This window comes from Ursus americanus, chromosome 2 (assembly GCF_024610735.1).
Source record: "Ursus americanus isolate L20-20 chromosome 2, mUrsAme1.1.p, whole genome shotgun sequence".
NCBI classification, from domain to species: Eukaryota; Metazoa; Chordata; class Mammalia; order Carnivora; family Ursidae; genus Ursus; species Ursus americanus.
Genome location: NC_142128.1, coordinates 42,454,870 through 42,515,549, shown reverse-complemented (window position 1 = coordinate 42,515,549; position 60,680 = coordinate 42,454,870). Strand labels below are relative to the sequence as shown.

Sequence of the window (60,680 nt, the reverse complement as noted above, 5' to 3'; positions counted from 1 at the left end):
GGTGAATTTTATGGCATGCAAGTTACGTTTCAAGAAAGTGGTTACTTCGGGGGCCTGGGTGCCGCTGGTTAATCGTCTGCCTTCAGCTCAGGTCATGATCCCAGGGTCCTGAGCCCACGGGGAGTCTGCTTCTCCCTCCCCCTCCACCCCTCATCCTGCGCTCGCGCGCGCGCTCTCTCTCTCTCTCTCTCTCTCTCGACCTCTCATTCTCTCTAAAATAAGTAAATAAAATCTTTTTTAAAAAAAGAAGAAAGCAAGCTGTTAGTTTTCAAACCGTGGGTGCACACACCCAGCGAGGAGGGCTTCCCAGGCGGGTCGGTGGCCGGGGGCAGAGCGCTGTGGGGTGTCTGTCGTGGGACTGTGTGCGGCAGCGGTGGTCTCAGGAGAGCGGCCCACGACGGGAACTCACGCGGCCCGTGGGAAAGAGAGCGAGGTGCGAGTGTGCCGGTGTGAAAAGCGGTCCACACTGTGTGTTGGGAATGACACACGAGAGCCGTGGCAGGGGTCACGTTTGGGGCGCAGGAACGAGGGGGCAGCTCTCTCTGCGCCGTTATTCCCGTAAGCCTGTCGCTCTCGGGGAAAGGGAAGCATGCAGGCTCCAGACCGAGGTGTGAGGCCGCGAGGCGCATTGGGCCCCTGGTCCCCACGTTGGGGCCGGCCGCTGGCAGATGCCTGGGGAAACGGAAGCCTGAGCCAGCGTGCAGGGATCTGACCCCCGACTCTAAAAATTAAAGATCGAGTTCGTATGTGATAGGTCTTTCTCATTTCATTTCTCTAATAACTCGTTTTTGTGGCGTTTCACAAAAATATCAGTCCAGGGGGCGCCTGGCGGGCTCAGCGCGGGGAGCGGGTGACTCTTGATCCCGGGGTCGTGAGCTCGAGCCCCACGCTGGGCGTGGGCCCCATTCAGACATCTGCGTATCTGCAGATCAGTCCGTCACGCGGCGGAAACTTGCTCCCGGCGGCTGGCAGCACAGGCGGTCCGCTCTGGAGCGCGCTCCCGGGCCGCCGTGGGGGAAGGAGCGCCGAGGGCTCGCCGGTCATGCTGTCTGCACAGTTTTAGGTTCTGCTGTATTCCTTCCGCCATGAAAAACATTTGTTCATGTCTTTCAAATTTCTTCAAAAACATTCACATCTATAATGGATCCCATATATTTAATGCCGTTAACATCCCCGCCAAGCTGCTGCTTTCCACTTGCGCTATGAAAGTCGGTAACGGCCATCTGCGTCCGAGAACCTTCCAGTTCTAACTTACCGCCTTAGACTAGAACGCTAGAACAAAAATAACTAGATCAACGAGCAGGAACTTCTCTTTCCTTTTTTTTAAAGTTTGTTTATTTATTTAAGTCATCTCTGCACCAACGTGGGGCTCAAACTCACAACCCTGAGATCAAGTCACGTGCTCTCCCGACGGAGCCAGCCGGGCGCCCCAAAGAGCATGAACTTTTAAAAAATTATTGGTTTTTTCCTCTCAATTATATATTCATTGTAGAAAGCTTGGGAAATATTTATAAAGCAAAAAAAGGGGTAAGAATAAATCATGATACCATTACAAAATGGTAACCAGTTGTAATGTTCTGATGTCTTTTATTCCAACAATATTTGTAATTAGAATCATGGCATGTATGTTATTTTATAACCTGTTTATTTACATGTACGTTTTAAACACTTTCCCATGTGAAATGGGATATTTCAGGGGCACCTGGCAGGCTCAGTTGGTAGAGACGCGACTCTTGATCTCAGAGTCGTGAGTTTAAGCCCCAAGTTGGGCATAGAACTTACTTTAAAAAAAAGAAAAAAATCTAGTTAGTTTATGTTTTGATAGAAGAATGCTGTGTGACCAACCCTTTGTGGCGGTCGCCTGCTGGGTCTCTTCCTCTGGGGAACCGATCCCCCCTCCCTCCACGCAACTGTGGGGTTGACGGTTAGCAGATCCGCCTCCCACCGCCCAGGACCGTGAGCTCAGGACTCCAGAGCGGCCGCTCAGACTTCCTTCCCCTGGGCCGTGGGAACTTGAATTCTGAGGGCGGCACCCAGGAAGGGAAGCCAGTGGGGGCTGAGTCACCCGCTCACAGCACCCTGCAGAGATGGCCACCAGCTTCTGGCACCGGGATCCCAGAGGGGTCAGCCTGTCATCGCCCCCAGGTCAGGTCACCCCACTCCTGACAAACCTGAATGCCACGCGGCACCTCCCAACAGCTCTCCATTCGCTGACGTTCCTGAGCCCCACGCTTTGTTGCTTAGAGATTACTTCCTGATTCGTCCTTGTACATAAATCTTTCTGTATTTCCTTGGACTCTATTTCTAAAAGGGAAGTGGCTGCATCAAAGGGTGTGTGCTTTATAAAGGACCTTTATACATGTGGCCTAGGGTCCAGAAAATCTGTTCCAATTAACAGAAAGAGGGCACAAGAGGGGAGAGAAAGGGATACACGCCTGGGGCCAGACATCCAGGGTTCCAGGGTCCAGAAAGAAGCCCAGCTTGGCTCCTGGAGATCAGCACAAATCTGCCCAGGCTGGGCCTTGCAACCCCACCCCCACCGTAGCCTTTCTGCCAGGGCAGCAGAAGGGGACTCCTTTCTCCACAAGGAACACACACATTTAAAAAAAGTATGACTTGGGGGTGGGGGTCAGACGCCTGGTTGCCTCAGTCGGTGGGACGTCTGCCTTCAGCTCAGGTCATGATCCCGGGGTCCTGGGATCGAGTCCCACATCCGGCTCCCTGCTCAGCGGGGAGCCTGCTTCTCCCTCTGCCTGCTGCTCCCCCTGCTTGTGCTCTCTCTGTGTCTCTCTTTCAAATAAATAAAATCTTTATAAATAAGTAAATAAATAAGTAAATAAAATAAAATAAAATAAAATAAAATAAAATAAAATAAAACAAAAAAGTATGGCCTGCTGATCCCAGTGTGGTAGCCTGGCTGGGACGCTGGGACAGGAGAAGAGGACATCCACAGGAAACTGGGGACTTGGAATCAAGTCTGGGCTTGACTTAATAAGAATATGTTAATACTGGTTTCTTAGTTTTGACAAACGTACCACAGAAACGCCAGGGTTAACCTGAGGGAAGCTGGGTAGCGGTTCGCGGGAACTCCCTGTACTGGGTTGTGACTTTTCCATAAATGTGAAACTATTCCAAAATTAAAAGCTTATTTAAAACTGTATTGCTGGGATTCATAGTCCTGTTAGAAGGGCACGAAAGCGCTAGGCTTACCACAACCTTGCCAGTAGCAAGTATTTTTAAAAATTCAGTCCTTTGACAAATATTTCTTTTTAATTTTTTTTTAAGATTTTATTTATTTATTTAACAGAGATGGAGACAGCCAGCGAGAGAGGGAACACAAGCAGGGGGAGTGGGAGAGGAAGCAGCAGGCTCATAGCGGAGGAGCCCGATATGGGGCTCGATCCCAGAGCACCGGAATCACGCCCTGAGCCGAAGGCAGACGCTTAACGACTGCGCCACTCAGGCGCCCCTCTTTTTAATTTTTTTAAAGATTTTATTTATTTATTTGAGAGAGAGAGAGAGAGCACGAGCAGGAGGAGGGGAGGGGAGAGAAGCAGGCTCCTTACTGAGCCGGGAGCCCGATGTGGGACCCTGGGATCATGACCTGAGCTGAAGGCAGATGCCTCACTGACTGAGTCCCCAGGCGCCCCTAGACAAATACTCCCCAAGGGCCCTCCACGTGCGGGTCCCTATCTCAGGGGCTGGGATCCATCAGGAAGTGAGGCAGACATGGACCCGCGCCCTCCTGGCGCGGACAGGGGGCAGGCAAAGACGGATACTTCTCTGTGTCAGAAGCAATACGTGCTGGGGAGAAAGGAGAGTGGGATCAGGGACAGCGGGGGTGAAGGAGAGGAAGGAGGGATGGGCTGCGATTTTCAACAGCGTGACCAGGAGAGGCTTCCCCGAGGAAAAGACATCCCAGCCCTGACCTGGAAGGAGGGGGAGTGGGAAGCCGTGTGGCTCTCTGGAGAAAGGTGTGGCGGGTAAGGTGGACGGGCACCCTGTTAACGGCCTTCTAGGTGCCCAACAAGATGGGGCAGAGGCCGGCCAACGCTCACCAAACGCCCTTGCAGTCGGGCGGGCCTAGTCGGGCCAAGGGAACTGAGTACGAGCGCAGCACGTTGCGTCCAGGCTCGGGCAACAAAAATTCCGTAGGTGGTTCCCTAGTCTTCCTGTCCCTGCTGTGGTGTCTTCTTCCGAAGGAGCCTCAGCGAGGAGCCGACAGAGCCTCTGTCAGCCCGGGTCTCAGGTTCCTCTGTGCAGCAGAGTTTCCCCTACTAACCCGTCCTGAGCTGGTAGCAGCCTGGACAGACAGCCCCAGTCCGGCACTGAGACTTTATTTTTAGTAATCTCTACACCCAACATGGGGCTCAAACTCATGACCCCAAGATCGAGTGGCGCGCTCTTCTGACTGAAGCAGCAGGGTGCCCCTGGCACTGAGACTCTTGCTCTGAGGTTTGGGGGTGCCCATCCCCGCAGCTTAGCTCCTGGCCTGATACAGAAGGAGACGGCTTCTACCACGTGAAATGAGCCGATTGTTAATTTGAAAAATACATGCATCGTTGTTTAGTTCTCATTGATTTGATGGTTAATGAATGTAGCATGTAGCAGACTGTATTCTCTAAGACGGACAGAGCACTGTCCCCCTTCCCCATGCTCTTATCGTGACAGTGGCATTCCCGCCATTGAGAGGTGACGTGGATGTCCCCCCCCCCCCGAATCTGGGCACTTCGATAATTAGTGACAGCGAGGTTACAAGACTTCTATAGCGACATCCTAAACAATGCTGGGGCGTCCGTCTGGTGCTGGTGGGGCATCTGCTCTCAGAAGCCCGCTGCCAGGCCGTGAGGACTCCCAGGTCTTGTGGAGAAGTCAGGTGTCGGTGTCCTTGCAGCACCGGCCGCCGACGCTCCCGCGGACACCTGGCCGGGTGAGGAAGCCTCTGCAGGGCCTCCTGCTGCACAAGGGGCCCTGGGGGTGAGCCGCCCTGCTGAGCTCAGCCAGGCCCAGAACCACAGTCAGAATCATCCTGTCGTTATTGCTGTTTTGAGCCATAAGTGGGTTTTTTAGATTTATGTATTAATTTTAGAGACGGAGGGGTGGGGCAGAGGGAGAGAAAGAACCTCCAGCAGACTCCCCGCTGAGCGCAGAGCCTGACACGGGCCACGTCTCATGCCCCTCAGATCGCGACCTGAGCCGAAATCCCAAGTGGCTGCATCACCAGCCGAGCCACCCAGGCGCCCCTGGAGCCACTCAGCTTTAAGGTGGTTTATTACGTAACAATACATGATTGCAAGAGGGAAGCTGAACTTCTTCACTATTTTTATGTAATACATATATTTTTAAAGATTTTATTTTTAAGTAAGCTCTACACCCAATGTGGGCTCGAACCCACAACCCTGAGATCCAGAGTCGCCGGGCGCCCCCATTTTTATCCAATACATTGAAGTCTTTTCACACCATGTTGCCACCGCCTTGACAGGGCTGCCTTTTCTCTTTCCACATGAAAGTGTGAAAACGGATCGAGGCCGTGGCTGGAGCTACCAGAGATGTCCCTGAAAGCTGACTCAGATCTATTAACAACGGGTTCTGACTATAGCTGTTCAACTAACATGCAGCAGCTGTTCAAGAAATGTTTGTTAAGGGGCGCCTGGGGGGCTCAGCTGGTTAAGCATCTGCCTTCAGCCCAGGTCATGATCCTGGAGTCCCGGGAGTCCCGGGATCAAGTCCCACATCCGGCTCCCTGCTCAGCAGGGAGTCTGCTTCTCCCTCTGACCCTCCCTGTTCTCATGCTCTCTTTCTCAAATAAATAAATAAAATCTTAAAAAAAAGAAAGAAAGAAAGAAAGAAAAGAAAGAAAGAAAGAAAGAAAGAAAGAAAGAAAGAAAGAAAGAAAGAAAGAAAGAAAGAAAGAAAGAAACGTTTGTTAAACGAACGAATAATGCTGTCCTTGGGGGCAGGGGCAGAAATGGGGGGACATTGGTCGAAGGTCACAAACTTCCAGTTAGGGGAGGAGTAAGTTCTGGGGACATAATGCACAGCGAGGTGACTGTAGTTAGCAACACTGTGTCCTACCCTTGAAAGGTGCTGAGAGTCGATCGTAAAGGTTCTCACCGCACGCACCCTCTCACAAGGTCATCCTCTGAGGTGATGGAGGGGTAATCTTTTCTCCATACATATATATACCAACTCGTTACATTGTACACCTTAAATTTCTATAATGTTACACGTCAGCTATATCTTGATAAAGTTGGAAAAATAATCATAACTCTGTCCACATTTCTGCATCTTATTTAAAATACAACCACCGTGGGGCACCCGACTGGCTCTGTTGGAAGAGTATGTGACTCGACTCGTGATCTCGCGAGACCCACAGGGGGTATAGAAATTAGTCAAAAAAGCAAACTTAAGGGGCGCCTGGGTGGCGCAGTCGTTAAGCGTCTGCCTTCGGCTCAGGGCGTGATCCTGGGGTCCTGGGATCGAGCCCCACATCAGGCTCCTCTGCTGGGAGCCTGCTTCTTCCTCTCCCACTCCCCCTGCTTGTGTTCCCTCTCTCGCTGGCTGGCTCTGTCAAATAAATAAAATCTTAAAAAAAAGGGGCACCTGGGTAGCGCAGTCGTTAAAGCGTCTGCCTTCGGCTCAGGGCGTGATCCTGGGGTCCTGAGATCGAGTCCCACATCAGGCTCCTCCGCCGGGAGCCTGCTTCTTCCTCTCCCACTCCCCCTGCTGTGTTCCCTCTCTCGCTGGCTGTCTCTCTGTCACATAAATAAATGAAATCTTTCAAAAAAAAAATCTTAAAAAAAAAGTAAACTTAAAAAAATAAAATTAAAGAGTAAATAAAATATAACCAACCTAATTAAATGTGTTCGTGAAATTCAGATGCATTTGCAATATTCTCCAGAAATACCAATCTATCAAACCTTTTATTATGAAGGGCTTACAGCAAAGTTTTGCTTGGCTTCTCTTTCTTTTTTCTTCTTTTCTGTTTCCTTTTCACTAAACAAAATAATGTGTATATCATCTCCAAGGACTCAAGTCCTACATATGAAGCCAGGTAAAGCACACCTGTACCCCATCTTTTCCACGGGGAAGCCCTGTTGTATCTTGGTGCAGATCCTTCTGGGCCTTTCTTCTATATATTTCCCTTCATGTAGACAAACTTACTGTGGCTGAAGCTTCTTTCACAGGTGGGCGTGACATTTCCTATCCCATGTGCTCTTCCAACACCTTACCGTGCCCCACCAGCGGGAGGCTCAGTGGGCCCCCTGGGCAGGCCCCATGACTGCCTCACGAGAGTGTGACAGCAATGATGTGGGGTCACTCCCAAGGCTAGGTCCTAAGAAGCATGATCGATCCCCTTTGGCTCTCCATGTAGGACACAAAACTTCTGGAGTCCCGTGCCACCTTGTAAGAACTCTGGCTACCCGGAAGCCCTCGTGCCGGAAGAGCACAAAGAGGGACCAGGGAGAGACAGGATCACAGCTTCCCTGGACCCTGCCTGTTCGAGTATTCCCAGCCGGAGTGCCAGACACGTGGGGATGCCTTCGCCCCCAACCCTGCAGCAGCCCGAGATCCTGAGTGAGAACCATTCGGCAGGACCCAATCAATCCCTGAACCCACAAGTTATTACGAGACAGTTGTTCTTCTAAGGTGCTGTGTACAGAGTTGGTCATTACACACAGACTCACACTCGCCGACCTGCTCAGGTGACCTGCTGTCGGATCGATTGCTCTGAGACTGGCTTGTTTTTCTTGAAGCAGACTCCACGCCCCAACGTGGGGCTTGAACTCACGACCCCAAGATCAAGAGCCGCATGCTCCAGTGACTGAGCCAGCCGGGCGTCCCTGAGACTCGCTTTCATTGTTGGACAACCTGTCTCCGACTGCTGCGTGTCCCCGGGCCAGCCCGGTGTCTTGCTTTGTAAGGCCGTGCGGCATTCCACGCAGGGACATTCCATAACGGCGCACAGAGGGTTTCTTTCATCTGGGGCCAGGTCCTCAAAGGAAGACTTACTTGGGAGCCCACCGCACGTGTCAAATGAGTGAAAAAACCTCGGGGCCCCACACGCCCCTCACGAGCCTCCCTGGAGGGAGGGCTCTTGAGGAGCTCCTAGCTTTCCGTGACACCTGTAAAGATCCCCCCGCTGGGCAGAGTGCACAGCCGCGATGTTCGGTGTGTCCTCCTTTCCCTTCATTTGGGGTAAAATTGACATAACCGTATATTGGCTGCAAGCGTATGACGTCAGGATTCGGTCTGTGCGTGCCGGGAAATGGTCACCACAATTAGCCCAGCTAATGCCCATGACCACGCAGTTACTAACTGCCACTCCGTGATGAGAGGAGCTTCTCAGTCTCGAATGTACATTCAGATCTCCTGTGCATTTGGGTAAATGCGAGTTGTGATCAGCGGGTCAGCAGCGGGCTGCGCTTCTGGGCAGGTCTGACCACCTGCTGGCTGGGGTCCATGCGTGCCCGAGTGGTTGGCGGCTGGCCAACCCCAGCCACTGCCACCTTCTTCTCTGACCTTCCAAAACTGTGGTGTGGTTCAGCCTGGAGCCGTGAGAATCTAGCTTCCCTAGTTCCCCTGGGGCCTCCGGTTCTCCCCTCCAGTCTTGATACTTTCTCCAAAATGCCTCCCAGACCAGGCAAGGCCACCGCGATGTGTGCAGGCTGGGGGGCCTCAGCTAAGCCCCACGCAGTGCACACAGGAAGTTGTGAACGAGTGGGTGGGGAGTCTATTCTCACCGTTCTAGAACTCCCATTCTCTGGTCTCCGCTTTAAATAGGTCTTGCCAGAGGACCGGGGAGAAGACAGCCCCTCTGTCCCCTGCTGTCATTACTCACCTCTCCAACAGAAGACGCTTTCTCGGCTCTTTCTTGATAACTCTGGCTGCACGCCTGACTTCCTGCGCCCCTGCCACGAGAGAGGGAGACACCTCAGAGACTCCCCACTAACTGCGGCAGGCTCGGGGCTCCCCCAGAGCATAGCTGGTGCTCAGCCAAGAAGATTGCTCGGCCCCTTCAACTTGCCCTTGGCCACAGGGGATCTTCGCCTTCTGTGAGGGATGGAAGGAGAGGGGCTTTGCTGCAAGGTACCGCACACACACACAGTTTGCTTTCTTTATTGTAAACTCTACGAGTATCAGCTTCCCATTATCACTGCAGAAAGCCAGGCTCAGAGAGGGTCAGTGGCTTGCCGAAGGTCACACAGCTAGAAACAGCTGAGCCGGGACGAGATCTCGGGTCTGCTTGGCCCGGCCTTCTCTGCTGGCTTTCTCTAAGCCTGAGCAACTCTGAGGTCGCTGTGTGAGCACACGGGGTTCTGAGCGCCCTCTTCTTCTCTATTAGCGCTTGGAACACTGAGTCCGTGAGGGTACTAACTGCGCTCTGGGGTGTCCCCTCCGTGCGGACTCCTGGGCCCCTCCAGCGTCCCTGTAACCCTGTAGTCAGGGCAACAGTGAAACCGTTTTGTCCTATGACCCTTGATGGGGCAACAGACAGGCCTGGCTTCAAACCCAGAGCCCCTTCTTGCTGTGTGACGACAAACATGCTCCTTAACCTCTCTGAGCTTCTGTTCCGTCGTCTGCGCAAAGAGGATCAGAATTCTGTGACCGATGGGCTGTTCATCGTATGACGACGACGAGAGTGCGTCTCGGGCCTTCCATAGTGCCTGACATGACGCAGAGATGAAAACAAGCCAAGCTTGTACCCTTTACTCCATTTTCTCTCTTTCTCCTGGGTCAGCAATCAGAAGGCCCCTATGTCTTTCCAGCAACACGGCCCTCGGGGGCAAGTCTGGGGTGTGGGAGGCGGGCAGCTAGCAACTTCCCAGCTTTACGGAGAGGTTCCCTGCAGAATTTGGGGACCACGCCAGGACAGACAGCAAGAGTTCCCAGGCAGTAGATGCGGGATGTGCGGTGCCCGCCCCTACCCACATCCCCAGTGCCCGTCACAGGCGTAAAAACGCTGGCTCCTCGAAGGTGCTCTTTCTGGATGGGAGCTGAGCCAGTGGCGGAGCCACCGGACCAGAGTGGTGACAGCCCTGTGTCAACACTGCGGATGGCCCGAGCTGCTTCCTCGGCCTGCCAGACATGAAGCTGGGTGGGCATGGGGGCCCCAAGCACAAAGAAGAGAGTCTGTCCTGTTATGGCTACCTCTGTCACACTCCAGTCCACCCAAAAATATACGGAAAATAGCCGAATAAAAAAGTGGCCTTCAGCCTTGAGACACTAAGACTTGCAGGTGGCCTCTCCTCTGGTGAGCCCCTCTCTCACCGGGAGGCTGGCAAAGGTGCCCTCCCCATCCAGCTGCCACCCTGGCACCCCTGCATTTCCACAAGGGCCTTACCTTGTCCTGGGCAGGGCAAGCCCTCCACCCCTCCCTGACCAGCGAAAGATGCTTACCCTGTCCTTGCTCCCCCACGCCTCCTGCCCCCTGCCTGTCCTCAGAGCTAGCCCCACAGGTGCTATGTGGTCACAGCATCCTGGAGAAGAACCACACACTTACAGGTTCATCAACACACTTACTGGGTGACAAGTACATCCCTCCTCTGCAACTGGCCTGAGGAGGATGGGAGAGGGAGCCTGACCCTAGTCCACCCAGCTCTTTCACGGCCTCCCTGCCTCCCCCGCCCCTACAATCCCTGCCAGGGCCCCCAGGTACACAGTCTCTGGTTGCTTAGCAACGGCCAGCCTCTTCCCCTACCTCAGCACCCTCCCCTGGAGCTCCAGTAGAGCCGTGGCAGGGGTGGGCCCGGGCAGGGGCGGGGGCGGGCAGCCTGGACTTCACAGGAGCTGCTGCCAGGGAATGTGTGGGAACAAGCCCCAAAATAGGCCCAATGTAAAACCCAGGGTCCTCTGTGAACACTGAGGTCCCACACTGACTCTTGGAAAGTCCTGCCCCAGCTTCTGCCAGCCTGAGGCTTCCCCTCCCACACTGGACGTCCCTCCCACCCCCAATTCTGCCCTGGGTCTCTGGGTCTGCCCCTGTGGTCTCTGCCTCTCCTGGGGCTCAAAGCCTGCCTCCTCCGGTCCATCCTGGGGGGTGGCCCGGCTCCTCCTGCTCAGACTGAGCAACCCGTCACCTGCACCAATCTCCTCGCTCCCAGCGTTGCCATGGTAACCATTGGCCACACCCCTCGTTATCACCTTCCTAGGAAAGGCCTGTGCTGGGAGGGGGTCACAGAACAGGCCCCCAGGGGTACCCAGCTTCCCCATTCCCCGGCCCTAGACTGCAGGTTCAGTGGAACTGACGCTGAACTTGAGGCCAACCGGAAGAGGATTAGGCCCCCCAAAACAAACTCCTTCCTGCTGCCTTCCCTCTGTCCCTTCAGCCACAATATCAGAGTCCCCAAGAGAAGCCCTTAAATAGGCTTAGCACCTGTGACAGTCAGGAACCTGCCTCACCCAGAAAAGCCCCCCCCCCGGCCCCCACTGACAGAGTGCCCTCCAAGGGCACGGTGTCCCTCTTCCTGTCTGTGTCCACCTGGCTTGACCTCTTTACCTGCACTTCCTGCCCCCCCTCCCCAGTCCCAGACGCTGGGGTTTGATAATAGGATCTGTGGGATAAGAACCAGGAGTAGGAAGCAGTCAGCAAAGGGTTGTCTGAGGGGAAACACTTCCAGAGTAAAGGAAGGCGGGTGGGGCCCAGCTCCCAGGCAGGACAGGCTGGGAGGGGTGCAGGGATGAGGGCGTGCGGAGGCTCCGGGAGGGAGGCCTGGAGTCGGCCTTCTAGCAGAGGAAGCAGGCAAACAGATGGAACTTTCAGGCAGGAGGCCGGACCCAGTGACCTCACCCAAACCATGTGCTCTGCTCTTATCGCAACCTGGCGAGCCTCCCAGCTCTCCTGGGTCCCCAAGAAGGAGAGCTTTTTATAGTTCATTCCCCAACTTGGGTTTGAATAATTAAACAAGATGGACAGAAATAGCAGCTGGACAGCAAAGTTGGGTTATTTTGGGGTTTTCTGGAACACAGAGTGCTCCTGGGCAGCACCCTACCCCTGCAGGGGGCGGAGCCAGCACCAAGCCTGACGGGAGATTCCTGTGGGGACCCACCCGTGTCCCTCAGCATTCCTGAGTTGACTGGGTTGCTCTCAAGCACAGGAGGGTCTCACCACTTCTTCCCTGGCCTTCAAGGAAAGAGAGGGCTCCCAGTGCCTCCAGCTCAGAGCTCCTCCCTTGGGAGGAACTTCCTTCTGTTGTCTGTCGGCCCTTCCACTTCAGAGATGGTGACAGATATTGAAAATCAGATCGATAAGCAGCTGCGAGCCAGGCTGAAGCGGGATGAGGTGGCTTCTGCTCCTCTGGCCAGCGAGCTGGACTCAGGTGGTAGGAGGTCTCGTGCCCTCCCCTCACTCCCACTACAACTAGGGGAGCCGTAGTGGGGACTGAAGCCTGGGGGGGGGGGTGGCCATGGGAATTCAGAGCAGGGCAGGGGGATGGTGCAGGATGAGCCTGGGCTCTGGAGAGGAGAACGCCAAAGACAGACTCTTGTCTGGGCTAAGAAACCCTGCAGAGGCAAGAAGCCCCTCTCCTCCAGCTCCCTTTTAATGGCCTCTGCCCCTGGCAGAAGCACAGCTCAGGGTTCCTGGGTCAGGGTTCTAGCACCTCAGCTGGGGACGGGGAGAGGTGGGGAGGCCCCCTCAGGTCTTCAGAGCAGACCAATCATTTGTGGCTTGTTTGCATAATACTTTTGGTTCAACCACAATGAGTAGGGCCTCATCCCAACTCCACCTTGAGGCTCCGCCACAGAGCTAAAAACCTGGGGGACAGAGGGGGCATTTGTAAAGTTTTCTCCCTTTGGGTAAGCACTTTGGGGGCGGGTTTGGAGGTTAGATTTCAGGAAATACTGAAATCATTCATTCATTCATGTTTACTCGTTCAACAAACATTTTAAAATCCCCAACTGTAAGCCTTGCACTGTGTTGGTTCTGGGACTAAATTAGTATGGCAAGGGCCTTGCTCTCTCAAAGCACACAGTTTAGTGGTGGTGGGGGGTGGGCATCCTAAAACCTACTTCCTACCACTGTCGAGTGCTGACATGAAATGGACCCCGTACAGGAGCTTCGGCTGCACTTGACCATCAGAGAAGTCTATGGTCCGAGCAGCATTAGCCCCATTGGACACTGAGCAGAGCTAAGATGAAAAGACTTGTTGCAAATCCTTCAGCTAGACAGCAGTGTCCATGGAATTGGAACCCATGTCTCCGGGATTCCAAGGTCTGTCGCTGAAGCACTGCCCCGTGCTCCCTAATGCACGGAAGGAAGCTGCAGGGTCCTTAAGCGCTGTGGGTGTTTAAGAGAGTGTGGATGTCTTTCTGAGGGTAGGCGCTAACCTGCCAGGTGGGGCAGTCAGGGAAAGCCTCCTGAAGGAGGCGGCTTTGCATTGGATCCCACCGCTTCTACAAATACCAAATACCTGTCCACCATGCGCTTTGCTCTTGGTGCCGTAGATACTGAAGAGAACGAAGTTCTTGCACTGTGGGCATGCTGGGCAGGGGTGAAGGAAGGGGTGACGTTATAACTGGGCGAGTCTTAAATGCCAGCCTCCTTCACCCTCAGAGTCATTCTGCTCTTCCAGGCGCAAACCCCAAACTTCTGGAGAATCTAGAGGAAAGGCCTGGCCCTCCTACTCTGGGAAGGAGCAGAACTCCTACCTGTCCTCCCTAACGTCTATCCTGCATTTCTATCTGTTTCAATAGATTTCCCCACCTCTCATCTCATTCCTCTTTCTCAAGGCCAAACTCAGAACAGCAACCCGGCAAGCCGAAGGCGTCTGGCCCTTTAAGGCCACCTTCTTCCCCCACGTGCCGTCTGGTTGGGCTGGCGACGCTGACGCACGCGTGACGTCAATGGCAGCTGGCGGAGTCTGGGCACGAGGAGCGAAGTTAGGCTGGGGGTGGGGGGGGCGAGAGCGAGAAGGCGGTTCATTTGCATTTAAAGGGGCCACTCCCGAATTAGTGGTCAGGGCGCTCAAGCACTGTGTATCTGGCAAACTTTCTGTCTTGGGCTATGAGGCGAGAAAAAGGCGTGGTACAGCTGAAGTCGAAGGTGACTTGAGTTTGCGATGTCATTTATGTCCTTCCGCGGAAAGGGAGAAATAGTCCGTCGGTGCCCGGACTGGAAGCACGTGACCTGGAGGGGGCGGATGGGGGGGGAGAGGGAAGGAGGGAGGAGCTGGGGAGGCGAATGTCAGGCTTCGTTTCAGCTGCCCCCACCCCCACATCCTGCCCACCCTCTTGCAGCTGCCACCACATCCTGCCCAGCCTGGGGCAGGGAACTCTTGTGGGGGGGCACGGACCGAGGACCCGGCTTTGGCACCCCTTTCCTGCCCCCTTCAGATCCAGGGTGGGGCCTCTGCCCTTTGCCCCGGGCCTGGCCCCAGGCACCTGGCACTGAGCTTGGGGCACAGCTCTGCCAGCACAGCATAGGACAACTCTCCGCTTAACTCCGCCCCCCCCCCTCCGTCCCCTTCTGGCCCAGACCTGGACTTGTCTGGGCCCCGGATCAGAGCCCCAACCCTGGGCTAGCACAGAGTGAGTTATCAGTGGACAAATAGAGGAGGTATTCAATAAAGTTTTTATAATGTTAACGAAGATACACAGGTATGCACAGATTCATGTAACAGACATTTGCTGAGTGCCTTGGACTCCAGGCCCAACAAGGCCCTGAAATCCCAAAGCTGATTGAACGGCTGCCCTCAAGGATCGGGTGCCCTCAGGAGCTCAGGATCTGGTGAAGAAGAATAAACTGGAAACCAAAAATGTCAGTGCAGTCTGGTGTGTACCGATGAGGTAGCCACGTGGAGTAGAGAGAACTCTACACAAAGAGAGGTGCAGGAGGGTGCGCAAGCCCACCCTGAGGATGTGCACACAGACGGACCGCCATACCTGTGCCGACAGCCCCGTGGACAAGGTGGAAGTCATGCGGAGAGATTGAAAAACTGGGAGGAAGAATGATCAGCCCAATAGAAGGGATGGGATGGGTGGAGTGGGGGTGGGGTGGGGATGGTCCCGAGGGCTGTGAGGAAGGCTAGAGGGGTCAGTGGAGCAGCCAGGCAGAGGCTGGAACAGCAGGCTGGAAGAGAAGCAGCTCTTAGGGACGAGGAAGACCTTTCCAAGTAAAGATGGATTAGGGTGCTTGGGGAGTGTGAATAAAGGAGCTGTTGGTGCCCCTTTGCTGTAGAAACTATGAAGATCGGAATCACACACTTCCTAGGACTTTGGTGGGCACCCGTCTGACTCCTCGGGGATTGTATAGCAACTTTGGGCTGGAAGATGACTTTTCTCTACAAAAGATGGGTTGGGAGCCAGAGGGGCAGAAGGAAAAAGGAAACCCAGGCACCTGAGCTGCTGATGTGTTTCCCCCTAGAGGATTCTGGCATGGGTGATGCAGGGGCTAGAAGAAAAAGATGGTGTGAGTCAGTTTCAGGAAGTCTTTATTATAATCTAATTTTCAGCAACGTTACTCCCTAGATCCTTTCTTAGCCCTCCCTGGAAATCAAGACCTCATATTTGCTACTTTTCCTTTCCATGAAGTTCTCTCTATAAATATAAATATATGTAAATTCTATCCCACTTGTAACGTCAGCCTCTGCGACTCTCTCCTCCTCTGTTCTCTAGTGAATTATCATTCAGCATCTCAGGGTCCAGGATACTCCTCTCCCTCAGCAAACTCTTCCCTCCCCTCCTTTCTGTCTCCAGCTCCGGGCCCTTTAACACCCTCCCAGGTGACTCACCTTCCTTCCTCATTCCTTTGTTAAGGACCCAACATTCCAAGGCAGGGAGGACTAGCCAGCCAATCACAGCCCAAGCAAGCCTGCCTCTGGCTTGAGATTGGCTGGAGCTGTGGTTGGCGGGAGGCTCACCGCGCAGATGTATGAGAGGTTGGGGAGGGGGTTTCTGGAAATCAGGCGTTGGAGAGAATTTGTTCTGGGCTGCTTATGTTCTTGGAGAGAATCCTTCAAGAGGACCTAGGCCCGTAGGGCTCTCTGGCTTGGAGAGCCTTAAAACTGGAGAAAGGCTGAGAACCCATCTCTCTTGGTCCCCTGGGGGCTTAGCTGCCCCCTGCCCACTTTGGTTCCTCTCCCCCCCCCCCCCCCCCCCCGTGATCTTGGGACCCAGTGGTCTGAAGGCTGCGTTCCCAGGCCTGTTCCTAAGAAGTCTTTTCCAGCAGCCCTGGATCTCTCCAGTCTCAACATTCTGCTTTCCCGACGTCGGAAACAGCCGGAAAATAAACACCCTGATGACTAAACGGTTTCTCCAGCTAGAGCCTGGGGAAGCACTAAAAATAGAGGCCACAAGTGAGGGGAGGTTCCCTACTTGAGGGGGGGGCACTTTCCCATCTTGCTACTGCCACAGCCCCAGCCCTGGCACAAGGCTCTGTTCTTCTCATGGTCCTAGGGAACAGAGCAGTCGGGCTCGCCTTGCTTGCCCTGAGGACTTGGGGGCAAGCTAGCCCTGCCTGTCAGGGAAGACTGACATCTTCTGGTGCTGGGGCCCCAACTCCCAGGTCTGACGGGGAACTGCGAAGCTACATTTGGGGACAAGGTGCGACACTGTTTAAATCAGGTTTCCTGAAGGAGGGGCCGGGTGGAAGGGTTAGAAACTGAGGCTGAGGAAATAGGAGCCTGCTGGCTTCCCGTTTTAGGGCATACAAGATAAGCTTCCAAACTACTGGCAAGGTGGTTTCACTGATCTTGCCTCCTTTGAGGTTTGTATGGGATGATGGGCCTAAAGGGGTCTCGGCAGTCCAGTCCTTAAGTTATTATAATGTAGCATGAGGCACTGTTCTAAGCAATCTACCTGCATAAACTAATTTAATCTTCACACCAAATTTATGAGCTAGGTACTATTATCACCGTCTTCATTTTACCCATGAGGATCCTGAGGTGCAGGGCGGTTAAATAAGGTGTTGATGTTCACAGGTAATACGTGGTAGAATGGGGATTTGAACCAAGGCAGCTTGGCTACTCTGATGTTGATGCTTTCAATCACCATGACTTGCTGCTTCTCTCTGTGCATATTAGTGTCTTCACCCAGAACTTAACCCAGCACTTAACCCAGAATCTAGTCTTTGTTCAGTAAATCAGACCCAGCCAGATAAAAATCAGGGTGTGTGTGAAGAACTGAGTACCCTTCTGTTCTGCAAGGTTCTTAGAGATGAAGCAGTATTCTATCATTTCCTCAAGCTCCAGGTCGACAGCGGCAGGATTTGGAGTTAACAGGGCTGCCGGAGAAGCCTGACGGGCCAGTGGGTAGGCACAGCACTGCACTCCTGTTGTAGGGCACGTGAAGATTCACCAAGCCCCGGGGCAACTAGGTATTTTTTAATTTTAATTTTTTTTTAAAGAGCTACTACGGCTTCTTTAATAAGATGCTTTTGGGCGTTTCCTGTGCTGGGGGAAATTAAGGTCCCGCCCCTTTAAATTGCCCCCCTCGGCTGTAAGCGCTCTGGGGCCGCAGGCACTGGGGATTAGGTCACCCCAGAACTATGAGCTGTCGCTTTAAATTGCTGGGCGTCTGCCGAGCCGGGGCTGGGAGGGGAGGGGCCCGACACAGGTAGAGGAGCCAGTGAGCTCCCCAGGTAACCCCTGGCCGAGAACGTGCTCCTCTCCGCGGGGCTTCGTCGCACACTAAGTGGGGGAGACGGAGTCTAGTCGCCATTTAGCGTCTACTCTGAATTTGTCTACTTAGACTGCCTCCTCCAACTCCCCCGGGGCTTGGGGGCCGAGGGGGCGCGCTCGCGTGCGCCAATGCGCGGCGGCCGCCGAGCCTCCGGGGAGGACCGCGGCGAGCGCACGGGGGCAGCAGCGCCGAGGGGTACCTCGCGCGGGCCGTCCCTCCGCGGGCGGCTCACCTCGCCTCCCCGCGCCGCCGGCCCGGCCCCCCTCCCTTCCTCTCCCCTCCCTTCCCCTCCTGGCCGGCGGAGGGATCCGCCGCTCCCGGCGCCGCAGCCTAGCCTGGAGGGCGGTGGGTGGGGCGCCCGGCCCGCCCGGCCGGCCGCGGGAGGCGCGAGGTGGGGCTGCGGCCAGGCCCGCCCCCTTCTGCCCCGCCCCGCCGGCGCGGACTCCTTCCATTGGCCCCCCTGCCTGTCCATCAGCCCCCGGGCCCCACCCCCTCAAGCTAGGCTGAGCTGTGCCTACGTCGGCCTCGACTCCCGGGGGCTGGAGGAGTTACCTTTGGAGCCCGAAAGGAGGAAGGAAGCAAAATATCAACAACGCCGAGGCGGCTCGGGCGCTCGGCCCCGGTCCCCCTGCCCGCCGCGCGCCTCCCCGCCCCCGCGCCCACGGCGGGGGCCCAGGCCCCCAGGCGCCGCCCAGGGCCCTCGCGGACGCCGGCCTCTTGTTATTCCCCCCCGCCCGGAGCTGCGGCTGTCCGGTGTTGAAGATACCCCGGACCGGGGGCGAGGGCCACCCCTCCCAGCCGTGACACCCTCTTCCCCCAGCGGGGCCGGTGAGTAGGGAAAAATAATGCGCCTGCCGCTTTAAGAGGCCCCCTCCCCCACCCTGTCCTGGGGTTGGGGTGGAGGGTGGTCTGGACCGTCCCCCTGAGGGGTGGGATGGGGTGGCCCCCGGGTGGGAGGAACTCGCGGAGTGCGCTGTTTCCGTGGAGCGTCGGTGGGAGACTACGTGGAGGGCTGCTTGTTTGTGTAGAGGACTCGGCCGGGGGACAAGTGCAGGGGGCTCTAATTTCCCCTGCGTGTCGGGGTCGGGGTGGGGACCCGCGCTTGCGGGCGCGCCCGTCTGTGGGTGTTGGGGGTTACGACGGCCTGCGAGTGGTCTGGGAAGGGGCGCCATCCTCAGAGGGGGTCTCCGGTGACAGCCGGGAGCGACTGACATTTTAACAGCCGGCCCTCCCTCCCTCTCCCTCCTCGCGCCGCCTGTTCACTCCTCCTTGGCCCGAAATGGTGCAGAAGGGGGCCTGGGAGGGCGGCGGGAGGGTGGGGGCGGGGGGAGCCGCAGCTGTTTGGGAAGCGGGGGAGGGAGGGGGGACGTTGTTCAGATGACACCGGGGTGGTGGGTTGGGGTGTGTGAGTGTGTGTGTGTCCGGGCCCGGGACTGCCGGGTGCCTGTGGACTTGGGACGCCGAGTCACGACGGAGGTGGGCGCGCTCGACCCTTTCTTGGGACTTCCCACCCCCATTCCAAGACCCCCGATCTGGTTTGTCAGGAGCCCCAGTTGGAGAAACCCTGGCCAGAAGTTTGCAGCTGTCCAACATCTGGGCGAGAGTTCTCCCGTGCCTCTCTCCGCCAACGGCAGGCTGAGCTGGTCTGGGAGTGAGGGTCGAGGGAGTGTTTGGGGGGTTTTTGGGGAGGGAGGGCCAAGGAGGCCAGGCGGGTCTTGTGTCTTGCCCCCATGGCAGCCCCTTCTTGTCAGGATGGGGTCTCAGGGGCATAGGAGAAAGAGCCCCTTCTCCTTAGTGGTTCAGCCGACCTCTGGACAGCCTCTGGAAGTCTCTCCCTGTGTGGGGAGGGCTCCTGGGTGTGGGCACACTTGCAGCCACTGACTAGGTTATCCCAGGTTTGTCCTTCTGAGGGGGCGGCTGTCTGTATCTCCTCTTAAACAGGGCATTGTTTGTGGTTTGGGGGAGGGTACAATGGGGGATCCTCTGCCCCCCTTCCCTGTGCCCAGTGCCCTTTTTGAGGTCTCCTTGTTGGCCTGGTTTCTTTGGTTTGGGGGATGGCCCTCCCCCACCCCTCCCCCATCCCCTCAGTGGGTCTCCTAGGCAATTCAGGGACCAGCTTTGACTATGGGAAGTTTGCCGTCTGGGGCGGTGACCTTGGGCTGCTCTGGCCTCGAGATAGGAGGGGAGCCCAGGCCAGCTTGAGATTGGGTGTTTTGAAGTTAGGGAGCTGTCCACCTCCCACTCGTCTTCAAACCCCCAACAGGGAAGTCTTGGTAGCCAAGGAGAGCATTGAAGAGGCACATGTCCGCTCACAGATGTCCAGCCTGCCTGTGGCCGCTGGGTCACACCCGCCCCAGGACTTAGCCTGGTTGTCCCAGCTCCCACGGCCTGCCTGGGAATGAATTTCCTTCCTGTGGTTTCCCAGTGTGTTGGGCAGGAGATGGGGGTGGGGTGGGATCCGTGTGAGGGTGGCCTAGGACCCGTTTACGTGGGGTGATTGGGGAATACTAGAGCGTATGTTTGGCTCTTTCCCAGTTTGTCCTAGGACAGGCATTTGGACCCTGGGGTCTCAATGGTCCTATTCTCTTTGTCGTATCTCCCCACCCCCCAACATACCCTGTATGTGCTTGTGTACCTGTGTATGTGTATGTGTGTGCGTGGACATTCGTAAGGGAGGGGTCTCTGGTTTCTTTGGGAAAAGGAAGGGTTGTCACTTACACTCCTCTACACACCAGAGAGGTTGAGCTTTTTACCTGAAATCACACAGCAGATCTGTGTCAGGGCTTTAGTCTAAGTGCTGGTCTTTCAGGCATGGCTCCATAGTGGGGAGAGGCCATGAGAGGGCAGACACAGTCCTTACTCTTGGAACCTCTGGTCCAAGGGGAGCAGCAGGACCCAGTCAGAGAGAGCATCCTGACCCTTCTGGTGGGGGTTGGGCACGAGAGGTTGTCTCCGGTACCCACTGCCTGGAACAGAGTGGTGGAGACTAGGAACTGTGGCTCTGATGTACTGGCCATTGTCCCCCCCACTGTCTGCCTGCTGCTCCTGGGCTGGAGGGTCTGGGCTTCCCAGCTCTGCCCCTCTTGGTTCCAGGCTCTTCTCACAGACTGGGAGATAGGATAGTCTTTCTGGCTGCTGTTATATAATCTTTCTCCAGCAGGGTGGTTTTTTTTTTTTTTTTTTCCTTTCTTTCTTTCCTTTTTTTTTTTTTAAATCTTCCTTGGTCTTTCCTGGGCGGTGTGATAGGGGAAGAAGATGGAGGGTAAAGTCCTCAGTGGGGGTCTGGAGTACCAGTAGCAAGGAGGCTAGGGGAGGCCCCAGGCTCCTTCTGGGCCCGGGGAAGAGGAGGCCTTAGGTTAGACCCTCACTGATGGTGACCTAGCCCCTCCCACCCTCCTCCTCCAACCCTGCCCTGGGCGGGTCTCTGTTGTGGGCATCCCTAGCCCTTGTGCCCCCAGAGAGGCCTGGCCTTCTGCTCATCTTACTAACCTTCTCCCCTGGCCACCTGGGCCGCCTGCCCTCCCTGGCTGGTACCAGGTCCAGAATCTGAGTGCTTACCCTGGCCTGGTGTGGGTGGGCCCTGTGTTGGACACTTGGCCACCCACTTCTCTGCCTGTGTGGGAGCAAGAGGAGTCCCAGACGGACGGGTGGGTCCAGTCCAGCATTTCCCTAGTCGTATTTGGAGCCAGGCCCCCTGCTTCTCTGCCTTTCTAGTCCAGAAGGTGGTGGCCTTACTGGAGAAGAGGAGTAGGTTGGGGGTGGGTGACAGAGGCCCGGCCTCGGGTTGTTCCGTGTGCATAGTGGATACGAGGGTCGGATATGCGCCTAGGGTCCATCATCAGGTGTCGGGATCTGGGTTGTGTGGCGCTGTGGTGGGGGGCTCTCCCCACCCCATGGCACCATGGCTGGGACTCTGGGCTCTCTGAGGCCCCCTGGTTTGAGGCAATTATCCCGCTTTTTACAGGGAAGGAGGAGGTGGGGGAGGAGCAGGCATCGCCTCGGCATCACTGTAATTGCTGGTGGCTTTTATGAGCCAGTCATGGGGCCGGAGTCCGGCCAACCGTCTGTCCTTCTGTCCCAGTTTGGTGACTTACTCATGGTGGGAGGGGGAGGTGTGAGGTGCTAGTCGTTCTGTGTGGGCAGCTGGACACCTTGCTGTCTTGTGGTTGGGGCTGGCCTGCCTGCCCACCACTGCAGCAAGCAGGATGGAGCTCAGACTTCAGGGAGAACTTACCAGTGGCTCTATATGACGGCCGGAGGTGGCTCTCACTTGGCCTAGGAAAGACAGGGATCTCAAAGTGCTTGCTTCTGTAGCCACCCTTGGTGGCTCTGCTTTCTGAAAGGCCTCGGAACAGTGGCCTGGTGGGGATGGGGGATTTATTTTCTCTTCTGCCCCCTTGCCTGAGGCTGAGGAGAGCTTGTCCTGGAGCCAGCGAGGGGCACTGGGTGGGGGTCTTGTGCAGACTGCCAGGCCCAGACGCCCTTGGCAGGCCCCCAGCAGTTAGTGGCACGCGTGCATGAAGGTGTGCAAGCACATACACACGGGTATGTGGACCCACGGAGCAGATGCTGCCCCGTGGGGGGTGAGGGCTAGTGAATGGGAAGATGATTAAGGGATTGGAGGCTGGGGATGGGTGGGGGACCAGGGGCGAGGAAGCAGAGGCCTGCAAGGACTTGGAAGAGGGAGGGCTGACTGGAGCAGGAGGGATTGAGGTTAGACTGCAGGTGGGTAGCCCCAGAGCATGGCTTGCCACTGGAGGAGCCCTGGCTGACTCCCATCACTGCCCCTGCAGCACCCCCATTGTCCCTCCCCGCAGCCCTTGCTCACACTGCCTCTCCCCTCACACGGCCCACACGCCCTGGGGCAAGTCGGCTTTCCAGGTGGACTGGAGTTTTGAGAGCCTGGTGGTGATCAGAGCACCTGGGAGGCCTGGTGGCTTGCACTAGTCTCTGTCTCCCTCCCCACTCACTCTGATGAACAAGGCCACCCCAATGTATCAAGGTTGCATCTGAGCCCGCGGGTGTTGTGGGGTAGCTCCCTGGCCCGGAGGGTGCCCAAGGCCCTTGGCATCTGATTTTTCCTTTTCCTGAGGCTGTGGCCGCAACCTCCCCTTCCTGGGAGCCTAGTCATGGTGCTGGCTGGTCGTGGCCGGTGTGGAGACCGGAGGATGTGCTCACTGAGTCTGCACAGGACCCCGAGAGCCTTCGCAGGGGTGGGGAGGCCGCTGTGCTTGCCGTGTGAGCTCTCTCCTTCTTGCTGTAGGCTGGGAGGGGAGGGGCTTGTCTAGAGCTCGGCCTGCTGCTGGCCACACCCAGGCGGGACCATATTTACTCATTTAAACTCACCCTCCCAGGAGGCTCTGGGCTCTAGGCCTGGTCACTGACCTTGGCTTGGTGCCTCTGGCTGGGTGCTCTGGCCGCTCCCCGGGGAGCTGGGCAGACCAGGGAAGCATATAGAAAGGGAGATGTTTTTTGCCCTCTGGTCAAGGGACCTTTACCGTGGGCAGTACCCCATTCACTCTTTCTTTGGAGACCTAACACTAAAGCTCTTGAGATCCCTGGGAACCGGAGGAAGGAAGCTTCTGTTTGCCCTGTCCCTGTGTTCTAGGCTCTGTGTCGGGCATGGGAACACAGGAAGACACGTTGGTTCCCCGGCATAACTGTTTTTATAACTGGGGAACTGAGTCAGAGATTTCAGTGATTTGCTTAGGGGTCATTGCTCCGTCCCCTTGCCTCCCTGCCACATGATCCAGCTGGGGTGGGAAGACCTCACAGCCCCTCTTCCCTGGTGAAGAGGAGTTAGGGGCTTTGTCAGAGGGTAAGGGAAGGGTCTTGCCCTGCAGGAGGGGCAGTGGAGCAGAGGCCCAGGGAGACCTGGGAGGAGGACGAGGACAGCACATTAAGGGAAGGGCGGACTCGTAGGAGTCCCTGGCTGAGGGCAGAGGATGAGGGCAAGCTGAGGGAGATGCTGCTTCGGTTTCCTGAGAAGGAATCGTCCCCTGATGGAGTGCCGTGGGAGAAAGCCCCCCCCCCCCCCCGCCCTGAGCAAGGACCGAATGACACCTCAGTACCCGCTCGAGCTGGGTGTGAGGAGCGAGCGGCTAGTCGGGGAAGTCGGGCCACAGGAGCTCAGGCTGGTCTGAAGGCGAGAGGCCTGGCTGACAGGAGCCTACCCAGCCCAGAAGTTCGGGACTCTGTCCTGGAAGGAATTGCTCGAACTCCCCGGGCGAGGGCAGCCCCGTCCTGCGGTGAGCCCACCTCCGCCCCTCATTGCTGGCAATGTCAAGAGCTGCCTCTCCTGGGAAAGGAAGGAGAGTCAGTGGGGGAAACATGGGGTCCTCGAGAGCGGGTGCTTGGAAAGTGGGTGCCTCTTTCTTCTAGACCCCAGCTCCAGCCTGGCCCAGAACTTGCTGGCTCAGGCAGCCACCCAGAAGGTGGGGTGGGGGCAGGCAGTGCCCTGGCCCGGACCTGGTGTGTGGGAGCTGCCTGAGGGGGCCCTGCGGGGGGCCTCCAGGCCTAGGGCTCAGTCTGACACGGGGATGGGCTGGGGACACCGAGCCCAGCCCTGCCTCCCCAGCCAGCTGTCTCCCTGCCTCAGAGCCTTCCCTCCACCTCCACCTCCCGGTGAGTCTTAGCAGATCCCCTGGCTGCTTGCTTCCTTATTCCTTATGATTTCCCCGCCCCACCCCCACCAGCAAATGCTCGGGGTTGAGGGTTGGGAGAATGAGGAGTAAGAGAGCTCATCCCCAAACCTCTAGAGAAAACATTTGGTGGGGGTGGGTGGGGGGGGAGGGGTCTGTCTCGTTTCTGGAGTCTTCCTGCTCCAGGCTCTGGTGGATCAAGTAACATGGAGGCAAGGGGATGGTGCAGATGACCTCAGACCTCGAGTTTTTCACCTTAAAGCATGCGTGTGTTCTGTGTCTGGTGGGAGACAGTGGTTGAGGGTGGCCCCAGAGGAAGGGCTGAGACCGAAAGGGGGGCTTTAGGCCTTCCAGTCACATCTCTCCTTGACCTTTGAGCCCCTTTCCTCCAGCCCCCACAGCTGCTTGCCTCTCTGCTGACTCCCTGGTGCACCCCCCAGGCCAGGCCCGTGGGGCCCAGACTGACCCGGTGGGGACAGGTGTCCTAGCCCAGCTGTTCCCTCTTGTTTCTCCCACCTGTCAGCCAGGGGGTGAGGAGGTGAGGGACTGACTGGCAGGGGAGAGTAGGAACCCCTTGGCCCGCTCACCTGCTCCCTGGGGGCGTGCGGGGTGGGGGGGGGTGGGGGCTGGTGGTAAAGTGTGGCAGAAGGATTGAGAGTAGATAGCGGGTGGGACTTCCCCACTCAGAGCCGGATGGTGCCAGATCATAGGCAGAGAAGGCTGGTTGGTAGCCAGGGGTCCTGGCCGGCAAGCCCAGGGGTCTTCGCACAGTAGGTTCATGGAAGGGTGGGCTGTGAATTGAATCTGGGGGCACGTATTTGTGTCGCTGTGTGGAGGTCCCCCCCACCCACCGGGGCCCCCTCCATCTGTCTGGGGATCTTAGCCTCACCTGGCGCCTGTCCTGCAGGCAGCGAGCTAATCGTGTAAGAGCTGCCTGGCCGGCCGCCTCGGGAGGCCCACGCAGCCGCGCTGCCCGCCCTCCCCTGCCAGGGGCTTAGAGGACTGTCCTTCTAGTCGGGAGGAGACCCAGCCACCGCCCTGAGCGGCTCCTTTAAATCCTCGGTGGCTCCCCGAGGTCATGATGTCTCTAGGAGGATTTGCTCTCTCTGATTGGATTGGCCTCTTTGGGCCCCGTCTGTGACTGTAGGTGGACGCTCACGTCCTGACCCTCCGCCTTCCCTTTCGTCAGGACGGGCGCTGTGCCGTGTGAGGGCCCGGGCCTTGGGCCTTGTCTCCTCTCCTCGCACTCCTGTTCTAGCAGTCAGGTCAGGGCCCAGAGCCCACCACCCGCCGCGGCCAGAGCAGCCCTGCCCTGGCTCTGTGCACAGGAAGGAAGGGTCCCACCATCGCCTGGAACAGCGTCCTTCTGAGACTACCTCCCTGTTCTCCACTTTTTTCTTTCCAGCCCGCTGTTCCTGCGCTCGGGGGCTTGCACTCCATAGTTACCCCATGCCCTCATTTCCATGGGAAGTCCCTCCCCTGCTCTAACCACCAGCCCACCCGCTTGCCGTGGCAGGCAGCCCAGACATGGCGCTGGTGGCATCGTGCTCACCCAACGGCTCTCAAGCTGACCCGCCCCCCAAGGCCCCAGCTGCCACTTTCACTTCTGTCTCCTGAGACCCCAGAGGGAAGTTGGGTGGGGAGGTGGAAGGTGACACACTAACCGTCCCAACCGCTTCAGATGGCCGGGGGCCCCCGGCCACCACTCTCGTGTAGATGACCAGAGTGGAAGGACTGGCTGCAGCGGGAGGGATGGAGGTTAGAGAGCAGGAAGGCCTTCCCGGGATCGCGGACCGCTAGGCTAGGGCAGGGCTGCAAGGGGCGCTGCTCTAACTGGACAGGCAGACAAGAGCTTCTCGAGGCGGCCAGGGGACGGGTTGCCTTCCAGTCCCCCTTGGAGCATCATGCCGGGGCCTCCACGCTCCCCGAGATGTTACCAGCTGCCCCTGCTTGGTTGGGTGACTTCTAACAAAGCACATTTGAGCCTCAGAGACTGCTTGGAGGCCAAAACTGCAGGGCTGGGAAGTCCTCTCTGTGGCCTAGCATGTGTCTTGCCTGCTGCACAAGCTTGTCTCCCCTCATTTGGAGGGTTGGAAGTGGATTTTAGAGATGAGGATAGAGGTGAAGGTAAAGGACAGCCAGCCTGTCCTCCTGCTGCTCCAGCCTGGGCACTGAGGGGTGGGGTGGGCTGCTTCTCCTGGGAGCCCCCAGGCAGCTGACACCGTGAGTCTCATCTGGTTCCTCTGCTGCGATGCTTGCTTCCTTCTCAGGGTCACACCCCCACCCCACTCAGAGGAGGGACAGGCGTGGAGGGTCCCCTGGGACCGAGAGCTGAGACAGTACTACGGGGATTCTTTATCGGTTCGGGGATGCTTTCTGCAGAAGGTGCCTGGAACTCCATCCTGAGTGCCTAGGTGCGCTGGGTGGGGGTGGCCCAGTTCCTGGAATGGGAAGTTGAGCCTGATGGAGTAAGGTCAGATCCCCATGCAAATCCCCATGCAAATGAGTGGTACTGAGTCATTACGGATCAGTCTGCTGGGTAGAGCATGAAGCAAGGCTCAGGCTTGGGTTCCAGAACCGGCCCCACTAATGACCATGACCGTGACCGCGGGGGGCAGTCACTACCCAAGCCCTGGGCCTGATCGGCATTCCAGATGTGTTTGGCAGCTGGGGTGGCTGAATCTCTGTGGCCAGGGTCCTGGTATGACCCACCTGGTACCCGCCCTAGCTGACCATGAGCCTCCGTCAGCCCTCTGCCATCTGTCATGAGGGTTACCGTTCAGAAAGCACCTCCGCCTTTATCAGCCCCATCTGTCCTGTCTTCTGGACCACACACTGCCCTTCCCCCTAGGCTGGAGGACAGTGGACCCAACCAGGCAGTGTCTGGAGGAACCTGCTACTGACCTCCCTTCCTTTTGGACCTCTGTAAGGAGCACGGGAACCAAATGTCCTGGCTGGAAGGGCACTCGGGTACCTACTCCCCTTCACCTACCCGTTGTGCTGACCAGTGGGGTGAAACCTGGCGGCGGCAGTGACTCGTTCAAAGTCACACAGTCATTTAGGGCAAGAGCAAGGACTAGAACCCAGGTATCCAGAATCCCCGCCCAAAGACCCTGTGCTTCCCTGGGCTGTTCATTGCCCAACCACGTCCATCCCTTTTCTGCTAGGATTCAATCTCCTATTACCCCCAGATTCTTCCTGAGATCAGGCCCAGTGGCTCCAGAAACTTGCGAGGACTTGGGGGAGGGGTGGTTCCTAGGAGCCAACCCAGAGGCCACCAGGGGAAGCCAGAGCTGCGGTGGGTGGTACTGGAGCCCGGGGGGTGGGCTGGCCGCTGCCTGGGTAGGGCACTGGACACCCTGGCTGCTGCAGGAAGGATGGGAGCTAGACTACAGGAAGGACAAGCTGGGGCGGGGAGGCAGCGGAGGAGGCTCAGGAGACAGACCCTCACTGGAGAGGCATCTCCCGGGCAGAGAACAGGATGACCCCATCCCAGGGGATTTGCCCCGCAGGAAGCCTAGGGTGGGGCTCGGGAGAGGTGTCCAGCGGAAGCTGCAGGGAGGGTGCCCAGCGAGCTGGCCCTGTGGCTGCTCCCCTGGCTAGCCCGTCCCTGTCCCTTCAGGCAAGGCTGCAGCGCCGGCCTCCGCTCGCCTTCTTAGGGCACCTGGGACCTGAGACCACCCCTGCCCTGGGTCCAGCTTTCCCGGACTGGTCCTTTCCCTGCCCCCAGCCCGCCAGCCCGCCCCCAGGTCCCTGTCGGTGAGTTAAAATTAGCTCAGTGCCCAGGCTAAAAATAGCCCCTGCCCAACCCTGAGGCTGCTGGGCTGGGGGAGGGGAGTTCCCGAGGGAGGGGAAGATGGTGGGAACCAGGGGTTTGGGAATGGAGCCTGCCAAACAGAACTTTGAGGGGAGGAGGATGGGGATGGGGACGGGGATTGCCTGTGCCTTTGAAAGCAGACGCTGGAACTCTGGGTTGAATGAAGCGGCTGCCCTGGGCTGGGGGAGGGGGGTGGAACGGAAGAGCAGAGAGGAACAGGGGGCAGTGCGGGGAGCAGGCTGGGGGCGTGAGAACTGGGCTGGGCGGGTGGGGGGGGCACTGCCCCCACTTCTGAGGACTTAAGCAATTGCGAAGGAAGGCCCCCTGTGTGTACCCCAGGGCTGTGAACCCCAGCACGCCCTGCCTGCGCCCCGTGTGTTAGTGTTGGGGCTCGCCTTCCCACCCCGTCTTCCAGAGCGCACCTCCGTGGGTCTCTGATTCGAGGGAAGAGGCCACAGGGCCAGGAGAGGGGCCAGGAGGGCTGCGAGCCCCGGGCTGGGGTGGGGACCCAGAGGGCCTCTGGGCTCGGCTCTGCCCACTGTGGGGGCCCGCGTGCCCTCGCTGGGACCTGCCCTCCCCTGGTCTGTGTCTTGGCTGGACTGCAAGTACTCAGAGGGCAGGCCTGGCGGCCCAGCAGGTCGTGCCCGACGCACGGTGTCGGGGTGCAGTGAAACTGCCTCCGGCTCCCTGCCTGCGCCTCCGAGGCTCGTCCTGTCCCGGCCGGGCTCCGGGCTTCGCCCTCTCTGCGTGGGCCCTCTCCTTGTCTGTGGCTGCCTCCGCCTCACACGCAGCCTTCCTCTTGGCCTCTCTGCCTCTCTTTTTCGCCCGTCTGTGTGTCTGTCCCCCTCTACCACCCTCCTCCGTGTCTGCCTCACCCACGCCTCCTCCCTTGTTAGTGAGCAGGCTGCTTGAGGCCGCCTGACTGTGGGGGTGACAGGTGGATTGGATTGTCACCCCCTCCCCCAGCGCCTGCTGCTTATTTCATGCCCTGCAGCCCAGCCACGGGGAAGGGGCGGGAGGAGGGATGACAGCTGTCTCCAGCGCCTCCTGCCTTCCCCTCCAGTCCCCAGCCTGTGGCCTGGAGCAGCCTGGGAGGAAGGGCTGGAGGGCCTGCCTAATGAGAGCTGCCTTTCTGACCGCACGGAGAGCAGGGTGGAAGCCCAGTGCTCTGTGACCAGAGGCTGCTCACTCAGGCTCTCTGGGCCCCGGCTCCGCTAGGGCAGCTCTGGAAGCAGATGCCCTCCAGTTCCTGGGGGCGCTGGGCCCTGGGCAGGCAGGTGTGGGGGCCGTGGGGAGGTAGGAGAGAGGAGCTGGAAGACACTTCTGGGCTCCCCAGGAGGGGCGGCCGGCCCCAGCTGCAGCTCCTGGAGGCGGCCCTGACCGCTCCCCCCGCACTCTCCCCACTGGCCCCAGGCCACCCTCACACAGGAACTGAGATAGCATCATTCTGAAACCCGAGAATGGTTTGAATATTGCTCAGGTACCAGGAGGTGTTAAATTGGGGGAGGCAGGGGCCTGTTTTTTCTCCCTTGCCCCCTCCAGCCTGAGACCCCCTTTAGGGTACATTTTGCATATTGTTTGCACCTCATTTGCATGTAAATACAGCCCACGGGTTCCTATTGGGTCTGGATCCCAGCTTGGACAAATGGCTGTCCACAGGGTCCCTCTGGATTTCCCACCATCTCTGGTTCCCTCAGCCCCTCCTCCTTGTCAAGGGTGTTGTCAGATGAGCCTCTCCAGCCCTGCGTCCTCTGTGTTCTCCATTTGCCGAGGCTTCTCTGCCACCAGCCTTCCCTAAGAAGGTGGGTCTGTGCCTGCCTCCCCAGGGCTCAGCCCAGCTGCCATCCTCCCTCCCCCTCTGCTCTCTGTCCCCACTCCTGCCCCCAGGAGGCCCACCCTGCCCAGTTCTGTCCTGACAGCACTGCCTTGAGTGGGAGAAGCAGAAGCCGCCGGAGCCTTCCAGGGGCTACTTTTGGTGACACAGATGCCACCAGCCCAAGGAGTCATAGCTGTGGCCTGAGGTCAGGCGGGCCCCGGGGCCACTGGAGCCGGAAAGCCATCCTAGCCGAGCCCCCGTGTCCATGGCATCCTGCTAAGCCCCCTCCAGGCCTGGGTTCCAGGACAGACAGCCAAAAGTCAAGTCTGGGAGGGCTTTCTAGAGGAGGAGAGGGCCGGAAAGGAGAAGAGGCATGGGGGCTGGCCAGGGAAAAAGGTGCACATCTGGAGAACACATGCCCAGGCCTCTGGCTCCTGGCAGTTGGTGAGGTCATTAGGCAGAGGGCTGATTAAGGAGGTCCAGGTGTTCATTAGGATTTTCCTAATTGAGTAGGAGGGAACCGGGACAGGATGGGCCTTCCTAGCTCGGATAGGGTCAGTACAGGGTCCTCTGTGCCCACCCAGGGCCCAGCCACCCTTCTTCCAAAGTATGGAGTGAGTTCATGTTCTTGCTCCGGGGCTCTCGGATGCTGCAGCAACGGAGAGTGGGTAGAGTGGATAGAAGGGTTTTGAGATTATTGCAGACTCAGCCTCCTCTGTAGGAGGGCTTCTGGTTAGATAGGAGGAAGGACTGCCCAAGGCAGGGGCATCTCGTCCTCTGGCAGGGTTGGCACAGAGGTAGGGGCATCAGTGGGCAGGGGGCCCAGGATATGTGGAGTTAGGAAAGTCCTTGGGGGCTACACTGGCAGAGACTGGGGATGGACGGGGCCTGGTCTTTTTATCCCTGACTCCTCTCTGGCCAGAGGATGCTGGCGGGGGGTGGGGGGGTCTCTGTGGCTTCCCTGTCTCCTCAGTCCTGATCCCTCTCGCATCCCAGCTCCCCCAGCATGAAGCGGGGGTGGGGGGGTGGTGTAGGAGATCAGCCAGGGAGCCGGTTGCCAGGCGACAGTTGCCTGAGCAACCCCATCCTCTCCATCTCCATGTGCTCAGGGCTGCTCCATAGAAGACTTTAGAGTCTCACCCTGTGCACCAGGCAGCCTGAGGATGGGGAGGGTTGAGGCCTGGCCTGGAGAGGCAGGCCTGCTTGGAGGGTCGGTGGTGTCCAAATGTCCAAGTTCAGGGGCAGAGCGAGGGGATGCGGGTCCTGCAGTGGGACTGACTGGAGTGAGACCACAAGAAGGACTTCTCAGGGGGTTGCAACAGGGAAACGGCCCCTTCTCGGAGCAGACCTTTCCCAAGCTGCTCCTTACAGGGGGTGGAGTGGCGAAGAGGGCGGGTGCGGGTCCTGCCTTGGGAAGCTCCAGCTCCTTGGGAGCCAGGCATCGAGTAGAGGCGCGGAGTTGTAACTAGCGTACGGTGGTGGTAAGGGCTAGAAGGGAGAGGACAGGGTACCCTGAGAACGAAGGGAACGAGGTCAGACTGCAGGAATGACTTTGCAGGGGCCACGAGAGCGCAGAGAGAGTTCTCTCCCCACTTGGAGGAAGAGATAGAACTGGCCCAAGGCCGATAGAGGCCACATCTCAGCAAGAATTTGGTTCTGCACAAAAGGCAGTGAGAGGGAGGTAGGAAACGGGGTAATGGAGGGAAGGTGGATGCTCTGAGCAGGGCAGTGCAGCAGTGATGGCCTTAACCAGTCCCCACCGGGCTTTTCAAGGCCGGCCAGAGAATCTCAGTGAAAAAGGCGTCTCTGTAGCCCCCTTGTCCTCCGCATGCCCTCTCCACCCTCCCTGCGAGCCCAGACCACCATGGCTCTGAAAAACACAGCTTTGGGGTTGCCCTGGGAAGCAGGGGGCTGAAATCCTTGGGCTGGGGCCTTCCAAGTGGGCCTTTGGCAGAGATGGGGGCCATAGGCAAGGAATGGGGTGGCTGCCGGGCCACTCGGGGCTGCCTGGGCTGCGTTGGTGTTGTCCCAGGGGGTGGGTGAAGGGGGACAGTAGGAGGCTCAGGGCCCACGGAGCACCTTGAGGACAAGGAAGAGAGGAAGAGGTTCTGGAACCCCGCTCTGGGGAGAGAGGGGGGTGGAGGGTCCCTCTAGTTGTGAGGGAGTGGCGTTGTTTCCTGAAGATCTCGGGACAGCAGAAAGTCTCTTTCCAGCTGAGCTAGGGAGAGCCTGAGGGACAGTCCTGGTGACGGGAAGGGGTGGAAAGGGGTACTCCTGGCTCCTCCCAAGTCCACAGATTCCCGCCTCCCCTCTCCCCTGCCCTCCGTGGCCAAGGTGACAGGGCTGAACTTGAGCATCTGTGGTGGTACCTTGGGGGCCATGGTTGAGGGTGGCTGGAAAGGCTCCAGGAAGACTCAGCAGCCCCTGGAAGTGGGGGCTGCGGAGGGGCTTCCAAATGACAGGTGGGGGACAGTGAGAGCCTACTTCCCTGGACTCTGCAGTAGGGTCTCTGCCTAGAGTTCTGTGGAAGAGGGTCCCTGAAGGGGCAGGCTGGACTTCTGTGGACAAGGCTCTCCCCTGACCCAGAGTGGCTTCAGAAAGCATGGGCCTCCTGCTTGCTGCCTCCCCTCCCCATTCTCCCAGAAGGCTCCAGCTCTGATTCTCCTGGATTCACAGTGCCGAAGGGGCCCTGGGGTCGTCGTGTGCCGCCATCCCACCCCGGGTGCTTCCAGTCCCCGAGGGCTCCCCCAGCCTGTGTGGGCACTACCCACACCGGAGCGCAGGCATTTCCTGGGTCAGGCTGGGCTTCCATCCCCACGTGCCCTCCCATCCTGGACTCGTACGGTGCAGGGGCTGTTTCCGGTCCTGGCTGCGGAATTGGAGCCCTTCACCCTTGGGCCACGACTGGTTTATAGGCGCGTGAGATGGGGAAGCCCGTGCCTGGCTGCCAGCGGCGTCCTCGGTGCACGCCCGCGGCTCTGTGCTTGCTCCGCGCTTCGAGGTTGGGAAGGGCTACCCGGACGGAAATTGGGTCCTAGACACAGCGTGCTCCGCCGGGGCGGGAGTCGGCAGAGTGTGACTTCCAGGCTGCATCTGCCCCCGTGCCTGTTGTTACAGATCTGGTTGTAGCGGAGCTCTGCCACCCTTCTCTGTTCACCTGCTGTGGCCAGTGGCCGTCAAGTAGTTGTCCAGAGCCGAATGGCCTGCAAGGCCCAAAATAGTCATCGACCCCCTTACGAAAAAGCTTGCAGACTCCGCTCTGCAGGGGTGGTGTGTTTATTTATTTATTTTAAGCAGCAGGATTGTCTCTTCAAGCAAAACTTTTAGGCGGAGGCCCACTGAGTGAAATGGCTGTGAAGCAGCCCTGGGGGAGGCAGAGGGGGGCTCTGCAGCCCCAGCCCCACTCTGGGCCCCCAGGCTCAAGGCTTCCATGAGGCAGGTGTGAGGACCAGGCTGTAGCCTGCTCTATGTTCCTGAGCCAGGGCCGCCAGAGCATGACCATCCTGGCACCAGGTACCCCGTGGTAGCCGTGCGCGGCCTCGGCAGGTGCTCTCCGCACGGGGCGCCAGGACTGGAAGTACCATCCTAGGCCAGAGGGGCAGCTGGTGGACCCAGATGTCTCTACTCCAGGAGGGTCCTGGGGAGAGGAAAGGGTGTGGGGCATTCTTCAGGACCCAAACCCTTGGAAGCTGGCTCTGTGTGATCCAGAACCCGAGAGAGGCAGAGTTCGTGTGGAAAGAGCCTGGACCAGAGCCTGGGCCCTGGGTGTGAGTGCCCGCTTGTGCCCGGCTGTGGCATGCCGTTGCCTTAGGGCACCCCCATTTCTTCATCCTGAGGATGGGGTGGACGCCGCCAGCCTCTCCCAGGGGTGCTGTGAGCCTGGCCTGTGTGCCGGTGGTCGCCGGGGCTGACCGTCCTCTCGTGACCCTCCTCTCCCAGGACGTTGTGCAGAAGGTGTCCTGCAGACCATGAACTGAGCCCTGGTCCCAGGCCGTTCATGAGCACAGTGTAAGGTGTGCTGAGACCCGCCACGCAGCGATCCCCTCCCCTCCCTAACACTGAGGATCCCCGGAGAAGATGGGGAGGAAAAAGATTCAGATCCAGCGAATCACTGATGAGCGGAACCGACAGGTGAGGAGGTCTTGGAGCCATGTAGACTGGGTGAGGGCAGGGAGCTGGCCACTGCCTCCACTTCTTCCTGCCAGTCCAAGAGGGCTTCCTGGAGGAGGGGGCCTCTGGAGGCTATTATTTATGGAAGGGGAAGGACTGAGTTGGGAGGAGAGTAACCCCCACCTCCCCACAGCTCTTGGAACCCTGTATCCCAGAGCTCTAAGGCTCTGCTGCTGTAAGCAGGTGGACCTGTGTGTCTCCCCCCGCCTCCCCCCCCCCCCCGCCCACTTCCCGCCCAGGAGTCATACACAAGCCTCAGGCCATGCCTGGGCATGCCCTGTTCCCCATGATGAATCCCCCCCCACCGCCCCAGGGGAGGATCTGGGAAGCCCTTCCGTTTTCCTTCCCTGACCCCTTCACAGCCCCTGGCACAGAGGTGTGGATCCTGTCCATCCAGATCCTCTCCCTTCAGTGAGGCGGCTCCAGGCTGCATCTTGGCCATACGTTGGCAGAGAGGCGCTGGCCTGTTTCCCCCCAGACCAGGGGATCCAGGCCGGCTTTGACTGAGCCAGACCTGCCCCTCCCACCACCGCAGGTGACATTCACGAAGCGCAAGTTTGGGCTGATGAAGAAGGCGTACGAGCTGAGCGTGCTCTGTGACTGCGAGATCGCGCTCATCATCTTCAACCACTCCAACAAGCTGTTCCAGTACGCCAGCACCGACATGGACAAGGTCCTGCTCAAGTACACGGAGTACAACGAGCCGCACGAGAGCCGCACCAACGCCGACATCATCGAGGTGGGCCCGTGCAGCACGCACGCGCTTGTGTGCACCCGGGCCGAGAAGGCGGGCGGGGCTGCCACCTGGCCTGTGTTCTCCCCGGCCCCGTGTCCACCCCGGCCCCCTGCCCACCCCGGCCCCGTGTCCACCCTGGCCCCGTGTCCTCCCCGGCCCCATGTCCTCCCCGGCCCCCTGCCACCCCGGCCCCGTGTCCACCCTGGCCCCGTGTCCTCCCCGACTCCCTGCCCACCCCGGCCCCGTGTCCTCCCCGGCACCCTGCCACCCCAGCCCCGTGTCCTCCCCGGCCCCCTGCCCACCCCGGCCCCATGTCCTCCCCGGCCCCCTGCCACCCCGGCCCCGTGTCCTCCCTGGCCCAGTGTCCACCCCAGCCCCCTGCCCATCCCGGCCCCCTGCCCACCCCGGCCCCGTGTCCTCCCCGGCCCCCTGCCCACCCTGGCCCCGTGTCCTCCCCGGCCCCCTGCCACCCCGGCCCCGTGTCCTCCCTGGCCCAGTGTCCACCCCAGCCCCCTGCCCATCCCGGCCCCCTGCCCACCCCGGCCCCGTGTCCTCCCCGGCCCCCTGCCCACCCCGGCCCCGTGTCCTCCCCGGCCCCCTGCCACCCCGGCCCCGTGTCCTCCCCGGCCCAGTGTCCACCCCGGCCCCCTGCCCATCCCGGCCCCTTGTCCACCCCGGCCCTGTGTCCTCCCCGGCCCGCTGCCACCCTGGCCCAGTGTCCACCCTGGGCAGGTGTCCTCCCCGCCCAGTGTCCACCCCGGACCCCTGCCCTCCCCAGCCCGGTGTCCACCCCGGCCCACTGCCACCCCGGCCCAGTGTCCACCCCAGCCCGGTGTCCTCCCCGGCCTGCTGCCCACCCAGCCTCCTGTGTCTTTGCTCATGCTTGTCAGGCTGGTGGGACATTCCTCTGCTCTGTCTTTCCTCCAGTTCTCTTTTGCTCTTCTTGTCCATCCTTGGTCTGTTCTTACATCCGACTCTGTCTCTGACTCTCTCTTTGTTTCCATCTCTCGTGCTCTGCCTCTGTCTCTTTGTGGACCTCTGGGGCTCAATTTTAAAAAAGCCAACATTGCAGACTGTTGAAGGACATAGGCTTTGGAATCTGTGGTGGCCTTTACTGGCCGTGTGGCCTTGGGCCGTGGTGCCCACCTCCACGGAATGGGGCCAGCGAGCTTTGAAGGGTGTGGTGGGACTTGAACGAGACAGCCCGGTTCCTGCTTCTCACCGGGGTGTGTGTGCCTTCAGGGAACAGAACTTCTGCCAGTGAGGCGGGTGCCTGGAAAGCCACAGGCTTGCCTTCCCGGAGAGGGACTTGAACTCCAAGATTTGGAGGAAGTTATCTTAGTTTTAAAATAGAGAAAACAGATTTACGCTAGACTAGAATGTAAAATGTACATTCGTTATTCACTCTAAAGGCAGAACGAGTATCTGTGAAGGGGGAAGTGTGGGGTCTCCTCGAGACCTACCAGGTGTTCCCTGACATGACGTGGGCCCCTGCGTAAGGACAGCATATGGGGTGTCACACAGTAGGAGCTTAGTAAATGCTGGCTTCCTCTGGGCCTTCCTCCTTTTTTCTCTCCCTCTATCTCCATCTGTTTCTCTCTCCCTCTTCCTCTGAGCAGAGCCCAGGGACCAGGCTGGGCAACACCAGCCCCGATTGCCCTCCCCGTGGAGCTACCAGAGGGTGGTCAGGCAGGGGCTGGCCCTGGGCATCCGCCCCCAGCCCGTCCCCCCAGGGCCCCTCCCCGCCTGTCGCCTTGGAAGCAGGGGTCTGTGCCAAGTGCACTGCGCATTCCCTGTGGTGGGCCCTGCGGCTTGAGGCCACGTGGTGGTGCCTCCCCCGCCCCCAGCACGTGTTCCCAGGCTGCTGCAGGGCGGGGAGGGGGGGTGGCCGGGAAATGCTGGGGACCCAGAGGAAGGAGGTGGGGAGAAAGCAGGAGGGCCCCAGGGTCGGGCAAGGCAGCGAGGGCGGCAGGGATGGCGGGGGCGGGGACCCTCTCCCCCCAGTGACAGCCGGCTGACGCCTGGTGCGGTTGCAGACCCTGAGGAAGAAGGGCTTCAACGGCTGTGACAGCCCGGAGCCTGACGGGGAGGACTCGCTGGAGCAGAGCCCCCTGCTGGAGGACAAGTACCGGCGCGCTAGTGAGGAGCTGGACGGGCTCTTCCGGCGCTACGGGGTGAGCCCCACTCACTGCGTCTCTGTCGGCCCCTTCCGGCCCCCCCAGGCGCTGCACAAGAAGCACAGGGAGTGTGAGAGCCCCGAGGTGGACGAGGTGTTTGCCCTGACCCCCCAGACGGAGGAGAAGTATAAAAAGATAGACGAGGAGTTTGATAAAATGATGCAGAGTTATAGACTGGCCGTGAGTAGTCGCATGGAGCGGTCTCCCCGCGGTGCATGGTGTGGCTTCGCGCCGGCCCCCGGCCGCCCCTGACGCACGTCCCGCGCTGAGCCGTGCCGGGGCTGGCGGTGACCACCGAGGCACCGCTGACCTGGGTTGTGGATGCCCGTGACCCTTGCTGAGACTCCTTCCGGATGGAGCACGGGCCGGGAGAGGCCTGGAGCGCCCCTCTCGCCAGCAAGGCATGTGTAGATGACGTGAGGGCTTTAGATGGAAGGAAAGTAGGGGCCGTGTTCTTTGTCCAGGTCTTCTCGGGGCAGAGTCCCCGTGGGCCTGTGTGGACACCCTGGCCCAAGACGCTCGGGAGCGACGTTAAGGGAGCGCAGGTGAAACGGGTCCTGACCCTCGGTGCAGGCCTTCCCCAGCTGCGTGGGTGCGTGTGGGTCTGTACTCAGGCCCTCTAACCTGCTCCCCGTGTGTCCTGCCTGGCTGAGGACTAACCCACCTCCACTGGGGGCCTCCAGGGGTCCCTGGTCCTGTCTGCAGCGAGCAGTTCTCGTTCTCTGGGCCAGAGCTCGATCCCAAAGCACTCCCTCCAGCCAATTTCCTCCGAGAGGGCCCAGGGCAGAGAGCCTGAGCTGGGGCCCTCAGACACGTAGCCCAGAAACAAGAGGAACCCTCTCCTGCTCTCTCTCGGGTACAGTGGGTCTGGGGCGGGGGGAGGGGGGGGCCGGGCCTGATCCTGCCTCTCCATCCTCTGTCTAGTCAGCTGTGCCGGCCCCCAACTTTGCCATGCCCGTCACGGTGCCTGTGTCCAGTCAGAGTTCACTGCAGTTCAGCAACCCCAGCGGCTCCCTGGTCACCCCTTCCCTGGTGACATCATCCCTCACGGACCCACGGCTTCTGTCCCCCCAGCAGCCGGCGCTGCAGAGGAACAGCGTGTCTCCGGGCCTGCCCCAGCGGCCGGCCAGCGCAGGTGAGCAGGGGACTCGGGGATTCCGTTTCCAGCAGGGGTGATTCCCTTCGACAGCACGGCATTCTGTCGCTCGCTTGGCTGGCTGCTGAGGGACGGGACCGGAACTCCTCCCCTTGTGGGTCCTGGGCCCCGCTGTGGAAGGAGCCGTCCTGCCAGCTCACCATGGTTCTGTTTGTCCCCAGGGGCCATGCTGGGAGGAGACCTCAACAGTGCTAACGGAGCCTGCCCCAGCCCTGTCGGTGAGTGCGGCTGCCCGCCTGCCTGCTCAGCGGCCTCATGGGCCCAGGGACCAAGGGGGACCCCGATGAGATGACAGGAAGGTCCCAGGGCCCGAGTCGAGCCTGAGGGCTGCCTGCAGCCCTGACTGGTGTGGGTGATCATCAGAGATGTAGGCTCAGGGAATCCTGGGCAGACTGGAAGAAGGGACCAACATTTCTAGTTGGAGAAGATGCAAGTCTTCTCCACTGAGTGGGGACATCGGTGGGATCTGGAGGTTGCGCATGTATGATGTTGCTGACGCGCTCCCACAGAGACCCCCGGCCACCAACAGCCTCTCCCCTGCCCTGTGCTGTTGTCCAGCCGGTGATTGTGACTTCAAATGTCACCATTGACGTCACACTGACATTCCTGCCATTCCCGAGTGATCCGGGAATTGGGATGAAGGCAGCCCCACGCTTCCAGGGGAACAGTGTGCTCTCAGGGGACAGAGCAAGGTGACACTTGTGACTGTGGTCGTCCCCACTTCTCTGGGCTTTAGAACCCCCAGCTCAGCCCCAGGCATTATCTCATGCCCCCTTGGCAGTGCTCATGCACTGGGGTCGGGGAGGTGGAGGGCCGGAGGAGTGCCTGCAGACTTCAGGCCACGGCGATCCTTCCAGGCGCTCGAGCCCGGCACGCAGAATGCAGGTGGAGGCCTAGCGTGGCCTTCCAGCCAGTGGCGTGGCCCTGGTTGAGTCATTGTGCTTCTGCCAACCAGGCCTCGAGTTTGCTGTTTTGTGAATGGGGCTGAGCCACGCACGTCCCGTCTGCCTCGCACAGTTAGCGTGAGGGTTAAATGAGATCGTGTGCAGGTGGAGGCCCCATGTACACTGTGGCGGAAATGCACAAGGTCGTTGTCACGCTGGTTGTTGCCAGTCTCATTGTGGTGGTGGCTGTGTTATCCCGTGTAACCAGTGACAGCACTGCCACCGGCAGATGGCTCGTCTTCTCCAGAGCCACGGGCGTCCTGTCGCATGCACCCCGTCTCCTGGCCAAAGCTGCAGTCTGAGTGGTCGGGGTTCCTCGGGGGTCCTCACAGAGGCCCAAGTCCCAGGGTGCCCTTCCTGTCTGCAGCCAGGTCCCTATGAGCCAGTGGGGCAGGTTGTGGCATCAAAAGGGCTGGATGCCCTGTCTGTGAGACCAGAAGGAGGGAAGCGGGAGGGGCGTGGCCACTGCGGCTGCCGGCTCCAGTGCTCCTCCCCCTGTGCACACAGTGCTTAGAGGTGGGGGAATAACCCCGTCATGCAGGAGTGAGGGGGCCTCTCCCCTCTCCCAGCACAGGGTGGTTTTCGGGGAAGATCAGAGAGCTCAGCACCCCGCGCGATTCTGAGCGTGGACTCCTGACACACGGCTCTAGGGCTGGGTCCGTGTTTGTCCTTTGACCCGTCTCCTCCTCTCAGGGAATGGCTATGTCAGTGCTCGGGCTTCCCCCGGTCTCCTCCCTGTGGCCAACGGCAACAGTCTCAACAAGGGCATCCCCGCCAAGTCTCCGCCCCCGCCCACCCACAGCGCCCAGCTTGGAGCCCCCAGCCGCAAGCCCGACCTGAGGGTCATCACTTCCCAGGGAGGAAAGGGGTTGATGCATCACTTGGTGAGTGGGTGTCTGCACCGAGGGGCAGGGGCTGGGTCATGGGGAAGAGCCAGCCTCTAGCAGGAGAGATGCAGGCTAGCCAGTAGGTGGGACTGCCCAAGGGAGACTGTAGAAGCCAGACTTCTCCTGAGCTCTTTCTCCCTAGAGGGCCCTACGAGAGGTTGGAACGTGGACGTGTCACCTGCAAGGGCAGGCAGGAGGGACAGGAGGTGGGAGAGAAGGTTCTGGGCCGGGGAGGATGATGGGAGGGATTTGCCAGCACAGCAGAAGGGTGAGGCTTGGATTGTGAAGGTGGACGTGGGGTTGTGGCATTTTCTGGAGTCGGTCTGGACAGCCAAGAGCTGTGTCCCCGGCTGGACCGCCGTCCCACTAGAGGTAGATGGGGCAGCTGCGGGGGCCAGGGTGTGAGGGGTGGGCGGAGGCCGCAGACTGAACTGCCCCCTTGGTTTTATTTCTGCTCCCAGACTGAGGACCATTTAGATCTGGTAAGTGAGGCCCTGGGACGTGTGCCGTGGCTCGGAGCCCTGGGTCCTCCCGCGGCTCCGCGCGGAGCATGGAGCGCGCGCCCTGCCCTCCGCCGGCGGGTGCGGGTGTGCTGTTTGTTTGGTTGTTTGCCGGGAGCCGTGCTCAGTGCCGAGTGGGGTACAGAGGTGAATGGGGTGGGGGTCGGCTTAGATATGCATGTCTGTGTACCTGTGTGTCCGTAGGTGTCTTCCTGTGACGCTGTGTTCGTACAGATACCCCTTTCTGTGTGTGTGCGCGCACGCGCGTGTGCGGGCGGCGTGGGCCAGCCCCAGGCCTCAGAGGGCCCGCCTGGACGTGCCCCGGGAAGCCTGTGTTGGGGGGGCTGGACCGGACTTGCCCTCTGGCTCGGTCCCACTGAGCATGCTTAGAACCCAGGACAGGGACCTCCTTAGGAGGGGAGCCAGCCAGGCCGTGACAGCACTTTCCAGAGGCAGCTGAGGCCCGAGGCATGGCCAGAGTTGCCAGCGGCGGGGGCGCGCCGCCTCTTCCCCGCCTCCCCCTGCTCAGTCCTGCACGCAGCCCGCCTCACATGCGCTCAGGCACATGGGGCCGCGCACGCGCTGTCACGCTTACACACTCACCCTCAGCCAGGAGTGGGGCGGGGGCTCCTCCCTCCCCAGCTCCCTGACGGGAGGCCAGAGAGGCTGGAAAAGGCAGGCGGGCTTTGGCGGCCAACACGGCGGCAGTTTCGGCCCCAGCGTGGAGCTGGGGTAAACAAGTGACTCAGCGGCAGATGGAGCTGACAGCCCCACACACGTGTGTGCACACACGCAGGCACGCGCCACGCCAGGCCCCGCGTTCCCCGCGCAGATGCTGGCGTGCTCCAGCAGGGCGTGCGCGGCCCTGGGGTGGGCCTGCTGTTGCTCGGCCCCGCGGCCCGCCCGCCATCCCCTGTGCAAGTGTGCATGCCTCCCTCCCCAGGCCTCAGCCTTTCTGGGAATGCGCCAGCGTGTGTGTGTGTCTGCAGGCGCCTCCGTGCTCAGGCGTCCCACCTGGGCCGTGGGGGGCGGGGGCACCAGCTTGGCCCTCAGAGTGGAGGGCCAAGGGGAAAGCAGTCCACCCTCCTGCCACCTGGTGACAGACCGTTTTCTCCTGCAGAACAATGCCCAGCGCCTTGGGGCCTCCCAGTCTACCCACTCGCTCACCACGCCAGTGGTTTCCGTGGCAACACCGAGTTTACTCAGCCAGGGCCTCCCCTTCTCCTCTATGCCCACTGCCTACAATACAGGTGAGTGCTCAAGCCCCCAGCCCCCCTGTAGCTGCTTGGCCTTGGGGGGGCAGACCAGAGGGGGAGCAGGAGATCATCCTGGGGAATGCTCCAGTGGATTTGGGGGATCCCCTCCTGATGAAGGTTGTCAGAGTCAGCAGACAGAAACAAGGGTGCACACTGAAATTTGAATTTCAAATAAAACAATGAATAATTTTTTAGGGTAAGTGTGTGTCAGAGACATTCTTCTGCTAAAGTGTTAAAAAATTATTCATTGTTTTGTCTGAAATTCAAATTAATAACTAGGTATCGATCATTTTAATATAGGACCTAATGGACAGAGGAGTCCCTGCCCTTAGGGAGCCTCCTGTCCTAGGAGGAGCCGGGCCAGAGGTGGGCTGAGCAGATGATTCCGGTGGCCCAGGGCTGGGGAGAGGGAGGGGGGCATGGTCAGTTCAGCAAGGCTTCCTGGAGGAGGAAGAGGAAGTGAAGGAGAGAAGACAGGTGGAAGAGGCCAGAGAGAGGAAGCCTGTCAGGAAGGTTTGCCCAGCTTGGGGAAAGCCAAGAGAGGGCTCTGGGCAGGGGGAGGAGGGAGGAGAGGGCCTCTCACCCTGGTAGTGGCTCCATGGCAGGGTGATGGGGAGGGGAGAGGAGTCGGGGGACGGATGAAGGTTGGGGAGGGGTGTGAAGGTGGAGAGCTGCTCGGAGACATGGGAGAGGTCTCTGGGTGGGAGAATTCAGACAGGACATCCAGTGGCCGGGCTGTCCTGGGTCACCCAGTGTCCCCTCCCGGGAATAGTCGGTGGCACTCTCAGCCATCCTGGCCTGCACGGCACGCACGCTGCGGTGTCAGGAAGGACCTCCCATGGGGAAGTGCCTTGTCACCTCGCGTCAGAGCATTTGTTTCCCGCCGCCGAGAACTCAGCCTTCCCGCCGGACGGGCTTGTGCTGGGGCTGTTTTGTGATGAGATCAGACTAGACGAAAAGGCCTCTAAACTTCTCCCACCTCTCCAAGGCCCCGTTCCAGACACCTGTACAGATCCTCGCACCAATTGACCTATTCGCCGTGGGTGGAAATCTAGAACCTAGCCGCGGACATAGGGAAGCCCCTTGGGGCAGGAGAGAGCTGGAGCAACTCCGCCGTGGTGAGGGGCCAGACGCCGCCACGTGTGTCCGCTCGTCCCTGCGCCCGCTGCCCCTTTGTGTGTGGGATCCCGAGGCAGCCGCAGACGGCAGTCTCATCATCTGGAAGAGTCCCTGGCGGGCAGGAAGTTTGGCAGAGGGCGGCACGGACCACATTTCAGGGGCCACTGTATTTGGGAATCCCGAAAAGCGGCGGTGGTTTCCTGCCGTCTTCTCCGGCCCTCGCGAGGCTCTCAAAGCAGGAGGGGAGGTTAGCGGGTGTCCGTGAAGCTGGGACAGGTGCCCGCAAGGCCAGACTTTAAACTGTTTGTCAGTCTGGTGTGAAAGTAGGTTCTGACCCTGGGCCTGCCCCCGGGGCCCTGCTGGGAAGCACCGGCTCCCTTACATCCTCCCCGAAGCCGGCGCTCCGGTTCCTCTTGCTGCTGCAGTCGGCCAGCGGCCTCTGCTTCGACAGCGGGTGTTTTCAGGGGACCCCACGTACATAAACAAAAACACACTGCTGTTTATCTGCTCGCCGCACGTAGTCCTTGGCCCTGGTTCAAGTTCCGGCTGAGGGCGATCTGGCTCTGGTGATGTCCTGGGTAAGGGACACTGGCTGCAGAGGGCTGGCTGTGGATGCGGCAGGGGCAGAGCGAGTGGCCTGCCAGGCAGCCCGTGGGCCGTGCTCCTCCTCTCCAGGACAGATGGGCCAGAGTGTGGTGGCGACGTGTGGGACGGGAGTTGAGCCCCTGCCACTCCGTTGCGGAGGGTTGGCTCTTCGAGGGTGGGCGTCCTTGTCTGTACAATGAGTCCGAGGGGCTCCTTCCTGCCTTCGCTCTGCCTTTTTAAGTGTGAGCATCTCAGAGCTGCTGGCTAATGTTGTTCTGAGACCAGAGGCAAGCAGGGAGCATCTCTAGGCGAGACTTTGGGTAAGCAGCGAGGAGCTGGGGTCTTGCCGTCGCTCCGCCACTGGCTCTGTCTGGGACCCGGGGCTCCCACTCTGGCGGCTGTAGCGGCCGCGTGTGAATTAGTTAACAGCCGCAGGCCAGTCTTCGGAATACGTCCTGCATGCCAGACGCCGTTGTGCGCGCCCCATGTGCGTTCTCTAGCTCCTCAGTATTCACGGCCGGGGGTCCAGGTGGCACTCCTCTGCCTCCGAGCAGTCGCTTGCCCCAGGTCACGGGGCCTCGGGAAGCCTCGCCCTTACCCTTCATCTTCTTGTTCTGTTGCACGGCGGGGCCGTCGACACTGCACAAAGGCGGAAGCCGCAGCCCGTGATCCCTTGAGTAAGTGCACAGTGGTGGGACCGCGCAGGCTGTGCCCGTGTGCCCCCACAGTGCCATCGCCCTGAGCTCCTCAGGGGGGACCTTTCCTAAACTGTCCCAGACAGGCTGCAGCCGGGAACGCCCCAGCCTGGTGTCAGTTGTGCAAACACCAGCTTCTTCATGAAGACAGAAATGGTAGAAAGCAAGGAGCACCGCCTCGCAGGGAATGTGCCAGAATCCTGGCCGGGCATGCTGGGGGCAGGGTCCCCTTGCCACCCCTCTGCTGTGCAGGCCCAGCAGGGCACACACGTGTCTGCCGGGTTGACGTGCAGGCATGGCGGCCTAAACCCTTGCCGCAGCTTTTACGAGCTGACAGTCTGGAGACGGGGGACGCGGCCGAGGGTGCAAGGGTGGTGATGGTAGTTTGCTTCCGTGCGCCATCCCCCTCGCGTCCCCACGACGCCTGCCCCAGAAAAGCACGTGAGACCTGGCAGCTGAAGAGATGACAGTTAGACGTATATTAGACCCTCCTGACTTCTTTCCCCTTCTTTTTTGAGTTGACATTCTGAAAGTGATACCTACACGTGGTTTAAGAAAAAGAAAAAGTTAATACTATTTTAAAAACGCGCCTCTCTTCATCCTGCTAAGAACTGGCACCTGCCGCCTGTGACGATGTGCATTCCCTTAGTGGGGGGTGCCAGAGCCAGAGCCCCGCGTGGTGTCCCTGCTAGGGGGGCTGCTGAGTCCTTCCCTCCTCTCCCCCCACCCCTGCAGATTACCAGCTGAGCAGCGCCGAGCTCTCCTCCCTCCCAACCTTCAGCTCGCCCGGGGGGCTATCGCTAGGCAGCGTCACCGCCTGGCCGCAGCCCGCGCAACAGCCCCAGCCGCCCCAGCCGCAGCCGCCCCAGCCACCCCAGCCGCCGCAGCCGCAGCCCCAGCCGCAGCCCCAGCCGCAGCCCCATCTGGTCCCCGTGTCTCTCAGCAGCCTGATGTGAGTCCCAGGGCGCCGCGGTGGGAGGCTCGGGGAAGGCAGAGTGGAGGGTGGGGAGAGGAGGCTCCTGTTGGAGCCGGTGCTCCAGTTCCTCTTGCTGCTGCAGTCGGCCAGCGGCCTCTGTTTCGACAGCGGGTGTTTTCAGGGGACTGGGGGTGCTCGGTCACCAGCAGACAGCACGGGACTTGGGACACTGAGCGGCAGCCTGGGAGACCCCCCCTGGACCCCTTCCCCAGCCAGCCCGAATCACCAGGATGCCGTGGGTGACACGGGACAGAAAGAACTAACATGGCTCCTTCCCTTTTTGCCCCTCTTCTTCCCTCACTTGGCCCCTCTCCTCCTGGCTCCTCTGTGTCCGTGTCCCTCCCCACCCCACCTCCTCCCTGTCCCTCCCGTGTGCTGCACCTTCTCTGCTTCTGTCCCGGTGCCCAGCCCGGGCAGCCCTCTGCCCCACGTGGGGGCCGCCCTGACCGTCACCACCCACCCCCACATCAGCATCAAGTCGGAGCCGGTGTCCCCCAGCCGGGAGCGCAGCCCTGCGCCGCCCCCTCCAGCTGTGTTCCCGGCTGCCCGCCCGGAGCCTGGCGATGGCCTCAGCAGCCCTGCCAGCGGCTCCTACGAGACCGGGGACCGGGACGACGGACGGGGGGACTTCGGGCCCACGCTGGGCCTGCTGCGCCCAGCCCAGGAGCCCGAGGCTGAGGGCCCCGCCGTGAAGAGGATGCGGCTGGACACCTGGGTACTGTAACCTGTAGCGCCACCCCTCCCGCCTGCCGGTGTGTGCCGCACCCTGGGACTGCCCCCCCAGCCCCCACCTGGGCGGCCTCTGGGCCCTCTCTGCCGCACCGCAGGCCAGTCTGCCACACCGGCACCCTCAGAGCCGGCCTGCCCCCAGGGTCCTGGCCCTGCGGGGAGAGGGGAGTGGGGGGCGCCTAGCCCATGGCCGGGGCCCTGACACCCCGCTCTCCATCTCCTCTCTCTGCAGACATTAAAGTGACGATTCCCACTCCCCTCCTCTCAGCCTCCCTGACGAAGAGTTGACAATCTCACCGCCCACCCCTCCCCGCCCTGGGCTCCTCCCGCTCGACCCCCACTTCCTTTTGTGCTCCGTGTCCTGTTGACGGTTACATTTGTGTATAATTATTATATTATTATTATTATTATTATATTTTTTTTAATTTGGATTCTCGCTTTGGAGAGGAGGACGCTCCCGTCCCCTCTTTCTGCACCCCCTGCCATTTTCCTGGCTGGGGGGGGCTGTTTTTTGCGGGAAGGGGGGGACACTTTGCACGTTGTACACATATGCTGCAGGAGGGGGTGGGGAGCCTGATAGGCCTTTGGGACAGGACAGGTGCGAGCCCTGCATGCGGAGCCCTCCCACCCCATCCCCCAGATAGAGGGAAATAACCAAAAAACCTACCAAACAGCAAAACCCCTTACAATAGACTGAAACCCCGAAGTCGGCTTGATGGGTGGGTCTGTGTTCCGGGGGAAGTGAGGCACAGGTTCTGAAAAGGGTCTCTGCGTCTGGGCTGTTCCCGTGGCCACAGGCTCTTGGGGCGGAATACCCAAGCCTGGCCCCCCGATGCCCCTGCACACACAGCACTCTCACGGATTCTTGCGTGAGCTGCACCCCAAGGTGTGGGGGTGCCAGCCAAGCTTCTGGGCTGGGAAGGCTGCCTGGGATTCTGAGGCTGGGGGCAGGGTTTGAGGTGGGGGCCCCTCAGAAGCACATTTGGAGAGAGACGGAGAGCCACGAGGAGGGGCCGAGAGCGCGGTGAGGGGTGAATCGGGGCCCCCTTCCTTCCCTCGCAGTGTCTCTAAGATATACAGTGCAATAGCTCCCCGTCCCTCGGCTGACACCAGCTCCAGAAAGCAGGCCACAGAGTGCAGGGGGACGGGGAGGGGAGACAGCCCCAGGGAGGTAGCTGAGCAGGCCCGGAGCCCTGGCGTCCAGGGGCAGGCGTGAGTGGGGGCTCGCTCTTCCTTGCACGGACACATCCCTACAGGAGGGACACGGGGGTGGCAAGAGGGTGGGAGGCCCGCCTGCCTCCTTTTCCCCTGGACCCTCCCCAGCCCCCTCCCAGCTCCTCCCACCGCTGACCCCACCTCCCTGCTCCGGGCGTCCCCCTGGTCGGCTACCTCCTGTCCCAACACCCCCGGCCGCAGCCCACCTTCCCTCTTGGCTACTGTAATTGTAAATAGCAACCTTTGGAAAACGTTAGCAGTGTAACAGTCCAGGAAACTGTTTTTTTTGTTGTTGTTGTATTGATATGAAATGAGATTCTATTTTTGTCAAAGTATATTGTAATAATAATGACTCAAGCGGCCGTACTGTACAGATGAGACTCTTCTGCTGTTGTTCTTGCCCCCTTCCCGCCCCTCTCCGCTGCCACCCGTGGGGTCTGGGACCTCAGGCTGAACCTCAGATCAAACTGGAGGGGGCAGGACCCCAGCCTGCCATCCGGAGAGGTCTGGCTGGAGCGGGCAGGTGGCGTGTGCAGGCCGACGGGGGTCTGCCCCAGCCCTTCACCTGCACCCAGCTCGCTCCCTGGGGGTGTCATCCCAGTGGGACAGTAGACAGTAGACAAGGCCCAGCTTAGTGGTCCTGCCTCTGTGACCCAGCCGCTCGCAGTATTCCGACACGTGATGCAGGGAAAGAACCAGAGGCAGGGGTGTGTGTGACCACACGTGTACCCGAGCGTGTTTATGAGGGCATCCGCTATTTGTGTGTGTCTCTGAGCCCGTCGGGGCCTATGCACGAATCTGTGTGAGTCGAGCTCCGAGGGCATGTCCGTGTGCGCGTGCCTGGGTGTTTGCGGAGGGACCGGTGGCCGCTGTGCTGCACAGCCCTGGCTTCCAGCTCCACGCCCCTCCGGCTTGGTGCCTGCCGCCATCCCTGCCCCTGCCCCAGCCTACCCTCTGCTTTGACAGGTTTGGACCACAGTTGGGGGCTCTGGCAGTTGCCCCCTTTGCTTCTCCCTGGGACCCTGCCTTTCCTGGGCTCCACGCACAAGTGGCTACCCAGTCCCCGGTCCTTTGCACACATGCAGCCCCCCCTTCCTGCTCTTCCCCTACCCCAGTCCTGCTTTCAGGGTGACACTCGTGTTCCTACTCCTTCTTGAAGCTTCTTTGTCTAGGCCGTGATCCTTCCTTACTCAGAGTTTAAGCCCCACCTGCTGATTGGGCACACGGCATGTCCCAGCCTGCTTGGCGGGTTCGTAGAGGGAGTTCCAGTCGAGGAGACTTGATCAGGGCCTTGAAGTTCGCCAGGGTATAGTGTTGCGCTCGCCTGCGTCCCCAGCGCCTTGCCCAGTGTCGGCCGCACAATGCTGAATGGGTGCGTGATGGGTGCTCAATAAAGCTCGAGTGACTGCTTTCCCTTCTCAGGCTGTTCTGCCAGCAGTCCGCCCACCTTTGGAAGCTGGCTTGGCCACCACTAGACACGCGGTGGGGACGCGAGCCCCTGCGGTTCACGGTGCAATATTCACCAGTTTTGCCCTCTGCCTTCGAATGGCAAACCTGGCTTTTGATTACCGTGTGTGTGTGTGTGTGTGTGTGTGTGTGTGTGTGTGTGTGTGTGTGGTGTGTGTGTGTCTGTCTTCTCTCTCCCTGGGGGCAGGGGGGTGGGTCTGTGAATATGTGACTTTTCTGCAATTCAGTATCCCAAGGTTTCTCTTGGGGGTAGGGGCTCCTGGCTGGCCAGACGCATGGGTCCCTGGGAACCCAGACCTCAAGGCGGGGTGGGGGGGGGCTTCATTTCTTCCTCTCACAAAGCCAAATTTGCCTCCACCTACTCCTTCCTCCTAAGAACTGGGCGTTTGCCAAAGTAATCACTGGAGTCATCCCATGCCCCTCCCCTCCCCAGCCTTCCCACAGCTTTCAGGGACAGTGGGCAAGAGGACCCTCCCATTCCACTGGGACGCACCACTTTCCCTCCCCCTGCCCCCAGCAATGTTCTCAATGCGGCGAGACTGACCCCTGACCTTTACCCAGCCCTCCCCCCCTTGGACAGGAAGGAATTAATGCACCTTCTCTTGATGATTATTTATTTGTTTGGAGAGACAGAAATGATGTAAAAGTGTATCTAGAAATATCTATATCTATATATTTTTAACTGACTCTTTGGCATCCCCTGGGGTGGGGCGGGGGTGAATTTGGGCTTTTGTGGAGGAGAGGAGACCTGGAGCCTGGGAACTCCTGTCCTCTCCTCTGCCACCTTTGTCCACCCCCTAAGCGATGGTGGAAGGCGTGGGATCTGTGTGGGGCCAGGGGGCTGGAATGTTCTGTGGAGAATCTGGATTCTCTTTGTCTTCCCCATTCAAGCCCCAGAGGGAAGGGGGAGAGGGAGGGGAGGCATGGAGGTGCCCCCCGCAAACCCGACAATCACCCACACTCCTGGGGCTGCTCCTGGGTCCTGGGCAGGGCTAGTCCAAGTGTGTGGCTGTTGATTTGTTTTCAATATTTCTTTCCGTGCTGTATGGTGATGCTTTCTTAGTATTCTACACAATAAGAAGACAGTCCTCGGGATTCTTACGAGTTTTGTTTGAAAACTCTTTCACTATATTTGTTGTAAAGAGGTTTACTATTAAAAGAAAAAGAATACACGTTTCTGATACTTGGGCTTGGGTTCTGGTTTCTTTGGTGCGGTCGGTGGAGGAGAGGCCCGTGCGGTCCGAGCGTCCGCTCGGCACGGTGGGGGGGGTGGGGGTGCTCCCCGGTCTCAGGTGAGCATTTCCCCCAGGTGCTCTGTCCCGCGGAAAGCTGCACGGGGGTTCCTGGGGCACGAGAGGCAGAGGAGCAGCGCCCGAGGCCAGGTCAGGAGCAGGGTGACTGGCAAGAACTCGCCACGGATCCTGCCGGCGCGGCCGCAGCGACCGCCGTCCTCTTCTCCCTTCCAGGTGCTCTAATGGTGCTGGGGAGCCTCTCCCTGCTATCCGAAGGCGCCCCCGAGGGCCCCCCAGCCGCCGGGGGACAGATGCGGGGTCTGGCTCGGCCGGCCAGCGCAGGGTGTGCACAGGCCGGTGCTGGTGAAGCACAGAGGGACGTGGGTGCAGCTGCAGTGCGGGCAGTCATGTCGTGCCCCCCACCCCCGCTGCAGGGTCGGTGCTCCCTGCTCACTGCGTGGGGGGTGCCCGCGCCCGGCCTTCTCCGTCTGTGGAATGCAGCAATCTGTGCCGGCTGGCCTCCCCGTCGGGGCCTGCGGACCGCACCCCCGGGCGCCCTCAGCTGCGGCAGAAAGGAGGTGTGGGAAGGGCTTCCCACATCCTCCAGAGGAGACCCTGCACCGGCTGCCTGCGCTGGCCCCTTCCAGACAGCCTCCGGGTACCCCTGCCTGGCCCTCTCGTGGTCCTCGCTCATGGCCTTGTGTGGTCCTCCCTCACACCGACACGTGGTGGGCACGTGTGTCCAAGGGGGCCCGGGAGGCAGGAGGTGTCTGCGGCTGAGTCATGGCTTCCGCCTCCCTCCCTCCTCATCATCATTTCGGGGGGCGGCAGGGGCCGTTTTTTGGCACCGAAGCAGCTCTGAGGACAGAGGGGACAGAGTGGAGGGCTCCTATCCACAGCCTTCAGGAGAGGTCCGAGCTTCCCCAGACACTGCTGTGGGCGCCCCCCACTGGCAGGACGTATGCGCCACCCACCCGTGCCCGTGAGGGGGTCTGACACGACACCAGATCCCGAGCAGAAACCCTCTCCCTTGTCCCTGGCATCTCTGTTCCTCGGCCGGTGTGGACTGGCCCTCCTCCTCCGCGGGCACTGCCGCCCGGCATCCTGGCTAGGCGTTACTGATACTCCTGTCCTGTCCTCTTCCCCCTCCTGGACGTACACAGCTCCCTCGCAGTTGGCTCGCCGGCTCACCCGACCGGTTCTGCCTAATGGACTGTAATGGCAAGGCACGCACATCCCTCCCGAGATCAGACTGGTGCGTGACCGGCCGAGTGCTGTCCTGCTGTAGGAGGGTCACTAAGCTGCCTCCAGGTGTTACCACAGTGGATGTCATGTGAACAGAAAATAAGCCAGAGATTCAGCATCGTGTCTGCGATATAGCCTGTCCTCTCCTGACTGATGGGGGGTCCACTCACAGCTGGACAGCCTCGAAGCCCTGATGACTGCAGCGCTCCCTTTGGGGGCGCCGACATCTCTGAATGGGACGTAGTCCAGAACTGGTTTGCCCACCGGTTCTACCACTTGGCGGTTGTGTGGCCAGCTGTGGGCAGTCAGTCTCCCCAGGCTGCTGTTGGGTCAGCTGTGAGCACCAGCCTCCCCTTCCCCGGTCCGCCCTCCCCACCGGGGGCGGAGGCGGGGGCGGGGGGCAGCTCTGCTCCTCTGACATCGCAGCGTCCAAACTCCCTGGCCTGGCTCCCAGGGCCTTCCAAGAGCCAAAACAGCCTCCTGTTCAGGCTTCGTCTATGTGTCCTGCGGCGCATCCCTGGGACCCTGGACGAGCCAGGCGGCGCGCTCTGCGTCCTGACATCATATATCTCTGCTCCTGCTCTCTTTCCGTCTAAAATGCAACAAACGTGTCTCAAGCACCTCCTGTGTGTGAACCCCCTGGTTAGGCGCTGGACGCAGAGGGGCCAGGCAGCTCACAGTTCAGGCGAGAGCCAAGTGAAGCAAGAGCTGACACTTGAGTCAGCGGTCTGCAGCAAATGTCACATAGGAAGATGAGTGGACTGCGGGATCAGACTTGAGGCACACCCAAATCCGAGCTAGGAGACTCCAGGGAGGCTGCTATGTTGGAGCTGGGTTTGAAGCCCTGAGGCGTTCCTGAGCAAACACAGACAGGGGGGACATGCCTGCTGGCAGGAAGAGCAGGGGGGGCGTTGTGAAAGAGAATGGTGTGCCCTGGAGATCTAAGGCTGCGGTGCAGGTCAAGGGAACAGCTGAGAAAGCAGGAGGCGGGAGGCCGGAGCCTCGCGGTGAAGGGCCTTATTGCCACAGTTTGGGCTTTATTCTGCGGATGTTTGGTCGTCAAAGGGTTGTATGTAGAAGAGGGACTTGGTCAGATTTGCATTTCAGAAAGCTCCTGCCAGGGCAAGCTCCTTCCCATAGTGGCACGGAGGACCAGTGGGCGACCAGTGGTGGGGAACGGGGAGGCTGTGGTTCGGAGGACCAGTGGAAGGAATGCAGAATCAAGGCCTGGTCAGGGTACTTTATGAGTGAGAGGGTGAATTTAACAAATACTATTATTTTTTTAAAGATTTTATTTTTAAGTAATCTCTACAACCAACATGGGGCTCAAACTCACCACCCACAACCCCGAGATCAAGAGTTGCACGTTCCAGCAACTGAGCCAGCCAGGTACCCCTTAATAAAGATTAAAGAGGTAGAATTATAGGACTTGGAAAATGCCTGGTGAAGGCAGAGGAGGAAGGAAGGGGAGGAGGGTCAGTGGCTCTCAAACTCATGCTTGGGATTCTGACTGGGTGGTGGGGCGACAGCCCCAGGTCCGTCTGGGGAAGTGAGGTTTTGTTTCAGACTGAGTTAGAGGCACACATTCAAGCCATTCACGGCACCGGTAGACGGTCATCCTGTTCAGGCCTGTGGGGTAGATGACCCCGTGCGTAGCGAGGCTTTTCTGAAGAGGGAAGTCATTCACGGTGTTGGTCACCGATGAAGCCGACCTCAGGACATGGCAACTCCAAGGACCATGAAGGCAGGCTGGGGGCCGGGCAGGAAGAGAGCCGTGTCTAAGCCCTGCGCTGCACACGGGTAAGCCCTGAGCTGTGTTGCGTAGGTGAGAAGAACCACAGATGTAGTTCCTGTCTGTGATCTCCTGCCTTTACCAAAGCCTTGCCTGACTCACTAGCCTTATGCTAATCTTTTTTTTTAAGTTGTTGGGTTTTTTTTTTTTGGTAATCTCTGTACCCAACATGGGGCTCCAACTTACCACCCTGAGGTCAACAGTCTTACGCTCTTCCGACTGAGCCGGCCAGGTGCCCCTAGCCTTGTGCTAATCTTGAACAAAGGAACACTCATTGGTGCATTCTTTGGGGCATCGAGGTGGGTGGGGGATACAGGTGCTCTGCTCCCCAGGAGTGGCTACAGGGCTAGTCATGGTGGTCAGGGGAACGGGAACCTAAGGAAGATCTGGTTCTACAGGCCCAACTGTCCTTCGTAGGGACACCCAGTGCAACCTTAGAGGCTGTTGGTTTTCTTTTGATAAGGGAAGATGACACTTCTCAGGGACCTGGAGGATACTCCAGAGGAACAAAAACCATTCTTGATCCGTACTAAGTGCTCAGTGTTAGTCCTTATTTTTGTTACTGGTACTTGTCACAGACATGAGACTGGATGATTTATTCGGGTAAGAGGTCTCTGGGCCCCAAACTGCTCTACACCTGTTTCTACCTTTGAACCCCGTCCTGCCATTCAAGATTCCCACTCCTACAACTGTCCCTCCATCAAGCTTTTCCTGCCTTCCCTGCCTTCCCCCCTGGCTGTGAGCGGTGTCGGGAATCTGACCCCTACTTTAGAGTACCCATCTCATCCTACCCAAAGTGGAGGTACTGCTTCCTATTTTCTACCACGGGGCTGAAAGCTTTTTTTTTTTTTTTTTTAAGATTTTATTTATTTATTTGACAGAGACAGCCAGCGAGAGAGGGAACACAAGCAGGGGGAGTGGGAGAGGAAGAAGCAGGCTCCTAGTGGAAGAGCCTGATGTGGGGCTCGATCCCAGAACGCTGGGATCACGCCCTAAGCCAAAGGCAGACGCTTAACGACTGCGCCACCCAGGCGCCCCTGAAAGCTCCTTTTAAAAATGCACTGGGTGGCTCAGTCTGTTAAGCGCCTGCCTTTGGCTCAGATCATGATCCCAGGATCCTGGGGTCAGTCCCGCACTGGGCTCGCTTAGCGAGGTGTCTGCTTCTCCCACTCCCTGCCACTCCCCTTGCTTATTCTCTCTTCCCACCCCCCAAATGAATAAAAATCTTTAAAAAAAATAAAAAATAAAAATGCCCTGCCTCATCCATGTCCGTGCCTGGCTCCGTGCCTGGCACACAGTATGTGCTCAGGCCACAGGAGAACGTGTGCTTTGTCAACTATGCAGGGCTACGAACCTGAAGGGTTTTTTCCCAGGGTGTGGTGACTTTCTGCAGCTTCTCCTCTACTCTGCAGCTCCTGAAGGCACACCTGATCCAACACGGCTGAGAAAAGGTGTGGATCCGTTTCCTGGGCTTAGCTACGGGTCCACTGAAGAATTCGCACTCGCTGGGTTCCTATCCCCAGAGCTGGCTCTTGGGAGGCAGGAAGCGGAGGGTGGTATCTGACTGTCAGGCCAAGGAGGCCAGGCCAGTTCGCTGCAGCTCCTGTTCTTCTGACTCATTCCTCAGTCCCATGGGCTGAGTAACTCTTCCAGCCTTGTGATTGTGGAAACGTTTCAGGAACAGCGAGCGGATGTGAAAAGGACACAGGCGACCCCACCCCGGGCTCCAAAGTGGCTCCTAGTGGAGTGGCTACAGACTGCTTATTTCTGTTCGCAGACTTCAACGAACCCTTCACCGCTGGTAAACCCGAGGGCCCAAAGGCACAGGGGGCGCTGGGCTTCTCTCCACGGCGCCTCCAGCAGTCCCTGGCTGGCAGGTGCAGGGCAGATCGGCCTGCGGGCCCGGCCGTGATTGCTGCCGGACCGATCTGCATTTACCAGCTTTCGCCGCGCACTCGCTTTCACGCGCACGCAGGCCCAGCTCGGCCTCCCGCGAAGTGCGCCCCCCGCCCCCGCGGCCGCCCCGGGAGCCACCTGCGCTACCCCCGCAGCCGCCGCCACGTGCCCCCAAAAGCCCGAGACGCGGCCGGGGCAGGCCCGCGCAGCGGGAGGTCACGCTCCCGCCGGGCCCGTCCCTCGGGACCCCGGGGCCTGGCGCCTCCCCTAAGGCGGAGGGGGCGAGGGGAGGCCAGAAGCCGCGCGGGCACACAGGAGGGGCTCAATAAATGGTCACTGCGGCCAGTGCCCTTCACATCGGCCCGTCACCCGCCCACTCCCCCTTCCCGCCACGACCCGGCCACGAAAGCAATTGTTAATCGCTAAGCAGCGGGTGGGCCCACACACACTACTCAGTGGGCTCGTCCACACTAGCGCGGGCGAGGACAAAGACCCAAAGCTCCGCCCAGCGCCCCCACCGTGGGGCGGGAAGCGCATCTTGAGGCTCACTCGGTTGGCCACTCGGATGACGGACGGGTTCATCAGCCAACTGCAGCCCGGACAAGACGCATGCGTACACAAAAGCTTGAGCCCTAGATGGGAAAAAACGCTGCGGGCGCACCAAGGTGTCTGGGTGTCGCGCGGGCCTGGAGAGGGGGTTGCGCATGCGTGACCCCGCCGCCGCCGCCTCCCTGCGCGATGCGAACCGAAGTGGCGCTGCCCTGGGGGCTTGTGCCGCGTGCCCCGCAACGGAGTCTCCGCGGAGCCCCGGTGCTCAGCGCAGCCGGCGGCCGTGGCCGGAGCGGACCCCACGGGGAGGAACCCTGTTCGACCCCGCGCGCAGAGGCCGCGGTCACGTGCCAGTTCGCCCGCTGGCGGAGCCTCTCTCGGGGACCCCCGGACGCCCCGCGCCCCGGGAGGAACCAGCGGAGAAGCCCCGGAGCGCTACAGACGTTCGCAACCATTTGTCTAACCTTCAGAAATAAGCAAAATTAAGCAATATAGCGTTTAGGTGTATGTGGTAAAGCGCTTTAAAAAGTCGGAGGAAGGGTAAACGGAGTTCGTTAGTAGTTAGGTTGGAGAGAGGCTGGGGGCGGGATGCGGAAGGACGGGTGGGTGCTGCCGGCAGCCCTCGGGTAACTGGGTTCAGTGGTAGATTGATGGGTATTTCACTGTGGTTTCTGTATAATACATGGGATGGTTACTCTCTTACATGTGTGGATGATTTTAAAATGAACTTGGCGGGCGCCTGGGTGGCTCAGTCGGTTAAGCCTCTGACTCCTGATACCCACTCAGGTCATGATGTCAGGGTGGTGAGATCGAGACCCAAATGCAGCCCCTGGGCAGTGCGGAGTCTGCTTCCGTGTCTCTCAAGTAAATAAATAAAATCTTAAAAAAAAAAAAAAAATGACATCACCTCCCCTCCAAAAAAATACATAGTTGGTGAAAAAGGAGAAAGCCTTCCCTATATTACGCTTGGTTCCCAGAGCACTCTACACCTGTATGAATTGATTCTTACAACAGCCCTTCAAGATTTTATCTCCCACCTGCAAGATGAAGAAACAGAACCAAAAGTTACCTAAGGCTAGCGGGACAAAGACAGGAAAGGTGAGCGTGCGGAAGGCCAGTGGGGAACCCCACGTGGTTAAATGTCCGGTGTGCCACGCACTGTGCCTGGGACAGAGTGCATGGTCAGTAAGCACTTGCTGAGTGGGTGAGTGACTGGACTCTCTCATTACGTGGGTGTCTCGTAGTGTAGGGAGCTGCCCTGGAGGCAGGTGGGTGCCCGCACAGCAGCTGGCTGGCCATTGTCAGGGTCAGGAGCACCAGAGAAGCTGTTTTCTCTCTGGGCAAAGTTTGGATGCAAGTCACCTCTAAGGCTCTGTGAGTCTGTCAGCGCCTGGAGACAAGACCATATTAAGATAATAAGGTTCTCCGCCGCAGTGGTGCAAGCAGTCACCAGAGAAAGGCCTGGACAAAAGACGTTTTGAAAGGAAAGCTGTTGCTGGAACAGGTGCGAGGTGTGTTGTAGGTGTGTGTACTGTTGCATGTTGTCGCACGTGGCTACGGGATGCTGACCCATCCCAGCGGGAGGAACGGTGGAGCTGCTTACTGGGTAAAGCGAGGTCGTCAATGAACCTCGATTCAGAAACGCCTGTGGGGAGTGCTCAAGACAAGCCAGAGTCCATGGGAAAGAGCACTGGAGTGTGAGTTAGGAGACCCGGTTTCTAGGCCTGTCACCTTGGACAAGTCACTTCAGCTGTCTGAGCGTTTTTGCTCCAATGTTATAGACCATCTACACACAACGAGAACTAAAAGGAACAAAGGCCCCAGCCCCTTCTCACTCATACAGTTAAATAGATTTCCATCACTGGGACTTGGCTTTCCTCCGTTGTCCCATAATACATTCCTGGTGCTGGGACTCCTGTGTTGTAGCCTGTGTGCACATGCGGGGAGTGCGGGCTGACCCAGGTTCCTGCTCCCCGCAGTGCCACGCACAAGAGCTCGGGTCGCGTGTGCTGAATTGCACAGGATTCTGTGGTGAAGTAGAAAGTGCATCATTTAATCTCATCTCCGTTTCCTTGTTTGTAAACGAGTCTACTTAACCTTTAAAATTCCTTTGAACTCTAGGGTTCTGTGATCCCACGGTGTTCTGTGGATTGAGAAGATTGAACTGATCTCTGAATTCCTTTCCAGCCCCAGTGTCGAGTGATTTTGTAATGCTGACTTGCAGGCAGTGTCTCAGAAGCAGTGGTTGGACGGGTTCTCAAAGGGAAACTGCGGGGAACGTTGAGAACAGAAGCAACACCCGGTCGTCACCATCTGAGAAGGAGCAGCCGTGGCGAGTGACCCGGAAGGATGAGTCTGAGAAGCAGGAGAGAAAAACAGCGTGGCTGTCAGATCCCGATGCCCAGGGGAGCCAGGCACATGCTCTGTCGGTGGTGACTGCAGGCCCGTGCCTGCCCGGAGCCGCCCGCTGTCTCTTCCAGTTTGAGATGAAGCTGCAAATCCAGATTCTTGTTTGAAATCTCATGGTTTTTAAGTGTTGGGCACCACTTCAGATTATTTTAAAACTCCGGTAAACAACACACCGCTCCACGCCTGCCAGTCCCCAGGCCTTGACCTCTGTGGCGTGGTACCTGAGGAGCTCTTCCCACCCCCTGTCCAGCTTTACTGGAAGCGCCCTGTTTCTGTCCACACCAGTGCTCCGACATCACTTCCAGGATCGGGACCCATCACTTGGCCCTGCACTGTTTTCAGACTTCAGCGCCTCCCTTTCTGCCTGCAACCCCTTCACTCTGGAAGCATGCGAAGTCTTTCCACATCCTAAAAACCCTGCCCCATTCTCCTATGCTCCCTTCCAGGGACTTTCTGGAAAGTGCTTTCTTTTCCCTTCTCCACCGAATTTCTTTACAGAATCAGTTGCATTCTGCTGCCTCTTCGATTGTAAGCTGGCTTTGCCCCTCTGCTCAGTGCTATTTAAAGTCAGCCTCCACCATCCCACTGCAGCCCTTCTGACCGGGGCAAAGGTTTCTGTGGCTAAATTCATAGAACTGTTCCAACGGGGCTCAACTCCTCACACTTGGAGATCGAGTCTTGTCCTTTTTAAAATGTTATCACCAAACCAAGAAGTGTTCCATCAGTGTTTATTGAAGCAAACGGGAACGTGTTTTCAAGAAAGGACAGTCAGCATCATCAAATTTGCAGAGAGATCAGTCTGTGTTGGACAAATGCGGGCCACTGGATTGAAGAAAAAGAGATTGCTGGCAGGTTCTGAGGGCAGTTTGCGCAGAGCTGGAAGATGTGTCGCTGTATTGTGCGGTGATGGTCCTGGGGGGGCGGTGGTTACACTTCCGTACAGATGCTGTGCACACGTTCTGTGCAGATCACGCACTGCAGGAGTTTGGCACCGGAGGGAAGAGGCACGGAGCACGAGGTACTGGAGACATGAGCGCCACTTCGAGTCCTTGAGGTTGAGAAAGCCCTGGTGTGTTTGCGGGCAAGGTGGCCTCACCTGCAGCTCGCCACGTACTGAACGTGTGTGAGAAGGGATACCTGAGAGCGACCCTCGGCACTGGGAGAGAACTGACAGGTCAGCCGGTTGAAGGGACAGGAAGTGAGAAGTCTCCTCCGGAGTAGGCAGAAGGGCGAATTGTCTCCAGGCTGGCGCAGTGGGCAGCGCGGGTGCGGGAGAGCCCCGTGCGTTTCAGCGATGAGATGGAGACAAGCTCTTGTCTGCAGGCGTGGGGCCTCGGCGCGGGATGGGGGCCGCTGGCCGTCTCAGAGCCCTCACTCCCCAGCCGTGCTCCTCCTGAGCACTGTGTTGTTTGCTGGGGACTGTGTCTCTGGCTGCCCTCCCTCCTCCTCTACTCCTTGTCAGCGAAGTGTCTGTGCCTGAGGTTGAAGCCACCTCGATGATAGTGACTCTGATTCTATGTCCGTGACCGGGATGTCTCTCCTGGGCCTCCATCTGTGTGTCCAGCGTACTTCAGCTGTGGCTCCGTATCTTTATGACTGAAACCAGTCATTTCTCCTTAATTCTTCATCCGACCTGATGGTCACGATAATTTTGCAGTTGTCCAAGCCAGAGACATGTGTTCACCCCCTCCCCCCACGCGTGTATGTGTACAGGAGGATCTTGGAGAGAATATGAACATACTTGTATTTTGGGTACTATGTTTTCTTTTTTACTTAATACTGTCATGATCATTTTATCATGTCAATAAATGCTTTTTTACATTTTTAGTGGCTGCCTAGTATTATCTCTTGCACACGTACTAAAGTCTACTACCTTGAAAATGGTTTCCTATTTTCAGGGCGCCCGGGGGGCTCAGTCGATGAAGCGTCTGCCTTCAGCTCAGGTCATGATCTCGGGGTCCTGGGATCGAGCCCTGCATCGGGCTCCCTGCTTAGTGGGGAGTCTGCCTCTCCCTCTGCCTGCTGCCTGCAGGTCCCCCTGCTTGTGCTCTGTCTCTCTCTCTCTGTCTCTCTCAAATAAATAAATAAAATCTTTAAAAATTTTTTAAAGCAAATAATTATTAGAAAAAAAATTGTTTCCTTTTTTTCTATTATACACAGCACTGAACGTATCTGTACATATCTTCTATTTCCTTAGATTTAACACTTAGAACTGAAAAGAGGGGCGCCTGGGTGGCTCAGTCGTTAAACGTCTGCCTTCGGCTCAGGGCGTGATCCTGGCGTTCTGGGATGGAGCCCCACATCGGGCTCCTCCGCTATGAGCCTGCTTCTTCCTCTCCCACTCCCCCTGCTTGTGTTCCCTCTCTTGCTGTGTCTCTCTGTCAAATAAATAAATAAAATCTTAAAAAAAAAAAAACTGAAAAGAGGGCCAAGGAGTGTGACATTTGAAAAGCTTTTAATACATATTGCCAAATTGGCCTTCTAGAAAACTGTCCCAGGAGTATATGGTCCACTCATTGCCTGTACATTTGCTAGCATTAGATATTATTATTTTTAGGTTTTATCTGAGCCTCCAGCTCTCAGCCCCCAACTTTCTGCCCAATCTCCCCCCATTCCCTTCTGGGTGGTCCCACAACTGCCCTGCGTCCACACCTCACTTGGAAGGTAGAGGGTAAGGTGACGGCCGGTCCCCTGTAGGGACGATTCTCAGTCTTCCACTCTCTGCTTAGGCTCTGGCCCCACTTTTGCTTCTCTTGTGCACAGAGCTTTCTTTCTGGTGACTTTTTTAAAAAGATTTTATTTATTTATTTGACAGAGCGAGCACAAGTAGGCAGAGCAGCAGGCAGAGGGAGAGGGAGAAGCAGACTCCCGCTGAGCAGGGAGCCCGATGCGGGGCTCGATCCCAGGACCCGAGATCATGACCTGAGCCGAAGGCAGATGCTTCACCGACTGAGCCACCCAGGCACCCATCTGGTGACTCTTCAGTATCTTCCCCAATCTCCCTCTTTTCCTGACTCAATGCCTTGGGAAGGAAGTTCTTCCTCGACACTGA

At 58.9% G+C, this 60,680-nt stretch overlaps 1 protein-coding gene and 1 long non-coding RNA gene across 10 annotated transcripts; both read left to right on the top strand.

The window, feature by feature from the left end:
* The first annotated feature begins 16,393 nt into the window (after positions 1–16,393).
* MEF2D (myocyte enhancer factor 2D) lies at positions 16,394–49,693 on the top strand. Of its 8 annotated transcripts, XM_045784161.2 has the most exons (13): positions 16,394–16,542; positions 17,184–17,314; positions 33,833–34,024; positions 34,599–34,802; positions 36,836–36,973; positions 37,901–38,111; positions 38,294–38,350; positions 39,770–39,960; positions 40,425–40,445; positions 41,584–41,713; positions 44,854–45,070; positions 45,503–45,809; positions 46,056–49,693. In XM_045784161.2, the coding sequence occupies exons 3-13, from the start codon at positions 33,971–33,973 to the stop codon at positions 46,065–46,067; spliced, it is 1,542 nt and encodes a 513-aa protein (XP_045640117.1). In that variant the 5' UTR covers positions 16,394–16,542; positions 17,184–17,314; positions 33,833–33,970; the 3' UTR covers positions 46,068–49,693. The 8 variants fall into 8 exon arrangements, with proteins under 8 accessions (XP_045640117.1, XP_045640119.1, XP_045640116.1 ...); XM_045784163.2 differs by lacking the exon at positions 17,184–17,314 and having other exon boundaries at positions 16,399–16,542; XM_045784160.2 differs by lacking the exons at positions 16,394–16,542; positions 17,184–17,314 and adding an exon at positions 18,115–18,447.
* A 5,289-nt stretch (positions 49,694–54,982) lies between these two features.
* Positions 54,983–59,455, top strand: LOC123783483 (uncharacterized). 2 transcript variants are annotated; one of them, XR_015721497.1, is made up of 2 exons: positions 54,983–56,723; positions 57,341–59,455. It is a non-coding gene; the product is annotated as an uncharacterized LOC123783483 (long non-coding RNA). The 2 variants fall into 2 exon arrangements; XR_015721495.1 differs by having other exon boundaries at positions 54,983–56,730.
* The last annotated feature ends 1,225 nt before the right edge of the window (positions 59,456–60,680 follow it).

What these genes read in the sequence shown, in the direction of transcription:
- MEF2D (XM_045784161.2), top strand. Translation starts at nt 33,971, where the DNA reads ATGGGGAGGAAAAAGATTCAGATCCAGCGAATCACTGATGAGCGGAAC. An exon ending in CCAACGCCGACATCATCGAG is followed by an intron (nt 34,803 to 36,835) that starts GTGGGCCCGTGC and finishes GTGCGGTTGCAG; the next exon opens with ACCCTGAGGAAGAAGGGCTT. An exon ending in GTGTCTCTCAGCAGCCTGAT is followed by an intron (nt 45,071 to 45,502) that starts GTGAGTCCCAGG and finishes CCCGGTGCCCAG; the next exon opens with CCCGGGCAGCCCTCTGCCCC.